The sequence below is a fragment of the Zalophus californianus genome, chromosome 5 (assembly GCF_009762305.2).
Source record: "Zalophus californianus isolate mZalCal1 chromosome 5, mZalCal1.pri.v2, whole genome shotgun sequence".
Lineage (NCBI taxonomy): Eukaryota > Metazoa > Chordata > Mammalia > Carnivora > Otariidae > Zalophus > Zalophus californianus.
Window position 1 is genome coordinate 122,839,278 of NC_045599.1, and position 72,089 is coordinate 122,911,366.

At 36.5% G+C, this 72,089-nt stretch overlaps 1 long non-coding RNA gene across 1 annotated transcript; it reads left to right on the plus strand.

Moving 5' to 3' along the window:
* Window positions 1-2,728: 2,728 nt before the first annotated feature.
* Window positions 2,729-41,158, plus strand: LOC113928763. Its single transcript, XR_003521959.1, has 3 exons — window positions 2,729-2,828; window positions 40,686-40,821; window positions 41,088-41,158. It is a non-coding gene; the product is annotated as an uncharacterized LOC113928763 (long non-coding RNA).
* Window positions 41,159-72,089: the final 30,931 nt, after the last annotated feature.

A 72,089-nucleotide genomic window follows, 5' to 3' on the forward strand; every position in this document is an offset into this window, starting at 1 on the left:
TAACCTCACCCCTGACCTGCATAGAAAAGCTACTACTGAACCTCTTAGTAATGCTGGTGCAAATTTTATGAGCACATTCTTCATGGATTTGGTGAATAATGTGTTCCTCTGGCTTTCTCATGGAACGTATTTTCTGCAGGGTCTTCTGGCCCCACATAATATATCTCTTCCAGCATGCTTATTTCCTTCAGCCTCTTTATTACTTCTGCGGTCTACCAAGGAAACTCAGGCATTTATACTTTTCTGAATTTCAGCCATCAGTTTGTCCAGACTTCTAAGTCATCCCAGCAGCAAGTTTGTCCTCTGGAGTCCTTGCCAAGGACCTAGATCCTGTGTCTTGAGAAAGTGAACCCATGTCACAGAATTCTTGGTTATCTAGCCTTACTAAGCACTCTCAAAATTTATAACAGGTATTCTCACTCCTGCTGCTACATATGAGTTAACTTTTGAAGATCGTTTGATGTATAATATCTTTTCCTTATATCAAGCTTAGCACAAATCCCATTCACATCATGCCGAAATTTAATCCTAGTTTTTGGCCTGGCAGTCAGGACAGAACATGGAGGCAGTTTCTGAAGCAGATACCTGTTGCTTTGCAATGAGGAGGTCTCTGTAGGATATTCTAGCACAGTAAAAGTGCTAGTTCTTAACTTTGGAAGGGTGGATCACCTCAACAAGCCTAGGGAGTTCAGAAGAGCTGCAGACCCAACCTCTATAGAAGCACCCAGCCAGATGTTAACATCTTATATTACAGGCTCCGGGCTTTCCCATCAGAGCCTTTATGTCCACATAGTAAAATTGCCTTGGCCATGCACATAATGCCTCTACAGCTCTACAACTTTAACAGTAAGATCCTCAGCCTACTGCTCAGCAAGCTCCTCTTCCATTGCAGAGGATAAGGACTTTTTGTTAGGGTCTTTGGTTCTCATGAATAGCCATCAAAATCAAGCCTACTTTTCAAAGGCCCTTAATCTCTCATTTTCCCTCTTCATGTGATTAGTACAACTTTTCAATAACCAGCAAAATCCACTGTATTTCTGGACTTCCCTCTCCCCTATATGTTTTAAATTCTTTCATTATTTTGCCCATAACGTCATTTTTCTCTACTAAGATATTTTTTCAAAGTCTTTAGTGGTTAAGCTGCTGTCATGTTCCAGGGATTTCCCATGCCCACCTACCAACCACAATGGTGTCCTTTTCACCTGCAGGATGGCGGATAAAGTCTTGAATGTCAATCTTACCAACTGTTTTCTGGGACCACCCTTGGACCCACAAGTGTTAATCTAGATCATCTGAGAAGCAGGCACCGAGACAGAATCCAGCATGTTAGAGATTTATTAGGGAAAATGCCTCTGATGGAAAACAGAGCTGGAGGAGGCTGAGAGAGCTGTAAGATCATAGTGTTGGTCTGATCTGTGCGAAGGAGAGTGGGAAGGAGTAAAGGTTAGGCAGAAAGGTCTTAGATGACAGAAGTTCTGTACAAGTTTAGTAAGTCTGACAGAGTGTTCTGAGCTCAAGTGATCAGTCTGTCAGAGAAGTCTCATGTGTCCATTCCAAATTTACCTCTTCTGGGGTGTTCAGAATACTCAGTTACATAAATATTTTGCCTTGTCATCAGTAGTATGCTGGTAAATGTTTAATAACTGGTTCTCCAACAACAACAACAACAAAAAACCCAAAAAACAAAAGCAGTCCTGATTGACAGCAATATCCCAGCATATCCCATTTCAGACTACCAACAAGCTATCCCTGAATGCAAAGTTGAAAAGAGTTGCAGCCATACACACCATTATAGTATTTCCACTCTCTAAATACAATAGACATAAAACCTCAAGAACACCGAAAATAACAATAATAGGGGAGTAATGATTATTAACTTTGTTTTGCATGTGAGATTTAATTATCTTTATATAACTTAATTTTTAGTATTGGCTGTTTTAAACAACAACCTTGCAAAATTCCTGAAAGTTTTGCAACTGGGTCTTGCTAGCTGGTAGGAGCCCACTCCAGTGTACTGTTGTTTATGACCCTTTTAAATCATCCTTCCCTGGCTTATATCTTCTTACTCCATTCTCCTTAAGAGCTGTCTCTACCTTGGATCTTCCCCTTTTAATCTTCTTCATCTTTACTGACAGCTCCATTGATATGCCTTTGGTTCTCCCAGGTTAGCAATTCAGAGAAACCTAAATAAATAATCAATTCTTCCAGAAAGTACAGAGAAGTGGCAACTCTATCCACTCTAATCAGAAAATGTTCACCTTATGTTCACATGCCATCAGTGTCTAGAAAATAAAAAAAAAAAAAAAAATGACTGACACTCCTAAATTAAAAGGCCCACCAGCAAGAACATCTCATGTAATACATGCATCTGTCCTGGTAGAAAACTTGATCTTTTGGTTCACCAGAAGGTCTTATATTGAGTTTTCCCAGGAGAAGACTCTGCTACAAGGATTTGAGTGCAAGTACCTGTGGGATACAGGAGACACTGGAGAGAGATATAGGCATGTCAATCAACAAAGGGTACACTATTAAACGATCTACTACAGAAAACACCTGGAGTTTAATCCCACGGGGAACTCAGGAAACTGCTAAGCACATATCTAAGAACTATTCCAGCTCCCGAGAGCCTATGTGAGAAATGCGGGGGAGGTAGAACAAGACAGCTAATTTTCCAGAACTTTTTGTCTGCTTGGATAGAGCTTTCCTCCATTCTGATAACAAAAGCCCTCAGGAATACATGTGCAGATACCAGCGACTGCAAGTCCATTGGAGCACACTGAAGGATCCAGGAGTTGTGGCCAGAGCGCTGACGGCATCTGCTACCCATGGTAAGGGCCTGTAGGAAAAACTTTCTTGGGAATCCAGAATCTTATGTTTCAAAATGACTTTGCCTCTTTATCATTACAATTATAACCATTATTTCTTAAATATCAAATGTATTTATATACCATTCTTATGATTGTATGTGTGCTTCTTGGTGAACATGTGAAGTATGTTAAAACATAACATGGAGAAGTAGAATTTGCTTTTACATCTCTTCTGATTTTGAAGATCAGAGCTGATTTCTTAATATTTTATTTGAAGGGTGTTATGGACTGAATTGTGTTCCTCCTCACAAATTCATATGTTGAAGCCTTAAACCCGTGTGTGACTATATTTGGAGACATGTTTTTAAAGAAGTAATAATCAAGGTTCAGTGGGGTTATATCGGTGGGCCTCAGCCCAATACAGTATGCCTAATGTTCTTATGGAAAGAGGAAAAAAACGCCAGGGAGGTGAGAACCCAGAGAAAAGACCATGTGAGGACACAAGGAGAAGACAGCCATCTAACATGACAAGGAGAGAGGGCCCCAGGAGAAACCAAACCTTCTAACACCTTGATTTTGGACTTCCAGCTGCTAGAACTATGAGAAAATAAACTTCTGTTGGTTAAGCCAGCCAGTCTGTGGTATTTTGTTATGGAAGCCCTCACAGACCAATGCAAAGGGGGATTATCTCATCATTTCTTTTTTTTTTTTTTAAGATTTTATTTATTTGAGAGAGAGAGGGAATGAGAGAAAGAGCACATGAAGGGGGGAGGGTCAGAGGGAGAAGGCAGACTCCCTGCCGAGCAGGGAGCCCGATGCGGGACTCAATCCAGGGACTCCAGGATCATGACCTGAGCCGAAGGCAGTCGCTTAACCAACTGAGCCACCCAGGCGCCCTATCTCATCATTTCTTAACTATAGTATAACCTAGCCTAACCCTGAGTTTAACAGTGACTTTCAGGGACTTTGAAACAAATTAGAGGTTTTCAAAGAGATTTTTCAATCCATTACTCGTGAATGCTATGCAACCTTCACACATATAGCACTGTAGATTTCCAAAAGATGGCCTTGAAACCAAGACTGAAAATAAAAGTACTGGAAATTGCTTCATTTTCTCTCTCACTTTGTTTCTAACATGTCTGAATTCAGAATGCTGCCCTCTCATTATGTTTAGACAGCCAAAGATATTAGCTCAGTCTGAATTTCCCAAACGTGCTACTCATGTCTCTACAATACCCAGGAACTCGCTTTTATTTATCCGAGTAAACTTATGTGTATATTTTAAGGAATAAAATATTCATTAGGTATGCAACCTTTGCTGAAGTTTTTGACTCCTTCTCACTGACTATGATCATAGCTACTTAATTATTTTAACATTGATGCTTTGGTACATTCTTTAATTGCTCCATTTATATAGCCAACAGCGTAAACGTATGAAGATCATTTCTGTTAAAATAAAAACAGCATCACAGAGACAATAAAATTTTCACATTACCTCAAATGTGTCTCTGCAAAAATAGAAGCAATGCTTTCCTTGACTATCTTGTGAACATATTTTCTGGTGTCCTTTTAATATCTCTAGCTTCTTTTGTTTAGGTCATTATACAGCTAGTATTTGTTTGATTTTTAAAAGCTCTTTAAATACATTAAGACAGTTTCATGAAACTTAATATCTCTCTCCAACTAGAGGGAGAAGGTTAACGTAACCACTGATGAAATAATGGAAAATATTCACGGATTTATTAGGTTCAAGGTGTTCCTAATCTGGCCATTTAAAAACTATAACTGGGGGCGCCTGGGTGGCTCAGTCAGTTAAGCATGTGACTTCAGCTCAGGTCGTGATCTCAGGGTCCTGGGATGGAGTCCTGTGTTGGGTTTCGTGCTCAGCGGGGAGGCTGCTTAGGATTTTTCTCTTTCCCTCTCTCTCTGCCCCTCTCCCTGCTTGTGCTCTCTGTCTCTGTCTCTCCCAAATAAATAAATAAGTAAATAAATAAATAAACAAAATCTTTTAAAAAAAAAGACTGTAGATGTATGTTTCACAACCTTTTATCTGCATCCGATGTATCAGGTGGTCTTCATGGCTGGAGAACAGAGACTGAAATTACACATGGACTTAATGTCATCTCTGCCAGTAAATTACATATATCACTTTGCCTCAAAACCTATTGTCTGGAATTAGTCAGAGCCCTGCCCACTTACAAGCAGGTGGAAAAGTGAAATCCAGCCACGTAGCTAGAAGGAGAGAAGAACTGCATATGGGTAAACAACAAACCTTTCTAACAATAATTCCTATTAGTACTACCTAGTAGATGGAAAATGAATTGGTCATTTTAAACTACATAGAAACAATTTTAAAGCAGCAAAGTGTTGCACATATTAAATCACTTTGCAATGCAAATGTATCCAATAATATATATCCAAGTTGGTTATGCCCCTGCAAGGGAATGCATGTATATTACACCTTGGGATAGGTTTTGATAATTCCTTCTTGAAAAGTGTGTGTGGATTCAGTCAAGTAATACATACCCATCTACGGTTTTAACTTCATAGCTTCTTGATCAAAGATAGAATGATTTACTTCATAACTTGCCTATGTTTGAGGCTTAACTCCGAATTTTATTTACATGTGTGGTGTATTTCATTTAGTTCTTCAAAAATATGCAAACTATTTAATGCAGTCTCTCAAGAAAATTCACGCGAGTATATTCTTAGAAACGCGTTAACTTAATCACAGAATGTGCAGTGGGTTGCTCTGAATGCCTACTTGAAGGGATAATATGTTTGAAAGTATAATGTCAGTTCCAATTTTTTATTTAGAACTTTCTTTATGTTCTTAACTTCATAACTGCACTTATTTAAGAAGAGTGCAGGAGGGTATTTAGGAAATCAGCACAATTTAAAACCCCTGTACAGAAGCCAAGCTGATTGGCACTGCATATTCTTTTATTCTGCATGGGCAGCAGTTTTGTATTTCTCTAATATTTGTAATAAAAACAAAGCTACAGGAAAAGCCAGGGATTAAATATAAAAGTTTTGAAAGGCACACTCCTCGTCACAAAAAAAAGTGATGTGGAAGGAACACAAACCGTGAAAACTAATTACTTCACATTATCACCAGTTGAGTTTTTCTAACACAGGAAGACTAGCTAAAGGCAGATGATGAGTATATAAGGAAGTAATAGACTGCCTTCTTGGCCTACATTACTCACAGGCAATTTGTAATTCCTGTTAACCCTCACATTTACTTCAGATTTTCCATACCCCTGAGGGATTTTCAAGACCACCTGTGTAGTATCAACTTTGAACTTCTATCCCACTCTCATTTTATTCTTCAGAGGTGTGCTCTCAGATTAAGTTACTGTAACTAACAACAACAACAACAAAATGCCACTCATTCTAATGACAATCAAGAACCCACACAAGCTAACATCACATTAATGTAGCACAGTCTGGCCATTCTCATTTTCTCTCAAAATTATTTGTCATTGCTGGACCAGGTAACCCTTCCAGGAGAATAAATTATTTTAGGAAGGCAAGTCTTGTGTTGTGTTTCTTTCTCTAAGATTTATTTATTTATTTTAGAGAGAGTGTATGAGCAGGGTGAGGGGCAGAGGGAGAGGGAGGAAGGAAGAGGGAGAGAGAGAGAATCTCAAGCAGACTCCCTGCTGACGGGGAGCCTTCTGCAGAGTTCGATCTCATGATCTGATCCGGAGATCATGACCTGAGCTGAAATCAAAAGTCAGATGCTCAACTGACTGAGCCACCCAGGTGCCTCAAGTCAGGTTTTTTAAATTTATATAAAGAACCTCAGGCATGAGGATTTAATAAGGTAAGATGTTGCTTTAGAAATCCTTGCTAGTGACCTCCCAGGATGCCAGCCCATCTTTAAAGAGGGCTAGTGCCACACCCTAAGCCACCAGTCCTGGGCACAGGTGTCCCAATGTTATTAGTACAGGTATTATGTAGAATGAGAGATGTTCTAGTGTGTGCTCTAGAAATCTGTTTAATGTAAACATCTTCTGAGACCATGGTCATGTTCCTGGGATTTCCCTGATGGAGAAATTTTTAATCTATCTGCTGTTAGCCACTCAAAGATCCTCAGTCAATTCACCAAAGATCTTCTGGAAAATCAGAAGGGTGTCAATGAGGTTCTTTGGGGAATGTGTCTTGTTCAGTCATGAATCCCTGGAAACCCTGAGACCCTTTGCTAAAAGGTATTCAAAGTATAAGATAGATTACTACTGTACTTGAAGAATGACTATATTAAGTACAAAGTACTTTGCAGAAAGATATTACCAAGAAGAGAGCTTTTTACCATTCTTTTTTTTCTTGCTCACTTTCATCCAAACAAGTTTTACCAGACTGCTTCTTGTGTTGCTAAGGTCTGCAAAATTCATAATTCTTCTTTACGGGTGTGATGGTCAGTGTGCTGTGTCAACTGGGCTAGGCTACCGTTCCCAGGGATTCAAGCAAACACTAATAGAGGTGTTGCTATGGAAATATTTTGTACATGGGATGTAACTATAATCAATTGAGTTTAGGAAGGGAGATTATCCTAGATAATCTTGGTGGACCCGATTCAATGAGTTGAAAAGCCTTGAGTGGAACTGAGGCTTCCCTGAAGAAGCAATTTCCTCTTGTGGGCAGCAAATTTCCTCTGTGCCCAAATGTTCCAGGCCACCCTTCCTAATGATCTGCCCTATGGATTTTGGGCTCATCTAGTTGGTCTCCACAATACATTTCTTAATATACATCTCCTCCTGGTTCTGCTTCTCTCCTTGAACTCCAATTGGTACAAGGGGTAACATACCCAGGAAGGCCCGTGCCAGCGTTTGGACTAGATCTTAGGCTCCTCAGAAAAACCTCACTCTACATGCTGGGAGCGCTGCATTGTGAGAAGTTTCTGTTATTAATAGTTCACAAAACTGCTATTTATAGACTGAACAGCTACACAGAAATATCAGGCACTGACTTGCTCCCTTCTGACCGTGTAAGGCTGGAGGCAAACAAGAGAACAAGGGCAATCTTTTGGAACTGGTCTAGGCATTCGAGGGCAGCAAACGTTTCCATTTAAACCTGAAAGACAGCACTGTAACCGCTGTGACATACTCCGCCTTTTCATAGCTTGACAAATCTAGAGTCTGTACCTTTTCCCAAGGGGAGAGGAGTTTGCCTGCTTAATTACAAGGCAAATCAAAGCCCTTATTAGTTTATTGTAGAGTCTGCAACAAGAGAAAATATTTCATCAGATTTTTGTACTCTACTTCTTAAAAAAGCTCTCAAAATTTTCATCAGCAGTATCATGGTATATTATCAAATTTTAGATTTTGGAATAACCTGAAACATTGCAGATGATCAATGCATGATGCATTCTATGTGCCTGATCACCTGCCAGAATGCCTGAGCTGTGCATGAACAGCATTAGGGGCTCAGCTTTCCAGATGGGGAGATGTGAAGAATATGGCTGCCACATCACAATATTTCATTTTAAGGCATTATTATATCTTACCCAAGTTTGAGTTTTCTTTATAATCTTTTCCAAGAGATAAATGAGTTTTGCCAAATCAATCATTATGCTTCTTTTTCTAAGACAATAATCATTATTTGACCGACCATCATTTCTTCTTTGAGCTTTGGGTACCAGGAAATTTCAGAATAAAATTCAGCTTCCGAATATGCCCTATCTATCAGTTCAGATTTATCCTATTATTGTATTTTATAGTTCCCTTTTTGGTTTTAAATGTCCTCTCCATTTTAATGGTCACAAAAGCAGAGCCTGAGTCCAGTACTTAGGCTCAGGCATCTGTTAGGGAGTCATTCCCGGAAGGAAGAGGGAGGGAACACGGCCAAGAGGAGAGGGTGATGAATAGTCGGAGCCTTCACAGCATCACCGTGGTGGGCAGTGGGGCTCAGTTTATTCACACCCTTAGGAGTATAGAACATGCTCCCCGAAGTGCACTGGAGGATGAGATTGGCACCTTTATCCCATGAAAGAAACTCACAGGTAAAGTAGACTTATCACTTAGGTAATACACTAGCTCCTATCCACACTGATGGAGCCTCCTGGGTTATTTTGCTGTGGCCAAGGCTTCAGAGGAGGCATCTTAGCCTTGAGGCAGGATACTCCACGTGCCAGGTAAGTCTGACTCCGCCCTGCTGCTGAACTCAGGTAGGCCGAGGAGACCCACACAGGGCCCCAGGGGCGTCTGCTCAGTCATATCATGTGTGTGCCTTTTGGTACAGCACTTCCTGGTTTGGAGAAAAAACAATTCAGGCACACACCTGCACAAACGCACACACACATCAAGTCCTTACTTACAAGTACCCGCTGCAAGCTTTCCCTTATTGTGGGAGTACCAACTTGAGTTTGGGTCTATAATTCTAAAGAAGAGGAAGGAATGAGTTGAAGGAGATGTTTTTATAAACACAAAGTGAAATAAATGCACGGAAAAGTGTTTGGATGCACGTACTCTTCAGTAGTTGCCCTGGAATGAAATTTACATTCTCTGCAAAGGCTTTGCATGAATTAGCTAAAAACATTGCTTCTTATTTCATGGAGGTAACAGAAGCAATCAGCAGATTTCCTTTGAAATCCTTCTCCCACCAACAATCTACCCACTCACAGGCTTGTGTGAGCACACACCCTGCCTTCCCTCTCAGGACATCGAGGAACTGTCTGTGCTCGCATACAGGACAAACCTACCCCTTTCTATCCATTCTTTTCCACCCACTCTACTGCGCTTCCCTCTCTCTTGAATCATTACTCTTCGATTAAAAAAAAAAAAAGGCATCCAGATTTTCCATTAAAGGGAACACCAAAACAAATAAACCTTGGCTTGCTTTCACCCCTGCACTCATTGCTTAGTGTCTCTGTTTCTCCTTACTACGAAATTTCTTAAATGATTAATACATGCTTCCTGTTTTCTCCTTCTTCTTCCTTGATCCCTGCCAGTTACCCAGTCACAACCACTCCACTAAAATGGCCTCCATGTTACTAAGGGCAGCTTCCCAGTTCTCACCTCTCGCTGGCTTTCCTCAGGTTGGACACTGGGAATCCCTGCTTCTTACCACTCAGCTCCCAGGGCACCCCCACCCTCTCTTACTTTTCCTCCTACTTCATTGGCCACTCCTTTTCTCAGGGCACGCTCCCACATTGTTAAGGTGAGAGGAGCTGACTGAAAACGACAGAACTTAAACACTTCCACGAAAAGCTAGGTAAAGGAGTAAACAGAGAGAGAATATGGGATCTGGGAGAGTTGACAGCAAGGGGCTCTTTATGTGGTGGGAAAGGTGTACTTCCAGATCTCTGCAACGTAGACGACAAACTTAACTCTTAGCCTTCCTTAAATGTGGGGACACTGCATTCCTAAAGATGCCCAGGGAATAAGGAGGGCAAGTAGATTAAAATAACAACAACAGTAATAATAGCAGTTTAAAAATGCATATTTATTATATAATACAATTAATTAATATAAATCCTTTATATAACCAATATATATATGAATATGTAAGAAGCCAACAAAAATTTCTTAAAACTCTTCTCTGGCCTTCTCTTGTAAATTTCTCTGGTACATTTCTGGCATGCATTGGATAGAAGTCTAAAAGACAACTTGCCTATAATCACTAAAGAAGGTGTGCATGCTTGGTGGGAGAGGAAATTACATACTACAGAAGTCAAGTCCATCAGTGTGGAACTTAAACAAAGATAATTAATTAGGGCTTTCAAAATCTCAAAGTCCATACTCAAAATCATTGAGATAGATAAAGAGTAAGACTTTGAGGAATTTAATGAAGTAGTCAGAGGTGCAGGACAGGAAGAAAAAAACCTATGTGTCTATTCAGATAGAAAAAAAATAGTGTCAGAGACCCTAATGAGAAGACTGAAGTGCTCAGAGCAAAAAATATCTTGCATCTCGACAAGCTGCCTGGCACAATGAAGGAAGAATATCTGAGCAATGCTCTGGAGAAGGAAGGATGAACTTCCCATAAATGAAATGTATTTGCCACAATGTATTTCAAGCTGTTTCTGTACAAAGTGTCAACAATACATATGTATCCAGCAGGCATATTTCCATTCAATATATTCTCAGCCCACAAGTTACAAAAATTAATTGCTAGGACAGTTCCATATGGTTAGGACATCTGCTAAAAGACTTCCCCCAAGCAGATTCAGGGAAATACAATTAAAGAAAGCATGTGGAATGTTTGGAGCCCTTTTTATGAGTTCCTAGTTTAGCTAAACTTCAACAACAGCTGTCGGAGTCAGGTAAAACGTTGCCAAATTATATTCACATTCACCCACTGACCAGCAGCACAAACTGTTATTAAGATTCAAAGCCACATATTTCCGGGCAAGATTTTGCCCAGTGCAAGGAGATCTCTCTGAAGGAGACAGAAAACAACAGGAAGTATTTCAGTGCTGACCTCAGGGTTCAGAAGAGAAGCACCTGGTTTGGTGGAAGCAGCTGCCAAAGCCCCTCGGAGTGTTGCCCACCCCCGGCGGTGTGAGCTCACACTGGAACCAGCCACTTCCCCTAAAGGAAGAGTCTCGCTGACTTGGAATATTGAGGAAACTAGACTTCCCTTGGAAGGCAGAAGCAGTTTTCCCTCCATAGACATTCTACCAGACTACAGTTCCCAGACAAAGGTTTTTAAGCATTCTATTATAATGCTTAATTTTTAAGGACATAGCAATCTGAGCATATCATTGATACCAAAGATAATCTCCAATGTGAGAAAATGCGTTATCATTCTTTTGTAACTACTTAAAAAACAGCACTGCATTCCAAACAAGAAAGTGTTAGCATGTATAGGAAAAATCTTAGAAAACTATTATGGGAATCAGTTTTCGTAATTTGTTTTTCTAGTGATCTGCCTATCTCCTTTGACCTTTAGTTCTCAACCAAATGTTGGACTTGCTTTTTGCCAAGGCATGGAAAAGATTTGTGTTTTCAATTTAGTGTCCATTCACACTGGTTAGTCTAAAAACTCTAAACAAATAAAGATTTTAGGTAGTTATATTCATAAACATTTTCTTGTAAATGGGTTATACATGTCATAAGAGAAACAAAGTATCGCAGAATGGGGGGAAGGGGACAGAGGAAGGGAAATTGCTCCATCAATCAGCCTTCCATACTATCCAGAGAGGATGTATGATTGGTTATGGAAACATGAGAGATTTCTGTCTAGCACTTGCCTAAATCAGTGTAATGGATGTGTTTCTTAAGACTGGTAGTGGATAGAGACAGTGCTTGAGGGATCTCTTTGTCACTGGGGGATGCACACCAAGTTTCTACTACTATACTTAAGCCAGCACCAGACCTGAATAACTAGATTTTTCTTTGTTCCCTTTGCATTTTTCCCTCCGATCATTGTACTCTGTCTCACCTCATAGCAAGCATTAGAGAGACTGAGAAACAAGTGTGAGCACATGAAGAATGAGACATAATATTTCCTTACAGAGAATTAATTTCTTAAATAATTAATCCCACAGAGTGGCCTTCTTGAGTCCTTGATACATTGCAGAAATATCCCTTTGGATAGTGCATAGTCAGATATTTATATTTATATTTATATTTATATATTTCTGGATTCAGTTTGCTTTTTGTTCATTTTTTTTGAGTTTTTGTTCATGAGTTTTTTGTTTTGTTCATGTAGTGTTGTCTGTAGTATTCTTTTCTTGTGATGTCTTTGTTCCGCTCTAATACAGTAAAACTAACCTCAGAGGGTGATTTGGGAGCTCATTCTATTTTCTTTATTTTAACCTCTTCTTTCAAAAAAAAAAAAAAGGAGTTTGTGTTGAGTTTGGTATTATTTCTTCCTTAAATGCTTGGTAGAATTGACCAGTGAAGCCATCTAAGCCTGTTGATGATGATGATGATGATGATGATGATATTTTTTATTACTCTTTCTTTGAGCAGCACAGCTGGTAAACCCTATCCTTCCTTGGCCCTCAGATTCTATAAAGAAACAAATTTCTTTATAGAACATGAATTTTCTTTTATTATTTACTGGTTGAGGTGGCTTGAATGGACCTCTGCCTCATAATCCTTTAAAAAGTAAGTAATAATGCAAATAAATTGCCAACTATATTTTCTAAGGATCCATCTATGCTTTTGTCCAGGTATAATTTTTATCTGACCTCTGAAGAGTTTTTATTTAAAATATGACAAATCCAGTTTATTTAGTAAAAATTATGACTAAATATCTATTATGTCATTACATAGGTTAATCAGCAAAAATTCTAATGTTAGACTTACTTCGGGGCCCAAGGAAAATACTGGTAGGTCTCCATTCTCTATCCCCTTTCTTACACACCACAAATGACATTTCATATCTGCTACTCAGGGTGAATTGCCACACTCAGGATGCCTACAGATGGAGATCTTCCATATGGGTTTTCCTAATGTGGGGCCTGCTTCCTATTCTCTGTCTTCTGCCTTTGAGATCATGTGGGACAGAGAGTTACAGCGATGAGCTGCATCCTGGATGCCTGGCTTTCTCTGACAAACTCAGACAGGATTTGCTTGTTTTTGTTGGTTGGTTGGTTGGTTTTCTCACTTGAACCATATCTTCCTCCCTCCCCTTCAATGCCTTTTCTTTGTCTCTCAAGTTTCCTTTGGGATCTCTTTACCCATTTTCCCAATACATATCAGGGATGGAAAGTTCTAGACTTTCGAACCAACCCAAGGAAAAGTATAGCAGAAAGGGTACTATTTGGTAGGCTGGTGATTCCATGATAACAATACTGCTATCACTGATGGGCAGAGAGAAATCTTTCAAGTGGTGGGTAAAGTATGAGTATCCCCAAGCATCATTTCAAAAGCAACCTCCTTTCTTGGTGCCCATTCCTTTAATATTTCACTATCATTTTTCATTATTATTCTAGGAAATCATCTGGATAAAAACAGTATGTTTATAGAAAGTCCCCTTGCTTTTACCCAATAAGGCTTTTGAAGTCATAGGCATAATAATGCTGTGAACTTGGACAGTGCCCTTATACCAAGGAATGCTAAGTGCTTTCAATAACCAAGTGCCAACTCACCAGCCTGCCTGGAATTCCTGCTAGTAGGCCCTTGCCCATTTCCTCCAATTTTTCTTTACCACAAAATAAGGGCATAAAACTGAGATGTCAATATGCATATAATTTATACTAGCAAATGCTATGTTATCTCTCTTCCGTTTTGAAAGTTTTCCCAGGCTCCTTCCTCACATCATTGTGTGACACTTTTTTTTCTCCAAATGCTTTAATGTTGAGTCATTAGAAATAGAATGTTAAATTGTTAAATTGATTATATATATGTGTGTGTGTGTGTGTATATATAAGTTTTAATGCTTCCCCATCATTAAAATCTAATCTAACTATAGCACAACCTTTAAACCAGGAAATTGGCATTGATACAACCATAGAGCTTATTCACATATCACGAGTCATATATGCATTTGTGTGTGTGTGTGTGTGTGTGTGTGTGTGTGTGTGTGTAGCTCTCTGCAATTTCATCACATGTGTAGCTCTGTGTGACCATCGCCACAATTAAGATACTTACCTGGGCCATCACCACAGGATTCCCTTGTCCTACCCCTTCATAGCCACATCTGCCTAACCCCTTGCAATGACTCATCTATTCTCCATATCTATAATTAGTCACTTCACAGACATGTTATATAAGTGGACTCATGAATGAATCCAAAGTATGTATCCTTTTGAGATTAGCTTTTTGCACTTAACATAATTTCCTTGAGGTTCATCCAAGTTATTGTCTGTTTCAGTAGCTCTTTCTTTGTTAGTGCTGAGTAGTATTCCATGACATGAATGTACCTACTGAAAGACCATCTGGGTTGTTTCCTGTTCTTGACTATTAGAAAGAAAAAAAAGGTGCCATAACATTCATGTACACATTTCTGCATAATTTGTAAAATTTCTCTGTAATATATGTCTTCTGTAATATATGTAGTAAGTCTATTGTTAGCATTAAAAGCAACTACCAAACTATTTTCCAGAGTAGCCATACTATTGTACAATTCCAGAGGCAATAAATGTATGATCTAGTTTCTCTGCACCCTCTCCAGCATTTAGGGTAATCGCTATTTTTTTTTTTAATTTAGCTATTTTGAAGTTGTGTTGTGATACCTCCTTTTGGTTTTTACTTGCATTTCTCTAGTGACAAATAATAATGGCAACAATGATGATGATGCTAGTCTTTTTCACAGCTCCTTTTTTGAGTATAGCTAGAAGACTGCCTTTCCTTGACCCCCAGATGATGTTGAACCTCTTTTCTGTGCTTATTTTTCATCTGTATGTTCTCTTTGTTAAATGTCTACATGTGCCTTCTGCCCACTTTTAATTGGGTTGTTTATTTATTAATGTTGAATTTTGAGTTCTTTATACATTCCAAATACAAATCCTTTTTTGTATGTGTGATTTGCAATTATTTCCCCAAGTCTATAATTGTCTCTTCATCCTATTGAAAGAGTCTTTCACAAAACAAAATTTTTAACTTTGATGAAGTCCAATCTAACAGTTTTTCCTTTATGTTTTGGTGTTAAATCTAAGAACTCTTGGGTGCCTGGGTGGCTCAGTTGGTTAAGCGACTGCCTTCGGCTCAGGTCATGATCCTGGACTCCCGGGATCGAGTCCCACATCAGGCTCCCTGCTCGGCAGGGAGTCTGCTTCTCCCTCTGACCCTCTTCCCATTCACGCTCTCTATCTCTCATTCTCTCTCTCTCAAATAAATAAATAAAATCTTTAAAAAAAAATCTGAGAACTCTTTGCCTAACCCTAGGTCCCAAAGATTTTCTCTCATATTTTCCCTAGAAGTTTTATAGTTTTCTGCTTAATATTTAAGTCCCTGATCCATTTTTGAGACAATTTTTGTATGAAATGTGAGTTTTGGTTGAGATTCATATTTTCTCCATGGATGTCCAATTGCCCCAGCACCATTTATCAAAAAGGCTATCCCTTCTCCATTGAATTGTTTTTGCTCTTTTGTCAAAAAGTAATTGGACATATATGTGTGGATGGATGTTTCTGGCTTCTCTGTTCAGTTGATCTGTGAGTCTGTCCCTCCACTAGTTCTACACTATCTTGATGACTACAGTCTTAACATCAGGAAGACTGATTCACTTTATGCTTCTTTTTCAAAATTGTTTTTGCTATGCTAGGATGCATCACTTCTAAAGACAATAAAACAAATAAGAGAAAAGTCAAGTCTAGCAGCCTTATGTACAGTAACAGAAAAAATCATGATATCAGTAAAAAAAAGTTGATGTATATTATCTAAAGAAGTTTTAAAAGACTATTATTCCATTTCTTTTTTTTAAAGATTTTATTCATTTATTTGAGAGAGTGAGAGAATGAGAGAGAGAGAGAGAGAGCACGCACAAGCTGGGGGGAGAAGCAGAGGGAAAGGGAGAAGCAGACTCCTACGGAGCAGGGAGCCTGATGTGGGACCCGATCCCAGGACCGTGAAATCACGACCGGAGCTGAAGGCAGCTGCCCAACCGACTGAGCCAGCCAAGCGCCCCTATTATTCCATTTCTAAGAATTTATTGCAAGGAAATAATCAGAAAACTCTATTAAGTTGTATGCCTAATAATATAGAAATCCCTAACAGCGGCTTCTAATAGCCCAAATTTTGAGTCAAACTCTAACAGATCAGAATTACACAAGTGTGGTCTGCTTTTTATTGTTGGCCTGCAAACTGGTTTTTAGTGAGTCTATGACAGGATAGGGTAAAGAACTGAGAATAAGCATTAAACTTATAATTTATAACAGTTTGGCAAGGTAATTTCATATCTGTTGAACTTCATAATTTAAAAAAATAGAAGCTTATATATACTTTTAAAGATTTTATTTATTATTTGAGAAGGAGAGTGAGTGAGAGAGAGAGAGAGAGCATGAGTTGGGGGAGCAGCAGAGGGAGAGGGAGAAGCAGACTCCCTGCTGAGCAGGGCGCCCATGCGGGCTCCATCCCTGGAATCCGGGATCATAACCTGAGCTGAAGGCAGATGCTTAATCAACTGAGCCATAAACTTACATTTCATACCTTTTTATCATTTTCTTTTCTTAGTCATTCATTTTTATTGCCATTTAATTTGTCACAAAAGTAATGACCCACTACAGATTGGAAATTTTTAAAAAATTGGTCCTCTACCACAGATACTTTCAGAAGCAGTGATTGGACCAGTGCTTCCTAGCCTATATCACTCCATAGTACAGATTTTTAAAAAGTTGATATTTGTATGGGGCCCTGGGGTAAAGCCAAGGGCATTCACTTGCTTCCTAACTGGGTTTGGATGAAAAATATATATATACTTATACCACATATTTATGATAAGAAAAGCATAGTTCAAAACAGGGAAGAAATTCATTATTGAGCCACATAAAATATTTTCCAATATTTTTAAAATGAGAAATCTGAACTTGTTTCTATGAAGGTGATTCTTTGCGTCAGGACATAAAAGTTGAATTTATATTTAAGGAATCTAACAAGTGTTCTTTTCCTTCCCTCAACAAATAAGACCTTGACATTTTTTGTTTGAGAGTGCTAATGGATTTTTAATCCAAATAGACTGTTCTCATGTCAAGTATTTCAAAGTATCCAGGATACTCTAATTTTCAGAATGATCATACATTGTCAGAGCAGTCCTGTTGCAATGCCCTGAGGCACATCATAAGGAATACTATCAATGATATTGTAACAGGGATGTAATGGGACTGAGCGGAGCTACAGTGGTGGTGAATATAGCATAATATATAAACTTGTCAAATCACCAACTTGTACACCTGAAACTGATGTAACATTGTATGTCAACTATATTCTGAATTAAAAAGAGAGAACACTTTCAAACACAAAGAAAAAAACGAAAAACAAAACTCAGAGGATTGTGTTGTTCCATTTGTACTCCTGTTTTCATTGGACTCTGTAACATTAATTAAATATATTTTATGAGGAAAAAAGAGAACAGATTTTCTGAGACATGGAGACAGAAATGGAGGAACTGCCATTGCCCGGTGCCCCATCTCGCTTCCTTTCCCTCCACCACATCTGGCCACACGTTGGTCTCTTCAGCAGGCTCCTTGACACCTGGAATACAGACTCCTTCAACAGCTCCACAGCAGTGGTGGGCTCTGCAGCTGGCTGCAGATGTAGACATCCAAGTAGGAGAGGACCTCCTTGACGTTTTCACTGTGTCATGATGAAACAGCATGTGCTTGGTGCGCTCACTGTGTTCACAGCCTACAAGGCTAATCACAACCCCGCTCCAAGCAGCACCAAACTGGGCTGCTCCCAGTCAGAGACTACCAAACCAAATTCTTCCCTACTCTGTCAGACACTGCCCAGTGACTGTTAGGGCAGAAGAGATCAGGATCTCCTGGCTCTTCATTTTGTGTCTCTGCACATCTGTCTGGAAGCTCTGCAGAATCATCTCCACTTTGTTCACTGTAGTCCCTCAACGAACAGTGCAGTTGCCTGTCACATAGTCTGTGCTCAATAAAGACTTCTTCAATGAATGACTCTTCATCAATATGTGATTGGTTAAATAAATATGATCTGTCCATACAATGGGATCTGTGAAGCCTCTAAATAGAATGAAGCTGTCAGTGAATAGCTCTAGGTGAAAACATTACGTTGCCAAATATTATGCATAATATAATCCACTTTATATAAATTATATATGTTTGTGTATACATATAGAAATACTATAAGGAACTTTAACAGTTTGAATTTGTTCTAATTTTTTTAATTCTTTCTGGTTGATTTCTAATCTTTTTTTACAATTACTAATGTAGACACTGCCTCGCAGATAAGTAACAGTGAAAAGTGGGGCCTCAGAGAGAAAGAACAGTAAAAGAACAGCCACTCCAAGGGCTGAACTTTGTTCTTCCTTTCGGTTGCTCACATTGGGTCTGAACCGAGCAAATACACATTGTGAACACTTATATAATGATCCACATTTCCCAAAGATCTTCCACATATCTCATCTGTGCCACAAGTAAAATGATGACTTTTGTGCTTTTTCTTGCTCCAACTGTTGGTGCATTTTTCTGAAAGTCCCTTCTCTACAAAGCTTCTCTGGGAGAGCCCATTAGTGAGTCTAACCAATGGGGGTCTTGGGTATTGTGGCTATTCTGTCTTCTCCTGTCAGGCAGCATCCCTCAGCTTGATGCTGTGGAGCACCATGAAATCTTCCCTCTGGTGACATGAGAAATAGCTAGGTTTCTGAGTAAGGCAGTTTATGCTCTATTACCTTATGAAATTTTTACTGAAAAAAATTTTTTTGGTGTTTACATACATGCTATTTCCTTAAGTCACAATTCTATGGGGAATGAGCCAGAAACAAATTCAAGTAAGAGAAATTGTGTGTACTTAGACTCACTCCTCTGTGTTCATGGCTAAAACTTGGTTAAGAAGCATTCAGGGCACCTGAGTGTCTCGGTTAAGCATCCGACTCTTGATTTTGGCTCAGGTCGTGATCTCAGGGTCCTGATCTCAGCATCAAGAGATGGAGCCCTGGGCGCCTGGGTGGCTCGGTCGTTAAGCATCTGCCTTCGGCTCAGGTCATGATCCCAGGGTCCTGGGATCGAGTCCCACATCGGGCTCCCTGCTCCGCGGGAAGCCTGCTTCTCCCTCTACCACTCCCCCTGCTTGTGTTCCTGCTCTCGCTGTGTCTCTCTCTGTGTCAAATAAATAAACAAAATCTTAAAAAAAAGAGAGAGAGACGGGGCCCCACATCATACTCTGTGCTCAGCAGGGAGTCTGCTTCTCTCCCTCTGCCCCACCCCCCTCCAAATAAATAAATAAATCTTAAAAAAAAGTATTCTTGCCCCACCTGACTCCCTACTCACATTGGAATATTATGGCCTAATTGGTCCTCTGCCCTCCATGCAAATAGATTTCTAGCTGCTCACATCAAGGTGCTCCCTGACATACACAAATGTTGCTTAAGCTTAAAGCTCAAACCTTTATAATAAATGAACTAAAAGGCAGAAAGGTAAAATGATTCACCCAAGGACACACACAGTGATGAAGTTTAGATAACACTTAACCTATTGTGTTATTTTTCTCACTTATGACATTTTCATAACCTTATAAAATGATAATAGGATAGAGTTTTAGACATTCAAACAAGCTTTTCAAAGAAAACCTTTTTGAAATGAGTAATTTCCATCACATTTCAATAGGACAAACATTTCTAACAGTAACCTTTTCACAAAGGGAGAACACATACATTATTCAAATATCTCCCCACACCATTCCCCTGAAACTGATTTAGTGATCAATAATTGTGTTTATTTTAGACTTTTGCATTTTTAAATAAAATACTCTTTTCTGAATATAAAAGAAAACTGAGACAATTCAGAAAAGTATGAAAATATTTTACAAGTTTCCATAATCTCATCCACACAGAGCTAACCACCATGGACATTTTTAGCATATTTTTGTCAATCAGTTCTCTATGCAATTTTAGCTGATAATAGATCATGAGCATTTCCCTGTATCATTAACCATTTTCTAAGCATGACTACAAATGCAATTTTCTGTTGAGATTTTATTTTCAAAAGTATTTTGAGAGGCATCTATCTATGCATTTATTTGAAAATACTTTTTGTCAGATTGACTCTCAATTTTATGGCATTAATTTTCATGCAGTATAATTTAACAACCTGTCTTTTGTGCTTTTATTCAGAGAATGATCTTTCCCATAGTTGAGTAAAGTAATATTTACATAACTTTTCTCCTAGTCTTTTTTTTTTTTTTTTTTGGATATATACCCAGAAATAGAACTTCTGAGTCATATGCCAGTTTTAATTTTTGGAGGAACCTCCATACTGTTTTCCATAGTGGCTGTACTATTTAAATTCCCACCAACTGTGCAAAAGGGTACCCTTTTCTCCATACTCTTTTGGTTTTTGTGGGATTTTTTTTTGGATAATAGCTATCTTAATACGTGTGAAGTAGTATTCGATTGTGGTTTTGCTTTGCCTTTTCCTGATGATTAGTGATGTTGAGTACCTTTTCATATACCTGTTGGCCATTTATATGTCTTCTTTGGCAATTGTTTGTTCTGGTCCTTTGCCCATTTTTTAACTGATATATTTGATTTTTGTTATTGAGTTGTAAAAATTCCTTATAAATAATTTAAATATTAACCTCTTACCAGATATATGTTTTGCAGATTTTATCCCATTTTATAGGTTGCTTTTACATTTTGTTAATTTTTCTTTTTCTGTACAGAAAGTTTTTAGTTTGATATAATAACACTTGTATATTTTTGCATTTGTTGCCTGTGCTTTTGCTGTCATATAAAATATATATATATGTGTGTGTGTATATATATATACATATATATATATACACACACATACTGCCAAGATTCATGTTAAGCAGTTTTGTTGCTATGTTTTCTATAAGGCGATTTACGGTTTCAGGTCTTACATTTAAGCCATTAATCCATTTTGAATTGATTGGTGTAACTTAAGAGTCTAATTGCATTCTTTTGCATGTGAATATCTAGTTTTTCCAACATCTTCCAATAAGCTCTTTTTTTTTTGCCTTTTAGAAAAGGCTTTATTGAGGTATAATTTGTATGTAATTAACTGTATATATCTAAAGTGTACAATTTGATAAGTTTTGACATACGAATACCCCCATGAAACCATCACCACAAGAAGGAATATTCATCATTGCCAACACTTCCCCTTTCAGTCCCTTCCCCCACTGCCCCCAGCCTGCTCCCCAAGTGACGACTACTGCTGTCACTGTAGACCAGTGACTTTTCCTCGACTTTTATGTAAGTGGCAACATTTTCTAGTCATCAGATGTGTATGTGTGTGTGTGTGTGTGTGTGTTCTGTGTGTGTGTGTGCACGTGTGTGTGCACACATGTTTGTGTTTGTGTGTGCATCAGACTTCCTTTGTAAAATCCAAATATATATTTTAGAGAAATAGTATCATTTATAAGATTGGGGTCAATTTCTACCTTCTAGGATAATGACTGAAATTACCTTGGCCAGAATTTGCCTTTACTCTACTACAACCATTTTGTATAATATCTTTTTTAAAGCACTTGTCTAGTTCTATAGTACATGGGAGTCAGCACGTTCACAATGGGCCATGTACTTTGGGGTGGGAAACCAATTTACGGCAATGAGAAGGGGAAGAAATAATATCATAAGAGATAAATAAGAACCATAATCCTTTTTGCAGTCTCAAGATGGAAAGATCACCATTGTATGTGGTAGTTATATTAGTGTGTACCTTAAACCCACATGCATTTATGCATACGTCCTAACTTAATGGTCCTTAAACTTAACGCCCACTGTAGATATGGATCTGCCTCAATGACATAACACCCAAACCAATGAGCTGAGAATGAGCTGTAAGTATCTCCATAATATGTAAAGATCTATTTGAAATTAAAAAAAAACACACACAATAGATAAATGAACAAAGAATAAGAAAATATAAATGACCTTTAAACATATGAAAACATGACCAAATGCACTCAAAGCAAGATATGCATGAATTAAAACTACACTATTATCTTGCTTCTTACTGATCTTATGAGCAAAAGTTCAGAATTTTGATAACAAACTGTTAACAAAGCTGTAGGAAAACACATACATAGTTTATGGGCAGTGTAAACTATTAAAACATCAAATGTAAAATTACATGTAACAATGTTTAGTATTATTTATAACATCAAATTTTGAAGCCAGCCTAAATGTCTATCCATAGTAAACTGGTTACATAAAGTTGTGATATAGGCATGCAGTGGAGTTTGAGGCAGCTATAAAAACTGAGGGAGATTTCTATGTTCTGGCATGGAAAAATCTCCAAAGCACTGAAAAAATATATGCAAAACAGGGTATGTAATATGGCATGTATTGTGTAAAATGGGAAAAATTAGATGCAATAATCATTTGTGCTTTTTTATATACAATCATTTTTTTACATTTTTTAAAAAATTTTATTTATCTATCAGAGAGAGAGAGAGAGAGCACAAGCAGGGGCAGTGGCAGGCAGTGGGAGAAGCAGGCTCCCCGCGGAGCAGGGAGCCCGATGCGGGGCTCGATCCCAGGACCCTAGGATCATGACCCGAGCCGAAGGCAGACGCTTAACCGACGGAGCCACCCAGGTGCCCCATTTGTGCTTTTAGATACATAAAAAACTTTGGAATTGCATGTATGAGAGTACTAGAAGTTACTATTTATGAGAGATGCATGGGAACTAAAAGGGTGGGAATAGGAATGAGACCTTTTAAATAAACTTGTTAGTTTTGAAATCATGCTAGTGTATTACATTTACAAAGAAATTAAATTAAAAGAAACCATAATAATGTGAAAAGGGAAAGGGATAAAGGGACAAATAATAAAAAGGAAAGAAAAATCAATCCATTTGCTTTTGTAGATATAATTGGCAGAATAAAGCCAGATTATAGAAATTTTTCTCCCAGCACCCAACTAAGTGAAACAAATTGTAAAATCTCAATAAAAATTCACCAGAAGGACTAGGTAGGACCTGATGCTGCTTGAAAAAATGGTTATTGAGGAAAAGAACACAAGATTCTGTTACAGTACAATTCTGTTCCTAAATTTTCTTCTTCTTTTCTTCTTTAAGATCTGTTTACTTGAGGGAGAGAGAGAGAACAAGAACAGGAGGTGCAGAGGGAGGGGAAGAGAGAATCCAAAGCAGACTCTGTGCTCAGCATGGAGCCTGACACGGGGCTTGATCTCACAACCCTGAGATCACGACCTGAGCTGAAACCAAGAGTCAGACAGTTAACCACCTGTGCCAGCCAGGGGCCCCTGTTCCTAAATTTCCTAAAAGTACTTCGAAAAAGAGAGATTCATTCAACAAATTATTGAGAATTCACATTTGCATCTTTGTGTTTGAAAATACAGGGGGTTTGGTCGGTAGTTCTGTCCAGTTTGGGTTCCCAGTCAGCAGGCCCTCACAGCCATGGAGCCCGTGCGAGAGCTGCAGCCGGACAGAGGATGCTGAGCCCAGCCTCCAGCCTCATTAAAGCGGGGATCATGGTTGGAGATGCCAGGCAGCGAGTGGCCCACCAGGGCGAGGGAGCAAATCAGCAGCCCCACCCAAGTCCTCAAGAAGGCTGGAAAAGATCACTTTCTCAAATGCTCAGATACCAATGCAAGGACCACAAAGAAGCAGGCAAATACGACACTGCCAAAGGACACTAGTAAAACTTCAGTAGCTGACCCTGAAGTAATGAAGATCTATGGACTGTCTGACAAAGAATTCAGAATAATCCTCTTAAAGAAATTCAGTGAAAAGAAAACACAGGCATATAAGAAAATGAAATCACTATCTTGAAGAAATTGCTGCACTCCCATGTTCCTTGCAGCATTATTCATGATAGCCAAGTAACAGAAATAACTTAAATGTTTATAAATGGAGGTTTAGTGATGGATGTGTGTGTGTGTGTGTGTGTGTGTGTGTGTGTGTCTATACTGAATATTATTCAACCATGAAAAAGAGGAAAATCTTTCCATTTCTGACAGCATGGATGAAACTTGAGGGCATTAAGCTAAGTGAAATAAATCAGACAGAATAGAACCCATATTATATGATCTCACTTTTGTGTGGAATCTAATAAAGCTGAACTCATAGAAACAGAATAGAATGGTGGTTGGCAAGGGTTGGGAGAAGTAGGGAGCTGTTGATCAAAGGAGTCCAAACTTCCAATTACAATATGAATAAGTTCTGGGGATCTAATATACAGTATGGTGACTATAGTTAACAATATTGTATATTTTAATGTTGCTAAGAGAGTAGATCCTAAATATTCTTACCATAGGCACACAAAAAATTATATGAAGTGATAGATGGATTAACTGACATGATTGTGATAACAATTTCACAATATATACATGTATCAAATAATCATGTTGAGCACTTTAAACTTGCATAATTTTACTTTATCTCAATAAAGCCAGAAAAAAATGAAATCAAAGTAAAGGTAATAAAATAATAGAATAAGCTATGGAAATATCTTAACAAGAGTTACACTCTTGCATATTTAATAAGTGAACTAAAAAGAACAGGAAGAAGAAAGACATTTATGACTAAAAATATTATTATGTGGAAAGATTTAGGATACTTGCAGTAAAGACAGGAGGAAAAATCCGAGGAAATTTAAAAGATGAGAGATGTTTATCAATATGGAAGTGAAGCAGAGTTGAAACAATGGAAGCAAAACTGGTATTCCTGATATAGAGACATAAATAAATAGAGTGGGAAAATGTACTCAGAGATATAAGAGAAGAAAATTCCCTAAAATGAAGAGAAAATTTAATTTCCAATGTGAAATGACTCATTATATTCCAAGAAATATTGATGCAGAATGATCAATATTGTGGCACATCCTGATCATGTATTAAAATATAAAGATAAAAAAATCTTCAAGCATCTAAAAAAACTAAGCAATCCACCTGTAAAGAGATTAAAAAGAAGCCTGGTCTCAGATTTTTATTTACAAGGGACTTTGCAGTGCTTTCCAGGCACTGTTCTAAGTGTTTTAAAACCGCTATCACGATGGTATTTAGTTTAACAATACAATGGAATCGTGACTATTAACCATAAAAATCAGGGAAGAAAAACTATTATTCCATAATTTTATCCAGAAAAATAATAATTCAAATATAAGGCAAGAGTTCAACAATTTTAAATAAGAGAGGTTGAAGAATGTGATACCACAGCCCATCTTGAACAATTATGTTGTGGATAAAATCAGAATAATCAAGAGATGAATTAAAGTAACATACTCAGAAATGGAGAAGCTTTGGGAAAATAAATGATGATAATTATTGACTATTTGAACATATGACAAATATTAAATGTAAGAATGCTTAGGTCTACAGAAATCGTAAAAGTCTTGGAAAGCAATAGTAATAATAAAGCTAATAAAGTGAGATGGGAGAAGAAAGGGTAGAGAGGATGTAAGATTCCTAAGTTCTTTACCTTTTATATCAGGGAGTCAATTTTTCAGAAAATTGAAAAAAGAAATTAAGGAAAAAATGGGTTATAACATTTTTATATTTACATAATTGTTTCCCCCATCCCTTGAGTTGAAGAACCATTGATCAGAATGATATTCAGCATTCCCTTCACTTCAAATGCAGTTTCCTTATTTTTTCCCATTAGGTTCAAGTACATTTAAACTTTAAAGTGTTATTAAAATGGTACACGTAAAACTATCGAAGTATTATAAAATTAATGCTATATGTAGGGCTGGAATATATGTACTACATATATTTGTTACACTTCCTCTACATCTTCATGTTAGTCTGTTTGTCCATGCACAGACAATATTTGTACTGATGCTCACCAAATGCCGATTCTGGTTATTTTATGGTGGTGGTGTTTGGAGTCATTTTTACAGCTTCTTTAAACTTTTTTTGGAATTGCTTGTATTTTCCATAAAGAACTCACGTTTTTTTAAATAAAAATAATGAGATCATTGCATACACGGAAAAAAAAAAAAAGGCAAGATACCATCTTGATACATGCCAGAAGCCTTTGGGTAGTTGACCACATTTTAAAAGAAAATATTAAACGATGCAACGGATAGCATTGTTGCAATGAAAGAGTCATTTTCTTTGTTTCTCTGAAAACCATAATATCTGTAACTAAAAATAACGACTTGGTCTGATGTTGTTCATGTTTCTGAGATGGTAAACTAAGTAAGAATTTCTAGCTAGTCCATGAGGCCTCCCACAAGCTTATAGAATCAGGAGCTTGGGTTGGAGGATTTCCCTATGTTTGCTTTTGAGTGGAATCATAAAAGTATGGGTTTCAAAAAAATTTAGGGGTCATCAAATCCCATTTCAGAGATGGGGGAAAGAAAAGCCTGAAGACCTTAGTGATTTTCACTGAAAGATTCACAACTAAGTGAACTGAGAGACCAGATCTAGACGTGTCTTCTAAAATCAGCCGAATTTAGCCACACTGCCGCATTGCATATTTGATTTTTTTCATACAATGGAGATGAATGTTTTGCCAAATAAAAATATTATATTTTATTATCTGAGTATATAAAAATAATTATCCTTGTGTTCTTTTAGGTTACCTGTAATTAAACCAAAGCTTCAAAAGGCTATAAGACAAAAATTCATAGAAAAGAAACTCCTTGTTGGTAACAGCCAACAGAATTAATATCCGGGGCTGGCATAGCCAGTGATTTCCTTGGGTTTTGTTTGTTTGAATCTTGTAAATTTTCTATAATTACATTTATTATTTTGGAAGAGTAAAGGAAAATTTCAAGAATCAGAACCTCAGCTTTTATTTTTTTTAAGAACCTAGCCATTTTCATCCTTAAGCTTCATGAAAGAAGTCTCTTTCTCCAGATAGGATAATGAGGCCATCCTTTCTTTACAAAAACTATTCAAAATCCAGAAAATAATTGGGAGAAAAGTAACTTTTCAGAGACTGTTCAAAGAAGACCAAGGGTCCTGTGAGCCACATCAAGGACCAGCAGGGGAGGAAATGGGTCATCATGTTTGGGGACATCAACTCACGAGCCTGAGTCACCACTCAGGGCCTCCCATGAAGCTGCTGGAGCGACTGTCATCGCTTTTTTCCAAGATGAGAGGAGGACTATTCATCTGTTTCTGTGGTGATGTAGGCTTTCACAATATCCTCTGGCCAAAGAAATGTAACCACAGCTATAATGACTTCAGAATCAAACTATTTCAGCAGCAGCAATAACAGCAAAAACACAGCGGCGGCCAATTCCCAAATAAACTCATGTGAATGCTTCATATTAGCTAATTGTCAAGGGGATTTTTTGGGAAACCATATCAAGAATGTTGCAGAGCTTCCTAGGATGCTGTTTTTCCTTGCTTGGATCTGAAAAAGAAATGGAATGCCAGGGCAGTAGAATTTATTTGTTGGGGAGTAGGGATAGAAATGTGAGGCTTCTAAGAGACTCGTAGTCTTTGGCTTTGGTTCTCACTGATCCCATGACTGTTGGTGAGTCACCTGACCTCCGTGCCTCTGGGCTCTTCTGCCTCTCACCTCTTCACTCCAACCCCAGGCCCGAGCTAGTAAAAGGGAATGATGCACCCAATAAATACTTCTCAAACTCTTTTCTTCTGTGACATTCATAGCAGATGATTTTCACATATGTGACACTTTCCCATGAGCATGTCTATATTTTGACATACAAGAAAATCTGGTGGGAAATAAAATAAATGGTGCTGCAGACAGACCAAATCACAGATGAAACAGGCCACGGGTTACAGTGAATTCTTAGTGTATTAGCCAGCACTCTAACCCTTCTCACCCTCTAAAGAAAAAATGTATCAGAATGACCGAGAAAAGTGTTAATTATAAGGATAAATTTGGTTCCACACTAATTTACGTGCCAATAAATTAAGGCTAATCTTCTTAAGGTACAACAGGTTTCTATTAATTAGTGGCGAAAACTAACAGTTTTTCTAAAAAGAGCAAAAGAAAAGCAAGGGTATTTTATAGAAATAGAGCTATACATGACTAAAAACACATTAAAAGTCCCTCAAAATAGCTCACCACTTAAGAAATCAAAATTACTGGAAGAACAATTTATTAAAATGTTTAATATTTTATAATATACACAGCTGTCTAGGACATGAGTAACCAGAAACTCCTGTGTGAAAATGTAATTGACTCAGCCTTTAGAAAGATTTTGACAATATATATCAAGTTTTTTGTGCATGTATCTTTTGACCCATCAATTCCTTTCCTAAGAATTCATCATATAAATGCACTTGCTGAATTCTTTGAATTACATCATATTTTTAGCAAGAATGCAAGTAGCTGTAGCCTAATGAAAGAAGAATCAAGACTGGTTTTGGTAAACCTAAGTTTAAGTTTCAGCTCATCTTATTAACTACAGAAACTTGAGCAAGCACTTAAACTTTGATTCTCAGTATCATTTTGTAGTTTCTAATGGTATCTATCTTTCTTATTTACAAAAATTAAATGGGAATAGATAGACAGAATCTCTTTGGAAATTCCAAATTATTGATAGTGTTTTTACCAACACCACCACAACCAAAATTTCATGGTTGCAGTTGTATCCTACTTTATGAAAATAATCAAATACATATATTCTTTAAAATGAAGGCAGAAAGGATTCATATCCTTACCAAAAGAATTTGCTCCTGGGTTGCTCCATATAAATCATGTTAATCATATGTTTCAACAACAATACCCTATAATAAAACATCAGTTTAAACAGAATTTATGGCATACATGTCAACTAGAAAAATATATATATATTTAAATCTTTGTGGTTTTAAATATAATACAAAAACATGACTCCAAAATAAAATGTTTTTCTACCAGATTCCTGAACAGAAAAACAGTACTCTCCTGTTGCAGAAATGAAATTCAGGTGGATTGCTTTATATCAGAACCACTGTGTTGATCTTTGGAGATGAAGAGTGGAGAGCTATGATAAAAATATTGGGAAGGAAGAATCTGCTCGGAGCGTGTGTGTGCTTGAAATGAATCATCCTGAGAACATGGTTTCTCCAAGCATATCTTAGTTCAAAAGCTAAATTAGTACTGAAAGGAGATTTATGGATTTCTTCGAGATTCAGTATATTTCAAACCTGATTAGATCACCCAAAAGGACACCTGGACCACACTAACCCACGAAGTAGAAACTTAATATGGGTCCGTCTAACAGAGGAGGTCAACATGCTGATTTGTAGCTGGCACAGCATTTTCCAGCTCTGTTCTGTGGAAGGCTGGGCTAGAGAACATTCCTCCAGGAAATATATAACAAGTACTATGTACATACACACACTCACAGTGCTCTATGCTTAAAAGTGTTTGGGAAGCTAAGTGTATTGTCAATCTCCTCTTGAGGGTTCCTAATGCTCATTGGCTTATAAAAGTGATGAGTATTCTTACTGTAAAGAAAAGTGGGAAGATGTAACCTACAGCTTCCCAGTCTTCTGTAATCTAAAATTCTTTTGTGCTCAACACATCTGCTAAATTTACAGAAAGCATTGTGTGGGACATCAGTTTGGGAGATACTGCCGTGGGAATGAAAAACGTGGTTGCAGAAACAATATTTTGAAGTGGCCTGAATATGATGCTTGAAAACAGGGCTTTAAAATACATTTCTTCTAGAATTGAGAGTCATAAAAATATCCTCACGAATTGACCTTTTTTTTTTTTTTTACTTTTAACAGATAATGTAACATAGAAAATAAGAAAGTGGTCTCCCATTTGTTGTATTTATTGTGTACTCTACGCCAGGCACTGTTCTAGATAATGAGGATATAGCAGTGAACAAAGTAGACAACATCCTCTACCCTCATGTATCCAACCTCTAGGAAGTAAGTTACTATGGTGCTTTAAAAAGACCAATTGATTAGCTACATGACTAAAGATAGTCTAAGTTACTTGTGGACCTTCCATAAGTGAAGTGACTTAAATGTTTCCCCAGTACATGTCCTCACTTTTTGCTTGTCTTTGGTCCATTTTTTTCAGCATTTAAAAAATTATAGTAAAACACACAACATAGCATAAATTTACCATCTTAACCACTCTTAAGCATACATTTCAGTAGTAAGTACATTCACACGGCTGTGCAACCAATCTCCAGAATTCTTTTCACCTTGCAAAAGAGTTTTTCCTATTTTGTATACATTATATTTCCAGATACTCTAGAAGAATGAAAAAAAAATGGGATAGATCTTGGGTAGTTTGTAAGTATGCAATAATATGTAAAAATCAAAAGCCTTTTGGTATTATCAAATATAATATAATCAGATTGAACATAATAGTTTAAAATGGGGGTGTGGGGGGCAGGGAGTGGACTCCTTCTCTCTCTTAAACTTCTTTCTCTGCAGCATTTACTTAGCAATTCCCTGTTCAGATGAACAGTTTATCATGAAGCTTTTGGTAACTTAGCACTGACCTACAACACAAGTGGGTCTGAAGGAGTTTGGGAATACATCCAGGATCATCAAGCTCTAATTTACAGCCAACATTATGATTTAGAAGTGGGGTAAGATATCAGCTGCCACATCAGTAATTCCAAGTTGCTGCTTTTAGAGTTACAGAACCATAAATAAGAAACCAGCAACGCTGATCTTATCTCTCTAACCAAGCATTCAATGTAAACCACAGAATATTACTCAAAGTCATAGGAAAGCATATACTCTAGCTAAGATTCAATATATTCTACACACTGAGCCAGTTTCTTTTTTTTTTTTGAAGTCACATTAACTATCACACTATTACAAGGACCTTGAGAAATAATTGCAAGTCCATTATTATCTACACTTACCCAAGTTAATTTACTTACTGTTTGAAAAAAATAATTATTTCTCAGCAACCTAAACAATTTGTATACTTTTCAAACAGCTTATGAAGTAGTGATCAAATTCCAACATATGAAGATGAACAAGATTATGGTATGTAAAAGTTTACTGCGTAAACTTAGTTGAAATCAAAGTCTCTCCTGTATCATTAACTTGCTAGGTGAATTTACTCATAACCTGGACTAATAGTCAGCAGATACTTACCAGTAAGGCACTACTGGTATTCTTTCTGAATAATTGTACCCCCCATTCTGACTGGACTGTGATTGTGTTACTTGGGTGTTTTAATCACTTGGGATGTCATTACTATTTATCATTTACAACTTCTCAATGTCCCTGTTTGCATCTCTAAGTTAATTAGCTCAATAGTTGATTGTGGGTAATTATCTGCCTATTTATTTGATTCTTTGCTTTTCTATAACAGGAATTCACAAACAATTTATTTAGATGTCTATATCATCACCACCCGCCATAGATCTGAAGATATTAATAAAACCAAATGTAACTACTTCCTTCAATAGGTGGAAACCCCTCTTTATATGACTACAATGTTTGAAGATTTGAAAGTTCCATTTGTTTTATAATATTATGCTTGTTTAAATCTGTCCCAGAAACGATTTATTTTGAGTTTCACTGTAAGCAGTCCAAGCTTTCACTAGTAGTGGATGCTGCAGGATTTCACAGGATATTAACTTATTTCATCATGTTTGAGTTACTCAAGTAACGTAATTCTTTTAATACGACAGGGTGGCAACTTTTTGTCTTGTCTGAAAGACCTTTCCCTGAATTACTTTGTATTACAAAATCATCTTCAAACAGACAACCACAGACATTTGAAATTTCAGGCGTTCAAAGCTTTGTTCATGTAAGTGCTAGCAAGTTCTTACATTCCAACTCATTTCCAGTTCCCAGGCTTACTGAATTACTGACTCATGCTGACTCATGGATGGGTCTTATCCTTGGATGCTTCTTATTTATAACTTGAACCAAAGCCTCAAGTTATTTCTTTAACAGAATTTTAAGAAAATAAAACAGAAAGAGAAAAATCTACTGTCTGCAGCTTCAGTTGATAATTTGAGTTCTGTACCTTATTTAACAGAAATATTTCAAGTGAGGCTGGAAAATGCCATAAAATACATGACAGTTATAAAAGAAAATGGTCCCTTAACTATCATAATACTATTTTATATTTATATAGTAAAATATGTCACACACATCAGTTCATGTGAACGTGTAATGGCCACGTTTTGCATGTAGAATATACTTTTACTGTCAGAAGGCTGGAAGTTGCTATTCTTGGGGGTCATTCCAGTTACAGCCTCTCTTAACTATTTTCTGATGTCAGAAACCGCCTGACAAATGTCCCTATTGACCTCTACCTATGAGTTTGAATTAACCCACATCCTGAGACGAGCTATGACCCAAGGCAAAACGCATGTAGGTACCTCTTGCCTAACTGGGTATGTCGTTCAGTATCAGGAATCACCTTGGCTGTAGTATGGGGCAGGAGCTTGGTACAGTCCCCTTCATTTCCAACCCCTGGTCCTCAGGTCCTTATGGAGCCATTTTCTACCACCCTGTTAATTCTACTGCCTATTTAATTGCCCCATTGCCTAAATCACCAATTTGGTCTCTAGCCCTCAGCAAAAAAAGCAGTGAAGGATTAGTTTCTTTGGAGACTAAGAAAGTGGACAAGAATTTAAGGTTTATTTGGACTAGTCTCTACATTTTCAGTTGGACCTCTGCATTATTAACAGGGTTGATGAAGGAGGAAGATTTGCCATGCATATCTGTTCTTTTTGGTGTTATCCGAAGATAAAAACTAAACTAGTGCATAGACACCAGGGAATTAAACATTAATTTTTAGACATTGTATACCTTAAGCAGAAAAATAACAGAGGTGTAGAAGTATGGAATGAGTACTTTAGCAAGAAATTTCCTATCTGTGGTGGTATTCAGTCATTAGCCAACATGAACATCAGGAAAGACTGATGGATGATTCAATGATGACTTCTCAGCCTTCATCATTTTTGATGTATCAGCAGTATTTGACATAGCTAATCACAATCATCTATTTCCTGGATTATTCCAATAGTCTCCTAACTGATGTCTCTGTTTCAAACACACTATTTGGTTAGAAAGAATGCAAAGCAATCGTACAGAATCTTGCCCCGGGCTAGAGATTGAATTAGTGATTAGGTAGAAGGGCAAATGAAACAAAACAATGGAATTAAAAGGATGGCAAAAAGTGCCTTATAGAAGGATCTGGGTACTGGGGACTGGGAACAGAAAGGTTGAATAATAATCCTTGTCTCATCTGCACCTAGGATCACTGGTAACTATAAACATAAATACCTCTTATCTACCCATTATTCTAAATCTTCATGTATGCGCCCGTTAAAATGTAATATAGTTCAAATTGTTTATAAAAAGGGGTCCACAAAAATTATTTGCCTAGGACTCCATACAACCTATGGGTGGCCCTGACTGAAATCCCGCATCAGTTCATAAAATAAAACATCTTTTAATGATTTTCCTACCCAGAATGTGCCTTTGGCATGCTCTATACTATCAGTACTTGCCCTGATACCAGACACACCACAGTCTTAAGCTATTTGCATTTGCTGTTCCCGAGTAACTCTTACCCCAGATACCTACAGGGGTTGCCCCTCACCATCTTCAGCCTTACTCAGGAGTCATCCTCCCAGTAAACCTTCCCTCCATCATCTTGTGTATGAACGTGATGATCTCCATTCTCTGGATCACTTCTCCTCACTATTTTCTTTATGCAGAGCCTTTGTTGCCATTTCACATATTCACTTGTTTGTTGTTTATATCTCCTCATGGGAATAAATAAGGCTCATCTGCTTATTCATGGCTCCGTCCCCAGTTATTGAAGAATGTATTTGTTGAGTGAATAAAAGAATATTGGATGAATGGATGAATGAATGATGGCTGCACTTTACTTTGAAGTTTCCCTTCAACTCCACAATCCTTCATAAATTCCCATTTATAAAATCCAGTGTGTATATTGATTTCCTTCTACAAAGATATCAAATTAAAATGAAGAACAAGTCATACTAAAGTTAAAAATATTTTCTTTTTAAAAATTTTTTTAAATTCAATTTAATTAACATATAGTGTATTATTAGTTTCGGAGGTAGAATTTAGTGATTCATGAGTTGCATATACATCCAGTGCTCATTACACCAAGGGCCCTCCTTAATGTTCAGCACCCAGTTACCCTCTCCCCCCACCCCTCTTCCCTCTATCAACCCTCAGTTTGTTCCTTAGAGTTAAGAGTCTCTTATGGTTTGTCTCCTTCTCTGTTTTCATCTTATTTTTTTTTCCTTCCCTCCCCCCATGTTCATCTGTTTTAGTTCTTAAATTCCACATATGAGTGAAATCATATGATATTTGTCTAAAAATAATTTCAATGAAAATTTTACAGAAGGTGATTTTCTGGTCTTCCATTTTGTACAGGATCATTAATGTTCTCTCCATGATCTTAAAACCTTGGAAGGAAGCATTCAATTCCAAAACTATCTGTCCATTGCTTTTTGTCTTATTTTAGCACAATATGTAATTTTAATTTTCTTCCCCATTTCTGGGACTTATTTTGAGCAAGTCAACTTCTTCTACATTCTTTCTTCTTTGAATTTCATCTAATTTAGGCTGGTTTTCATTCCCTTACTATGGTCCTGAATATTGTATCTCTAACTCATATTGTTTTGTGGTTGCCATATCTACAGATCATTTTTCTATTGTGATAGTTTCAGAACAATGCTTAATAATATTTTCTATGAAGGATAACTCAAGAGAACCTACAGTGATATGCAATGTATATAAAACCTGGTAAACACTTTCTCATTAAAAGAAAAAAGCTACCAAAAATCACTTGATTCCTTCATATCTGATTCAGAGCATAAAGTAATATTTGCAATTCCCATGACTATTTTTTAAAAAATATTTCAGAGTGGTGGTTTACATAAAAGGTGTTAATGTCCTCCAACTATAACATTTGATTGTCTTTTTTCTCCCTTAACATGGCTGGGACTGGCATAAATCAACTTTAAGAAACACACTATGACTTTTTTTTTTTATTTAAGACTTATGTTAGCAACAAAATCTGATTTCAGACTGATTTTGGAACGCAGGCTTACAAAGAGGAAATAAACTCTCCAACAGAAATGAACCTTTAACTTTTCTGCCTTTCCAATAATATATTAATAAAGACAACTTTCTAAATAGTGTCAGTCAGTAAAATTTGAACTCTAAACCTTTTAGGAGTGGTGATTCAACCTCAGCCACACTGGTCCCCAGTATAACCAATGGCATCATTTTGAGGACAAACGGACTATATCAAGGCAAAGCTCTGTGATTTTCCATCCAGGATCTATGGAATCTGATCATTTATTCCTAATATTTATTTTTACGACCTAGCTACTTAAAAGTTGGATTAATAAATTTAGACAAAAAAATTAGAAAGTTGGAAGGCCAATTATCTGTGTAACTTTACACATAGCTACACAAATCTACACATGAACTAATAACCTCAACTACTACTTTGATAAAACAGTTAAGAGTTTGGGTTTGGTATCAAACTACCTTGCCACTTAGTTGCCATGTAGCCTTGGGTAAATTTCTTACTGTTGTTTGTGATATTATTGGTGTTATTACTATCATTATTTTTGTTATTATCTTTTTAGGACTCTTAAGCAAGTTAGAAAATACTGATAATCCTTTCTATCCAATGTTAACCAAATGATAATTAAAACTATGGGCTTCTGGGAAATAACAAGAGCTCTTTAAAAGCAAATAGGTGAAATAAATAATAATAATTTTGTAAAAACCCACAGTGATTTCAGTAGACTAAAGGGTATAGAAGTATTACCCTGTATACTTGCTGGGCAGTATAGAACTGCCCAGCAAGGCCAAGATGAATTTGGAGTTCTAGAGAACCAGAGAAGCATCACAAAAAAATCATGGCCTTGATATTATGGCAGGGGTTGGCAACAGTGAGTGCCATTAATTAGAGGTGAGGATACCAAAGACATATTTATTTGAAAGTACAGTTTTCCTGAGTAACTCTAGAATAACAACGAAGTTAATTTCCAAAACCAAACATGAAATATGTCATTTAAGAGAAAACATTTGATATTTAGGCTATGTTAAAGAAAATATTTAATAATTTCATGAAATCATGATGTCTGGAGGTTTTCTGGGTAGTTTAGCTAACCCAGTCTCATTCACTTCTTATCTTTAAAAGGGACTAAAGGCTATGTGTTGATTTCATCAATAACTAAAGAGTAGAGTCTCCAAAATGTTTTTTCTTTTACTAATAAAGGAATATTGAAGAAAATACCCCAATGCTTTTATTTGCAAGTTGATATCAATAGGTTTTCAACAAGTTTAATTAGCTGAAAAGACAAATTAGTAGATTATAATGACAAGAAAAACTATTATAAATGTATCCACTATAGTCTGTATACCATGATGATTTGATACTCAACATCATCCATTTACAAGTGCATAAACAATCTTTTCGATAGTCTTAAAATTTATATCTGTCTTTTTTTTCCCCATGAGCTATAATTTTCATTCTAGTTTCCACATAGCATTTTATCCCAATGTAATATAATTTCACGCTTGAAAGTCTTATGCTAATCACTCATACTTCTATTTAAGAAAAATATGTACATATTAAAGTTAAAATTGTTAAATTCTCTGACCCATAAGTCTCTAAGTGATAGAAAGTTTTGTGTTGAAAAGTCATTACAATGATTATTAGTCCACAATTGATCAAAATGATGCAAATATTATACATTTTAAAAAAACTATTAATCATAAAAAGTATTTTTGGAATTGCATCTGTTGTTGACTTGTACTGGTTTATTCAGCAATGAGTTAATATGATTATGAATAGTATATTTTTTGCTAGATTAGACAACATAAATTCAATTCCTATTTTTTGCTTTTATAGATGTAAATGCTGAGAAACTATGCTTACATAGTAAGGAAATAAAAATGTGAAGAGTTTTCCTGGTGCAGTGTCACTCAATTCTTTAAGTTCCATCCTAGTTTTCTGGCAAAAGCCACATAGTAATCTTTCATCAGAATTATTTTTAATGATGTATTGGCTAGCATTTTTATTATGTTTTCCTTCCATGTTTTTAAAAATGAAGAATTGAAAACCACCAGACCTGCAAAAAGGATTTTTTTACCTATTTTTTAGTTACTCATTTTCTCTTCACTATCACCTATATTTGAAATTATCTCTTTGGTGCCACAAAAATTTTAATACCCAGGAGTATATGCCAAGGTAAGATTGAATATTAGTGAACAGTATGCCTTTGTTGTGTAAAAGTGAGAGAAGAGTGACTTGGAAGGGGATCCTTAGATCACAGATGAGTTCTCAAGAAGATTTACTTTAGGAGTTAAAATTTAGGAGTCAATGTTAAAGATCTAGTAATTGATTTCCTTAAAATTAATCTCTTAAATTTATTATTCTTCCCTTCTTACCACATTATTCTTCCCTTCTTACATACTCTAGGGACACATATACCCTAGTTTGAAGAATGCTGTTTTTGAAAATCTCAAAATAGTGATGATTATTTAGAGTAGGACGAGAGTCCCTAAAAATAAGGCTTGGAATTTGGAGTGTGAATAAAATACATTGTATGGAAATTATAGTTTATTTGTTTGTTTGTTTACATACAGATGTGCAAAGTTGCTCTTGAACATCCCAACTTAAACCACGGTATCTTAGCACCCAACCAATCTCTTTTATTTTGTAATTGCTCAGTATATTCTACCCATACTTAGTATCTGGCCTGTATTTTATTATGTCACACCAGATGTAGTACAACATTCTTTTCTTAGATACAAACATAATACATGGCTACACAAAATATTATGCTTCCATCTCATCCCTGCTATCTTCTCCAATTCAACAAAATGGGTGTGTGTGCGCGCATGTGTGTGTGTGCGTGCATGTGTGTGTGCGTGTGCGTGTGCATGTGTTGCAAAGCTTGGGAGAAGTGTCATTACAAAACATTTGTAAGTAGAAGATACACTTCTGACTTGTTGCATTAGCTTATCCCTGTATAAAACTATGATTCAGTCTCACATTGACTATGGATATAGCTTATCTTTGGTTATTCTTAAAAACTATTAAATTGTACACTTTAAATAGGTGACTTGTATGATATATGATTACATATCAATAAAACTCTAATAATAAAAAGGAAGTATATTAGAATGAATAACCTCTCAGTAGAGTAAGGACCACTAATACAGGGAAATCTATACACAAGAGCTCTTCTAATTCATGAAGATTAAGAAGTAGATTGAAAATATCTATGCTTATGCAATCACACAAATGGAAAAGAACATTACATTATTATAGAATTCTAAAACTGTGCAGTATTTCTTGAAATTAGAAAGAGGCAGTTGAAGAAAACAAAGTGGTTTTTTTTTTTTACTTTTTTCTTATATGTATCAACTTACTCAATGGTATAACTAATCTACCCATTATTCTTTAACTGATCAAATGAATACCAAAGTATCTGAAAGAATAGTGATGATACAGAAAAGGTGCGCATTTCAAGAGACATAAAAGCCCATTCAGTCACTACTTTTATAGACTTTCCCAGTGTAAGAGGCCCAGAGAGGTAAAGATATCACACAGAGAACTTGTTAAAGGCTGAGTAAGACTAGTCACCACGTCCTTTAGCTAATGACAAGATGTCTTACCTTAATGCACTGACTCCAGGCCCAGGAGAAGTGGAAGCTAGATAAAAGATTACAGATTATGATTTCTTTGAAAGTAAAGATTGAAGCAATTTAAAAGCAGGAAATTTAAGGGCTTAAATTAGAAAAAGAAACTAACTATAGAATATTTCAGTGAAAGCTGTGGAGTTAATATCAAAAGGAGGGGGGATTTCAACTGAGTCAGTGACCAAAGATAACCACTGAAACACAGTGATCCCACCACGTGTCTCTTGTAGCATTAGAGAATCTCACATCTTGAATCATGAAGCTTGAGTCAAGAAGGCCAGACAACTGGGTGGAAGAGAGAAAAGGTGACTGATGAGACAGATTCATCACCATGGTCCTCTGTGGATGGTCTCAGTCTTCATTCTTCAGATGGAAGAAATACATCACATGGAACTGCCCCATAAAAAGACATAATGTACAACCAAAAAACAATGAATAATCAGTTAAATAAAGATTGTTCATGCGATCTGCTTTATTCGTGGTCTATTACTAGATAATTCCAAATTCAATATCCAGGATCTTTGCTGAAATTGTAAATAATCTCTCATACTTAAAAAATAACTTCAAAAAAACTTTTAAGTCACTTATCTTACAACTTTAAAATGTTGTATGAATTGATTTCTATATTTTATTATTCAAAATAAATTAGGAAGTACAGTCTTTTTAGGACTTTCACCTTAACAAAACATCCATGGAGAAACAGCTCTTTTCACACATCTGGCAAAGGTAAAATTTGTATTATATGGAGGCTGTCAAAACTTAGACCGCCTCAACATTTCCAGGGCCTGGGGCAAAAGTAAAAAGGAAGGCTCATGTACCATATGTCTGTATATTTAGAAGGTATGAAACAAACCACAAACTATTTAATAATATATGCCCCATCCTCCTACACCGATTAATGCACATTCAAAACAATAAAATGAAAAATATGTGTAAGGCTGTGGATTTTATTTAACTAAGAGTAAATGACATATACAAGACAGGCTATTAAATTATTTTGGCACATCTATCATTCTGTTGATGTTTCAGTGATACTTAGAAGAATTCTAATCACTATATATTGTTGTAATTAAAATTTTCACATAATTAGTGTTCCAATGTCAGTGGCGATCTAAAGGATTAAAAATAACACGTGAATGTAGTTAAAGTATAACAAGTTTGGACATAGTTTCATTGGAAATGTAAGCTATAGTGGAAGTAAAAGGAAATTATTGAAATCATTTTTATAAATTTATTAGTTTATTTTTTCTGAAACATTTAAAATTATCTATTAAAATCAACAAGAAAATATATTTACAGGATGCCAAATTTTAAAGAGAGAATTTTAAAATTAACAATTTTTTTGTTTAATTTTGAGACTCTAATTATGTCTATCCTATCTTTTTAAAAAAAATCACCAATTTTACAAATCAGCAGCAGGAAAATGTCAACACATTACACTAAAGTGACCTAATACTTATAATATAGTCCCACAAATATTATGGCTATTTGCTTTAAATTTGGTTAAATTAAATAAGTATCATCAGATTGCTCTTACCCTAAACATTTTGGGGAAAAAACCCTCAGCATTATAATGTGTGTGTGTGTGTGTGTTTACTCTTATATCAATTCCTAAATCCTATAACCCAGAAAATAACCAAAGTTATTTTTTAAATATGAAAGAAGTACTTATTTGAAGACTTAAGTAAATTTTTCTGGTTTTGAGGGACGAAACTAATATATAGTTATTTATGTCTCTTAATGCTTTCAAAGGAGCTGTCTGGTGAATAGCAAGTGTCGTTGTGGGCTAGATGAACAGGGAGAAGAAAGGAGAGAGCTGCCTGCACCAAGCAAGAAACACATTTGCCTGATACAGCAGTCCTGCACAGTCTCACGGATCATTTTATTAGTGAGTCAAATCACAATGAAGCTTTGAATTCACACTAAACATATTACTGGCCTGCAAACCACAACCTAGTCTGTGTCCCGTAAGAACAAATCAATATTTTTCTCAGCATCTCTAACTGAATGACACAAATGAAGTGATTCTCACCACGGGTAAGGGGCTGGCTGTTTAGATTCTTGGGAACCTTGTTACACACAGCTAATAGTGTTGATGATGGCCGAGAAATGTAGTCCCCACACTGACCTCTAATTTTCTTTGTTCTTTTCCAGTCTTCCTTCATGTGTCCTCCTCCCGATATTTGGCTATCATTCTGTCAATTCTTTTGTGTTCCTGATTTTAGTTTGATAGCACATTTGCGTCACAGAGGTTCCAAGTGGTTGAGAACTCAGGGGAGCCTGCAGTCCAGCAGCCCTCTGGCCCCGTTGCCCAGATCCCTGCTTCACTGTCACCAGACTGCCACCCATTCTTGCCAACACCTCTGGTCGCAGGGCTGGTAAGTATGTGTGCGGTCACACACTCATGGCTAGTTGCTTCTGAATCACAGACTCATCATAAGCTGTTTTGCATGATATCTATAACCACCCAAATCTCACCACACTTTCCCCAAGGCAGAATTTATTCACCTCAAAAAAAAAAAAAAAGAGGCATTGAGACTATTCTGGGACTTTTACTACATGGACAAATTTGGAAGGCAGTAAAAGAATTTTATTTGAAATAACAATCAAAAGCCAACTTGGAGCACAGCAAGACGGGATTAGACCACCACATAATTAGCCTTACTGGAATCGGTTCCAAGAATGTAAGAATTTACTGAGAGGCAGTATATTTTCTGGAACTATAATCAAAGGTGAATGGGGAGGATAGGCAAGTAAAGACAGCCATCGGGAACTTGAACTTTCATCATCTTGGTTATAGTGTTTTCAAGTATTAACTGTGCTTGGCAAGCAAAAAGCAGTTAGAAGTCCAATAACCAAGTGTAAATTTCACACATCAAAATGTCTTGCAATAGTTCTAGACAATACTTGGCAATCAGCTTTGTAAATGGGTTTTAAACAAGCACTCTTAATGATGAAACAATATCGCAGAACAAATTGTGGTAAGAAAAGCATGTTGTTGATGTCAAAGAAGTCAGCCTATTACGGTAATGCTAACAACACATTTTTTGTCCACACTGACTGGTCCTGGTCACAGGCTAATTTCTGATGCCTGCTTTGAAAATTATCATCCAGGGTGCATGGAGAAATGTGGAAACCTTAGGTGTGTTTAAAAATTGACAATTCAGTTAAACAAAATCTCAGAAATGTAGAACATAACCTGATATATTGACATATATTAACAAGGGACAAAATAGACAATCATCATTTTAGTCATTTAAATGACATGTTATTAACCCAAACATCACTCTTCCTTTTGTGGCACTCTCCTTAGTGGACATAGATCATTTTTTTAAATTTTTGGTTAATGGTTACATACATGCGTTTTATTTTATTTTATTATTTATTTATTTATTTTTAGAGAGAGAGAGTGAGTTGAGTGGGGGGCCGTGAGAGGGGCAGAGGGAGAGAGAGAATCATAAGCAGGCTCCACACTCAGCATGGACCCCAACGTGACTCATGACTCATGACACGGAGATCATGACCTGAGCTGCAATCAAGAGTCAGGTACTTAACTGATTGAGCCACCCAGGTGCCCATACATACATGCATTTTAATTCAAAACAATTATTATATGATTCTGATCGACATGTTTATTCAGAAAATAAAAATTGCCAGTTCCTTTTAAGATTTGAAACAAAATTGGACTTTTTCATGACTGAAATAGTATTTACTATTTACACTTAATTTTTTCATAACACTGTATTAGATGGTACTATGGAGCATGGCAAATAATACATTTTATTCTCCTGAGAGTCCAAAACCACATTTGGAAAGAAAAAAATATATGCCAGTTAAAATGAAAGTAACTAAGCAATTATTATCAGTCAACTTCATAATTTAGCTAGTAATAATTGGGGAAATTCAAATGAAGAGGAGTCAGTAGACAAGCCAGGCAGAGAATTTATGTTGAAAGGTCATATGGTGGTGATATTAAGAGAGATGACTCTGGGACCAGACAGATCTGGGCTCAAAGTCCAAGCTTTTCCCTTACTTAGCATGTCTCAGCTCATTATTTTTTTTTTCACCTGTAAAATGGAGACAATAACAATCCTTAACTTTATAATATTGCTGAGAGGATTAGGTGGGGAAACTTAATGTAGAATGCTGGCACATGGGAATAATTTCATAAACGTTTCAGTAAAAGGATGAGTAGAGGCTAAGGTTGCAAAAGAAGTGTGACACATTGCAGGCAAAACAATAAAAGGGGCCCTTTGACTATAGTACAATTAGATACTGTATAAACTATAAGAGGTGTCCTCTATAAAGAATTTCTGAGCTTATAAGAAGAAAGGAAAATATCTAAAAGCAGAGAAGAAAATGATGAAAAAAGAGGAGAAGGAGCTGAAAGGGAAGAAGGAAGAGAAACAGAAAAGGAGAAGGAGATGCCTTACAAAGGAATGACTTTAGGCTGACAAAAATATCGTCAATGGCATTGAGGGAAGCCAAAAAAAAAAAAAAAAAAAAACTTCAACATTTTGCTGCAAAGTATATGTTAATCTGAAATTGTGGCCTACAAAGAACTATCATCCTAGAATTAAAATATAATTAAGGGGCTCCTGGGTGGCTCAGTCAGTTAAGTGTCCAGCTCTCAATTTCGGCTCAGGTCAGTCTCAGGTTTGTGAGATCGAGCCCCATGTGGGATGCTGCACTGAGTGTGGAGCCTGCTTAAGATTCTTTCCCTCTCCCTCTGCCCCTCCCACCACCCCCCTATTCATACTCTCTGAAGAAAGGAAGAAAGAAATGATATAATTAAGATTTGTTTTCAGATAAACACATAAATGAGAGAATTAGCCACTACTACAGAAGGATATACTTTAAGAAAAAAAGTAATTGTCCCGGAAGGAATAAGAAAGTTTTCTGAAATGCAGGAATGAATGGCAAGCAAAGACATTGTTTAATATGTATATAAATCTAAAGCAACTGTGCCTTTAGAATTAATACCGTTGCTGCTCTTACTATTTCTTATTGTCATTATTTTTATTAAAGAACAGAAGCTTTTAGAGGCATAAACTGGTAGAAACACTTCAGTGGTAATTTTGATAATTTTCTGAAGGCAGACTATGGAGTAGCTTTAAAATAAGGAATCTCTAGGGGCTGCAGTCTTGGTGAGTCTCCTACACTTTCACTGGTTTACCTTTAGTAACCTCACTATATTCTCATGATGGAGATCCTAGAAAGACACCTTCTAGGCTCTGGCAGGAAGAAGGGAAGAGCAATCATTGTGACACAATCTAGATAATTCTCCATTTAAAAAGTCTATTCTCTAAGGGAAAGATTTTGCCAGAGCTTGACCCCAGCTCAAGACTATTTCTGCCATTCCAGCCCCTTCTAGATTTCCTTTCTTATGTAAGGAGGAGAAAAGCTGTATCACTTGAGAAATACTTGTGAAATACATAACACAACTAAACAATGAAGATTTAATCCTAGATTATAGAACACTTCCATTCTTCCACAACTGACCACCATGTCAACAGGGCTCTGGCGTAATAACAGTGCATAACAGCTAAAAGAACTACAAGACACAGACTCCCTCAGAGGAGGAATACTTGAAAGAAGCCCAGAGTCAAGAGGGGACACGAAAAAAAAAGACAATCGAGGAAAGTGAAGCCTCTGGCATTATGGCAGTGTTAAATACATCCCGACTCTTAGCCAGATTAACAAATTCTCACACTAAAGGCTGATTTACTGTACTTTCTGTTATTAATGCAACATGTTCGGTTTTCATAAAAACTACAAGACAAGCCAAAAAGAAAAAAATTTCAGAGCCTGAACAGACAAAGCAAGCACCAGAACCATATTCTCATATATGAGACTGATATTGGAATTCTCATAATGACTACTTAAATATCTATAAAAGATTGTTAAGAGTTCCAAAAGAAAAAAGTAAACAAAATGCATGAACAAACAGATAATATAAGCAGAAATATGAAATATCTCAGAAATAATCAAAGGGAATAATAGAAATAAAAAAATATAACAGAAATGAAAAATGCTTTTTGATCTGTAAAATGGATAATGCCAAGGAAAGAATCAGTGAATTTGAAGATATGTCAGTAGAAACTTCTCAAATTGGTTTTCAAAGATTTTTCTCTTTTTAATTATTTTTTGGACTAATAATAATAAAGATATTCATCCATCCAAAGATATATCAATAAATGTAAATGGTTACATATGCCAGCAGAAAGACAGAGATCATCAGAGTGGCCTAAAACATAAGACCCCACTATATTTTCTTCACAAGGAAACCAATTTTAAATATAAAATTCAGGTAACTTGGGGTGCCCAGGGGGCTAAGTCGTTAAGTGTCTGCCTTCAGCTCAGGTCATGATCCTAGGGTCCTAGGATTGAGCCCCGCATTGGGCTTCCTCCTTGGTGGGAAACCTGCTTCTCCCTCTCCCACTCACCCTGCTTGTATTCCCTCTCTCACTGTCTCTGTCTCTGTCAAATAAATAAATAAATAAAATCTTTTTAAAAAAATAAAATAAAAAAATAAATAAAATTCAGATAACTTAAAAGTAAAGGCATGGAGAAAAATATACCATGGTAACATTAATCAAAAGAAAACTGGAGTAGCTATATTAATTTCAAGCAAAGCAGAATTCAGAAAAACAAAAATTACCATGGATTAAATAATCCTAGTATTATTTATTATTCAGATTAAATAATCTTAAGAGGAATAATTCTCCAAGAAGACCTAAAAAAACCTAAATATGAATGTATCTAACAACAAAGCATTAAATACATGAAGCAAAGACTGATAGAGAACTGAAAACAGATAGAACTGAAAAGAGAAATAGATGATGGACAAGTCCACTATTACTTTTGGAGACTTCTTCCATTAATTGATAAATCAAACAGGCATAAAATCAGTAAGGATATAGTTGACATGAACAGCTTGATATAATTGATATTTATAAACTATTCTGTCCAACAACAGCAAAGTATATATTCTTCTCAAGCTCACATGGAACATTCACCAAGAGACCACGTTCATAGCCATCAAACACAGCTTTAACAAACTTAAAAGAAATCACATAAAGTATGTTCTCAGACCACAGGGATTAAATTAGAAATCAATTATGGAAAGGTAGATGGAAAATATCCACAAATATTTTTAATTAAGCAACACTCTTATAAATAACACAGGTCAAATAAGAAGTCTTAAAAGAATTTATAAATTTTTTGAACTGAATGAAAATAAAAACATAACATCAAAATTTGTGAGATGCAGCAAAAACAGTGCCAAGAGGGAAGTTTACAACATTAAGCATGTCAATTAGAAAAGAAGAAAGATCTAAGTAAATAACCTAAGTTTCCATCTTACAAAAGAAGAACAGAAGATGAATTTAGGTGTAAAGAAAGCAGAAGAAAATAAAAATTGAAGCAGAAATCAATAAAATTAAAAACAAAATGATAAACTCAACAAAATTGAAAGATGGTTCTTTAAAAGATCAATAAAATTGATAAACCTTTAGACAGATTAATAAAAAATAGAAGAGATACAAATTACTAATATAAGAAAGAGGGCCAAGTCTCCTGGGTGGCTCAGTCGGTTAAGCTTTGACTCTTGATTTTGGCTCAGGTCATGATCTCAGGGTCATAAGATGGAGCCATGTGGGGCTCTGTGCTAAGCGTGGAACCTGCTTATGATTCTCTCTCTCCTCCCCCTGTCCTTCCCTGCTTGCACTCTCTCTCTCTCAAGAAGAAAAAAATAAGAAGAAAGAGGGCCTTTCACTACTGATCCTATGACATTAAAAGGATAACACGAGAATATTATGAACAACTCTATGCCCACATACTTTATAACCTAGATGAAATGGACCAATTCCTCAAAAGACACAATCTACCTAAAACCCATACAAGGAGAAGCTGACAATCTGAATAGGCTTATATTTATTAAAGAAATTTATTAAAGAAACTAATAACCTACCAAAGCTGAAAGAAGCAGGCCCAGATGGGTTTACTGCTAAATTCTACCAGATATTTAAAGAAGATTACATACCAACTCCCTATAATCCTTTTCAATAGATAGAAGCAGAGGGAATGCTTCCCAACTCATTCTATGAGACCAGCATTATTATTATTTTTTTTTTTTTATTTATTTATTTTTGAGAGAGAGAGAGAGTGGGGAGAGGGGCAGAGAGAGAAGGAGAGAGAGAATCTTAAGCCGACTCCATGCTCAGCATGAAGCCCGATGTGGGGCTCAATCTCACGACCCTGAGATCATGACCTGAGCCAAAACCAAGAGTCAGGTACTTAACCAACTGAGCCACCCAGGTGCTCCAAGAGATCAGCATTATTTTTATGTCAAAGTCAGATAAAAACATTACAATAAAGGAAACTACAGACCAATGTCTCTCAAAAATGTTAGATGCAAAATCCTCACAAAAACATTAGCAAATCAATCAAACAGTAAATGAAAAAATTGTACACCAAACCAAGCTATTCCAGGTATGCAAGACCAGCTCAATATCTAAAAAAGTTAATGTAATCTGCTACCTAAATAGTCTTAAAAGAATCATGTGATTGTAGCAACTGATGCAGAAAAAGAAGCTGACAAAATTCAACACCTATAAATGATAAAATCTCTCAGAAAACTAAGAACAGAGAACTTTCTCAACCTTATGAGGAACACCTACAAAAGAATTAGAGCTAACATCATACTTAATGGTAAGAAACAGGATGCTTTCCCCCTAACATTAGGATGAAGACAAGTATGTCCTCTCTTACTACTCCTATTAAGTAACATCCTGGAAGTCCTAGCTACTGCAATAAGGTAATAAAAGGAAATAAAATGTATACGTATTGGAAAGGAAGAAAAGAACCTGTCTTTGTTCACAGATGACATAATTGCCTATGCAGGAAATGCCAAAGAATCAACAAAAAACTTTCTGGAACTAATAAGCAGAAATAGTGACATCATGGAGTAAAAGGTTAATATGTAATAGTTATTTTTGCTCTCCTAGGTACTAGTAATAAACAATTGGAATTTTAAATTAGAAACATACCATTTACAATAGTACAAAAAAAAAACACAAGAAAAGAAGTACTTTGTTACAAGTTTAACAAAATATGCACAGGATCTATAATTAGAAAATTACAAAACTCTAAGGAAAACAATCAAAGATGTAAATAAATGGAGAGATATAGTATATTTATGGTTGGAATATCAGTGTCATCAAGATGTTAACTCTTCCTAACTTCATCTATAAATTCAGTCTGGTGTCCTGGTTAAGTGAAGATGGACAATATGGAGCTGCAAGCAAGCATCCAAGCCAATAAAGAAGGAGCTGCTTCCTTGGTCCTTCCAGGCTCCTACCAGAGTCTCAGCTATTTTCATGTTACTATTTCATTGCAAAGGAGTGAGAAAATTAAATCCAAAGAAAGATTAGAAAGATAAGACAAAGTAAAAGAAAAGCTGTTCTCAAAGCATTTCCAGGCTGCCTGGAATAGAGCCCCTCAGACATAGGAAGAGGCTCATCTCCCACCAGCTGCATGGCAGACAAATAACTCAAAAAAAAGTTGCATCCCAGTAAATGCTGAGCCCCCAAGAAGACTAGAATTCTTTGACTTCCAAAGCTTTATCCTTTTTTTTTTAATTATTGTTTGAGAGAGAGAGAGGGGAAGGGGCAGGGGCATGAGGGGAGGGGCAGAGGGGGAGTGAAAGGGAGAGAATCTCAAGCGGACTCCGTGCTGAGTGTAGAGCTGGTCATGGCGCTAGATCTCACAACCCTGAGATCATGACCTGAGCCAAAACCAAGAGTCAGCCACTTAACCGACTGAGCCACCCAGGCGCCCCCAGAGCTTTATCCTTTTTCCTTAGTTCCCTAGAAAAGCTGACATCTAGCACAGTGGTCCCACAAATGGTCTTAGACATGATGCATCTGAAAGCATCTCTCCTGAAAATGAAGTATGATGTAAAAATAAACTTAAATGTTCTAGAGATTTAAAAAAAGTTCAAGGTGACAGAGACACATGTACAAAAGAAAATCTGAAGAAAGCTGATGTCAGACAAGGTTTTATTCATTCACTAGGGCTGCTGTAACAAAGTACAACAAACCGAGTGGCTTAAACAGAAATGTATTTTTTCACAATTCTGGAGAGTCAGCAGGGTTGGTTCCTTTTGAGGGCTATAAGAAAGATCTGTTCCATGCCTCTCTCCTAGTTTCTAGTGGTTTGCTGGCACCAGTAGCATGCCTTGTCTTCACCCCATGCATCACCCCAATCTCTGCCTTCATGTTCATGTGGCATTTGGAACCCGTGTCTGTATTCAAGTTTCCCCTTTTCATAAAGACACAGGTCATATTGGATGAGGACCCATCCCAATTACCTCACTTTAATGTGATTACCTCTGTAAAGACCTTACCTATCTCCAAATAGCCCACATCCTGAAGTACTGGAGGTTAGAACGTCAACATATGAATTTGGGAGTGGGGGAAACACAACTCAATTCGTAACAAAGGACAATGTAACCTTAATACCAGTAAGTATAGGAAGCTGGCTTCATAATGTGCTATAAACGTTAAGAACATTTATTAGTGGTTGCAAGTGTGTTTTTGGTAATAATACATGTTTTTGGAAGTTAAAAGAAAGCAAGATCAATTTTCATGTATCTTGGGCTAATAAAATGGTGTGATAAATAGGTTGATAATGCCCAGATATGAGAAATTAGAATAAATTGAGTGAGTACAGGGAAGACATAAAACACACACGTTTATACAGTGCTCAGCCCGGCATAATCTAAAGAGCCTTGAACCAATGCTTAATTTAAAAACTGGGGGTGCCTGAGTGGCTCAGTCGTTAAGCATCTGCCTTTGGCTCAAGTCATGATCCCAGGGTCCTGGGATCAAGCCCCGCATCGGGCTCCCTGCTCCGCGGGAAGCCCGCTTCTCCCTCTCCCACTCCCCCTGCTTGTGTTCCCTCTCTCCCTCTCTCTCCCTGTCAAATAAATAAATCAAATCTTAAAAATAAAATAAAATAATTAAAAATTTAAATTAAAAAAATAAATAAAAACTGGTGAACAATGCATTGTCCCTAAAACTGAGTGTGAATTGCCAGTTTGGGCCTTTTTATGCTTCTCTCGTGAAAAACCAGTAGCATCCACATGAAGAAAGGTAAAGAATATATTTTTTTTCTTTCCTTCTATGTCTCATAGCTCAGAGGCCCGAGCTGTATCAATGAAAATATGAAGCAGTTGACCTTCTCTTGCAAACATGCTGCTCACTGATATTGCCAGAGAAAATCTCTCCTCATCCCAATTCTATTGTCTAAATCCACCAAGGGAAGTGACACAATCTATCCTTGAAGGTATGGTCTCCTCAGTGTGGTAGATGGAGTGTAAAAGACAGAGGCACAGCTTTCAAGGAGTTCACTCCCCTTTGGAAAAGACAGTGATATCTCTATAGTAGATATTTTTCCTTTGTACTTGTCCAGAATCATTACCTGCCTTCTTGATTTTTAGTAATTTTCCATATTATGAGTTCTGGCTTCCAAATATAGAACGTGGTTGGGGGGGGGTTGCTGGGTGGCTTGGTCTGTTAAGGGGCGGACTCTTGATTTTGGCTCAGGTCATGATCTTGGAGTTATGTGATCAAGCCCCATGGTGGGTTCCACTATCAGCTCGGAGTCTGCTTGTCCCTTGTTCTCCACCCTGTCTGCTCCTCCCTGCCCCCGCTCTCTCTCTCTTTCAAATAAATAAATCTTTAAAAGTAAATAAATAAATATAGAACAAAAAACTCACATATCCAATTTCTGTAGCTAAGGTATACAGTCTAGGTCTCACCCATCATTTGCATCCAAACAAATGAGCAAATAGAAGAGACAAATGTGTGGGGAGAACCAGTCACTTGGCAGATGGGGCAGATGCAGGTGAATCCCAGGGTGACAGGGCTGGACCTCCAGTTCAAAGTGTCAAATGACTGAGTGATAGTGGCAGGGTGCTATTGCCAGAGATGACCACACAGCATGGTTGAGAATTGTTACCAGTTTAGCACAGCCTTGGGGTCCATACTTGAGCCCTCCTGGGAATTCTGAAAGTTGTCTATAATAGTTAATAATTTCCATGCCCTCTCATACCAGTCAGAAAGCAGCCTGTTATTTTGTTATTTACACCTGAGAACCTCTGAGCAATAAAGTAATCTACTGTAAAATGCTAACTACTGTGAAGAAAACAAACCGGTTGGTAAGAAAAAGCAGTGGTCCCCAAACCCCCTTAAGAAATTTTAAGTTGGTATGGACCTCCAGCATGTTTTTAAGTGACATCCAATTTCTTCATAGGAGCCTAAATACTAATAGAGAATGTAATTTCTGTAATATGGCATATATTGACATTTTAAAATAAAATAGTTGCAATACTTTTAAATGTGTCCTATGCAAATGTATATGTTTGGAAATGCACCTCTTTTTTTAAAAGATTTTATTTATTTGACAGAGAGAGAGTGCACAAGCAGGGGGGAGGGACAGAGGGAGAGGAAGAGGGAGAAGCAGGCTCCCCGCTGAGCAGGGATCCCGATGTGGGGCTCGATCCCAGGACCCTGGGATCATGACCTGAGCCAAAGGCAGACACTTAACCGACTGAGCCACCCAGGCACACCAGAAAATGCACTTCTTAATGAGATGAATAGAGTTTGTTTTTTTAACACTTCAATTAGTTTATATGTCACTGGTTAAATATAATACTTTGCTAGAGTAAGTCAGTTCCATTGTTATTTTTCATTTTAATATTTGTAAGCTTTGAGAATACTTCTTAACATACATAATGAGATGGTAATTGAAAGAACTGTATTAGAGCAATTTTATTTCTTTGAACGTCTTATAAGTTATATGTCAAAAATGACATCAGGATGTCCTAATTGACTTCTCAAATAATATATTGTTAAAAATAGTGTTGATGATAGACCACAATGACATACATTTTTTTGTTTCAATAGATACCCAAGTGCCCTTTCCAAGAACTATCCAATAACTATTGATTACATTGGTTACATTTTCACATTTAATTCAGTAAGCTCAGAAAACTTTGCAAAATCAAAATGTTATTATGTATCACACAGTTACCAATACAATATTCCTAATAAGAGGTTTTTAGCTTACTATGTGCACAAAATCTATTTTTATTAAAATCTTGAAGCTGCAGCATTAGCATATTCAAATTGTGGAAAATATTTGCCTTGTTAAATTTAAGTTGGTAAATCAAATCTTCACTGTCATTTCAAATATACAGATTAGTCCTATTTTATTTTAGAAGAACAGTTGATTTTTAATCAGACAAGTGTTAATAAAGCATTTCAATAAGTATCACAATAAGTATCATAAAAATCACTAAGAAGTCAATCATAGTATACACTGTGAAAGATAGTTCAGTAAAATCAGTGAATGTTAAAAAGATATAGAAATTATCTAATCAACCTTTATACACTATAAAAATGAGATAATATATCATTATAGTTTTTTCTGCTTAATTTTTAATGATACCATATCAGTAACTAAAATTATTTATGGTAGAGCATGATAAAAGATTTGATACAGACTTAAATGTACGTGAGCACAAAGACAAATTCTAATGGTTGGCTTTTGGGGAAAAAGAAGAATTGATAATAAAAATTTGTAATAATGTCACTAATCTCGTTAAACATCATGATAAAATTTTTTCTATGTATTAATGTTAGTACACAGTAATGAAACATAACAGAAATTGCAACAAGTATTATGTAATTTCTCTTTTTTTGTTAGTAGGAGGTAGAAAATATTAAATAATTTATGAGATAAAATAATGAGAATTTATTAAAATTAGAAAAATAGGTCAAGATGTGATTTGAGTTTGTTTACCTTATTGGCTAATGTTCACTTAAAGCTATAAACTTATATATGAGTTTTGTCCATATATTTTTATCAAATGTATATTGAAAATTTTGATAGTGTTAAAGAACATCTAGTTAGCAAGTAACTATGAGGATTAGCATTAGCATTGATGCAGCTTTGACACTTTGAAAGGGATTGTTTTTAAGAGAAGATAAAGCATTTTAGAGATGAACATTAAAATTTCTGAAAATAATTGCTTGAATTTAAATATGTTTTTAAAATTTTTTTTCTTGCATTCAACATTTCTTTCTTATGCTTTCTTAGCTTTGCTCTCATTGTACCCTCTCTTAAGAGTGATTGTCTTGGGGCACCTGGGTGGCTCAGTTGGTTAAGCAGCTGACTCTTGATTTCAACTCAGATCATGATCTCAGGGTCCTAGGACCAAGACCAGCACCAGGCTCCACACTCAGCAGGGAGTCTTCTTTTTTTTTTTTTGGATTTTATTTATTTATTTATTTATTTATTTATTTATTTATTTATTTATTTTTATTTATTTGAGAGAGAGACACAGAGATAGCGAGAGTGAGCAAAAGTGGGGAGGAAAGGGAGAAGCAGTCTCCCTGCGGGGCTCAATCCCAGGACCCTGGGTTCATGACCTGAGCCGAAGGCAGACGCTTAATCAACTGAGACACCTAAGCACCCCAGTAGGGAGTCTTCTTGAGGATTCTCTCCTTCTGCCCCTCTCCCCACTCTCTCCCTCTCTCTAAAAATAAATAAATAAATATTTTATAAAAGAGTGGTGCAGTCTTTTATTTTCAAGTTTTTATTTAAATTCCAGTTAGTTAACATATACAGCATAATATTAGTTTCGGTGTAGAATTTAGTGATTCATCACTTACATACAGCACCCAGTGCTCATCACAGCAAGTGCCCTCCTTAATGCCCATCACCTATTTTAGCTCACCCTCTGCCTACCTCCCCTCCAGTAACCCTCACTTTTTTCTCTATAGTTAAGAGTCTGTTTCCTGCTTTGTTTCTCTTTTTTTCTCCCATGTTCATCTGTTTTGTTTCTTAAATTCCACATATAAATGAAATCATATGGTATTTGTCTTTCTCTAACTGACTTATTTTGCTTAGCATGATACTCTGTAGCTCTATCCATGTCATTGCAAATGACAAGATTTCATTCTTTTTTATGGCTAATATTCCCTTGTAAGAAAAAAAAAAGAGTGATGCAGTCTTTGACTTTGTTCATATGAATTTATTAAATGAGTTATTCCTACCTGTACACTCCACCATATATCTACATTCAAAACACCCTAACAGAGCCAAAATACCCTGCTGCCAGTGCCACATTTCACTATTAAGAGAAATGTTTATAACACAGGGAAAGAGAAGTGGCCTTAAAGGTTTATGGTTTATGGTCCTGATTAAACATTACAGTAAGCTTTCTTTGCTCCTTTGCTTGGCAACTGGGAGATTTTCATAAACCCTGGGAAAATAAAATATCTGGAAGTTAAGTCAATTCATAGAATCCCTTAAATTTGTTCTTGCTCAAATATCCATGGGAATGTCTTCTCCTGTCTGAATGCCACTGTGGTAACTCTACTGGGTTAAGATGGAGTAACTTATTTAGATAGAACAGTCGTAGAAGAAAGCCTCATGACTGAGGTATATGTGAACTGAGGCATTATATATGAAAAAGAGCCACGATACTAAATGTGGGTTGAAGATGATTTGAAGCAAAGGAAACGCATACACAAAAGTCTTAAAGTAAGGATGAACTTGACTGGTTCAAAGATATAACAGGCCAGTGTGAAGGAGCTGGAGAAATTGAGAGAGCTTGACATGGAGGTTGGAAAAGGGTACAGAAGTAAAACAGTGTAAGTCCCATGTGAGAAAAAGTAAAAAGTTTGCGTTTAAGTTGAAATGCAATGAGAATCCATAGAAAGGTTTTAAGCATAAGAATTCATAACCCTATTACATTTTAAAGATATAACTCTGACTCCTAGATGGAAAATCCACTAAAGGAGGCAATAGAAGGAATATTGTGAGAATCCAAGTGAGAAAGAATGGTAAGGAAGATAGGGAGAGGTAGAACTGAAATTCACTTTGGAGGTATAGCCAACAGGATTTGCTGATGGATTGAATTTCCAAAGTATGCAAGAGGGAGAAATTGTGACTGGTACCCTGGGATTTGGATGGATGTCAGTATCATTTATTGAGATGAGACCTGTTGGAGAATAACAATGCGTAGGGAGGAATTCTATTTTGGACATGCTAATTTGTTATGAAATGAATAGAAATAGATTAAATTTTCCTATTAAAAATTCTCATATTAAATTAATAATATATTTTTTGTATTCTTTGAGGAAATATCTAGTAGTGCAACTGCTTGATTGTAGGATAGTTCAATTTTTAACTTTTTGAGAAACTTCCATACTGTTGTCCACAGTGGCTACACCAGTTTGTATTCCCACCAACAGTGCAAGAGAGTTCCTTTTTCTCCACATCTTCGCCAACATCTGTTGTTTCCTGAGTTGTTAATCTTAGCCTTTCTGACAGATGTGAGTGATATCTCATTGTAGTTTTGATTTGTGTTTCCCTGAGGATGAGTGATGTTGAGCATCTTTTCATGTGTCTATTGGCCATCTGTATGTCTTCTCTGGAAAAATGTCTATTCATGTCTTCTGCCCATTTTTTGTTTTTTGGATATTGAGTTTCATAAGTTCTTTACATATTTTGGATACTAACCCTTTATCAAATATGTCATTTCCAAATATCTTCTCCCATTCCATAGGTTGCCTTTTAATTTTGTTGATTGTTCCTTCACTGTGCAGAAGCTATTTATTTTGATGAAGTTCCAATAGTTTCTGTTTGCTTTTGTTTCTCTTGATTCTGGAGATACATCTAGAAGGAAGTTGCTATGGCCAATGTCAAAGAAATTACTGCCTGTGTTCTCCTCTAGGAATTTTATGGTTTCACGTCTCCCATTTAGGTCTTTCATCCATTTTGAATTTATTTTTGTGTTTGGTGTAATAAAGTGGTCCAGTTTCATTCTTTTGCATGTGGCTGTCCAATTTTCCTAGCACCATTTATTGAAAAGACTGTCTTTTTCCCATTGGATATATTCTTTCCTGCTTTGTCAAATGTTAATTGACCATATAGTTGTGGGCTCATTTCTGGGTTTTCTATTCTGTTCCATTGATCTATGTGTCCATTTTTGTGCCAGTACCATACTGTTTTGATCACTACTGCTTTGTAATACAACTTGAAGTCCAGAATTGCGATGCCTCCGGCTTTGCTTTTCTTTTTCAAGGTTGCTTTGGCTATTTAAGTTCTTTTATAATTCCATACAAATTTAGGATTGTTTGTTCTAGCTCTGTGAAAAATGCTGTTGGTATTTTGATAGGGATTGCGTTAAGGGATACATGCACCCCAATGTTTAGGGTAGCATTATCTGTGATAATCAAATTATGGAAACAGCCCAAATGTCTATCAACAGATTAATGGATAAAGAAAAGGTGGTATATATAATGGAATATATATATATATGTATAAAAAACCAATATATATAATGGAATATTACTCAGCCATGAAAAGGAATGGAAATCTTGCCATTTGCAATGACATGGATGGAGCTAGACAGTATTATGCTAAGTGAAATAGGTCAGTCAGAGAAAGACAAATGCTGTATGATTTCACTCATATGTGGAACTTAAGAAACGAAACAAATGAGCAAAGGGGGAAAAAAGAGAGAGAGAAAGAGGCAAACCAAGAAACAGACTCTTAATTATAGAGGACAAATTGAATGTTATCAGAGGGAAAGTGGGTGGGGAGATGGGTTAAATAGGTGATGGGGATTAAGGAGGGCACTTGTGTTGAGCACTGGGTGTTTAATGGAAGTGTTGAATCACTATATCATACACCTGAAACTAATATTATACTGTATGTTAACTAACTAGAATTTAAATAAAAACTTAAAAAAAAGTTGGCATGGGCACGCCAATCCAGCAGAGCCTTTTTTCCAAATAGAGGGGAGAAGCACCTCAAATATGGCCCACTGTTTATACAGAGTAGAAGTAAAGACAAAAATAAAATTACATATGAAAAGTTAAAAAAAATTAATAATTAAACTTAAAAGAATTTGACTTATAAGAATTACATTTAAAACAAAATAGCAATAAAAGGTTAAAATAAAGAGATGGACTAAGATACAGTTGAAAAATTCTGAAACATTGAAGTGCTATTCATATCAGTGCAGAATCTGAGATAAAAGGAATTAAATTAAGGGCTATTTTGTATTGGTATGTTCTACCATGAGGATTTCTGCTCTTACAACCATAATACACATTTCTTAATCAATCGAGTAGACAAAAAGTAAATAAAAAATAATTTAAAATGTTACAGCTACAAATTTAACTTTACAATCTACATTTTCAAGTATTCATTGAAGATTGGAGAGAAAATATACACTGGATCAGAAAGTCTCCCTCAATAAATTATAAAGTGCAGAAATTTTAGATATCAATTATTCTACCACAATACAGTTCAGTTAAAAGGAAATAAGAAAAACATAAATTCTAAATCTCATTCATCATGGTATATACACACAATTAAAAAACTTAAAATACTGTATATTAACTAGTACATCTAAAAGATAATTGTAAATCAAAATGTAGACTATGATAGAATAATAAGTTTTGCATAACAAATAGCAAAAGGATTTCTATGAAAATCAAGAAGAAATAAGGATTTACGTAAATAGCATTATTAATATTATATTAGAGGTTCTGGCAATTGCTGTAAAGCATGAAACAAAAATCAAAAGTATAGCTTTTGTAAAGAACAAAACAATCCAGTGAAGAAGGTATAGGTTACTTTTAAACACTGTTTGAAAGCTTTTCTATCTGCAAAAAAATTTTAATATATATGATAAATTAGATTCTCCCCTCGCAAATACATTAAAATAAATTTTACATGGGTTAAATATTAAAATGTAAAACAAAGTGAAACCCCAAAATACTAAAGATAAAACAAATAATCATACATTTGACTACAGAAAAAGCCAAAATTGCCTTAGTGTTAAAAATTATAACACTGTTTGGCACTTATATAACAAATGTGGGTATCTCTACTCTTTGTTAAAAAATAATTTTTAAAAATATTCATTAGCCAAAAGAACAGAAGATGTGGAGTCAGTTAAATGGATTTCAGTGAAAGGAGAAATATGAGTAGTCAAGAAACAAGAAACACATTTAATCTCACAATTAAGCAAATCCATATTAAAATAATGACACACCATGGGGCACCTGGGTCGCTCAGTTGGTTAAGCATCCAACTGTTGGTTTTGGCTCAGGTCATGATCGCATGGGTCATGAGATCAAGACCTGTGTCAGGCTCTGTGTTCACTGGGGAGTCTTTAGATTCTCCCTCGCCCCCCCAACACTTGTTCAGTAAATGAGTCTTTAAAAAAATGAATAAAATAATGACATACCATTTTTTTTACTTATCAAGTTGTCAAAAAATAGTGAAGGAACTATGAATCTGCATTCTAATTAGATGTTGCTAAGAATGTAAATTGATGAATCTTTTCAGGAAAATGATTTGCTATTATGTATCAAGATTTTTAAGATAATTTATGTGAACTTAATGAAATACTGTTACTTCTAGAAATCTCTCATTAGGAAATTATTACTGATATGAACAATAAAAATATATGCATTACTATTCAGATAGGGAAATGTCTGTGATATAGGTGAAAGTTGAAGACACTCAGCTATACATAAAATAGGATCTTTTATTTTAAAGTTTATATGTTCAGAAATTTGTTGAAAGAGACTACAGAACATATCAAAATGTAATTTTGTTTTTGATGGTTAGAACATGACAAGTATTTTTTGTGCACATATTCCATTTTCTACAACAAACATGTCTTACATACCAAGGAAAAACCAGGTACTTAATGTGAAAAACCCTAAGTTGCAAAATGTAGTAGTTGTTTTAACACTCCTTCTATACTTTCTTTAGGAGAATAAGATACCCAAATAATGTCATTCAAATTATAAATAATATTAATTATTGTTATATTAAATTCCCATAGCATTAATCAAATTAATTATAGCTACTAGCTATCATAGGCAATGCTTGATTCTCTTTTCCCATAAATTTTGATTATGGAACTTTAATAAAATATGCTATGAGACCATTTTTCCCTTGAAACATTAAAAAAATTCTGCTGCAGCTTATGTTACTGTTTTTAGTTAATCTCCTTTTCCCACTGCCAAAATTTAATCATACTGAAAAAAAACTAATCATTCTGTATCTTAAGCAAGAAGCCTGGAAGTTTCTGTCAATATGCTTAGCATGTAGTAAGTAGATAAATATTAGTTGTTTGTGATTCTCAATCTCTTTGGCCATTTGATTTCATTTTACACATGCAACAACTTTCACACACACACACACACACACACTCAAGCTAATTCAAAAATAAATAGATTAGGTAGATAAATAGATAAATTGATGTATTGATAGATATGACAAATACATAAATAAATAAATGGTACTGGATCTTTGCCCCTTCAGATCCACCTTTTTTTTTAAATTATTTATTTATTTCTTATTATTTAAATTCAATTAGCCAATATATAGTACCTCATTAGTTTCAGATGTAGCAGTCAATTTATCAGTTGCGTACAATACCTGGTGTTCATCACATCACGTGCCTTCCTTAATGCCCATCACCCAGTTAGCCCATCCTCCCACCCACTTCCCCTCCAGCCACCTGCAGGAGGGGAACCTTATATATATATATATATATATATATATATATATATAACCTTAACCTATAGTTAAGAGTCTCACGGTTTTTCTCCCTCTCTGGTGACTTCCCATTCAGTTTTTCCTCCCTTTCTCTATGATCCTCTGCACTGTTTCTTATATTCCATATATGAGTGAAACCATATGATAATTGTCTTTCACTGACTGACTTATTTTGCTCAGCATATTACCCTTCAGTTCCATCCACATCAATGTAAATGGTTAAGTAGTCATCCTTTCTGATGGCTGAGTAATATTCCATTGTATATATATACCACATCTTCTTTATCCATTCATCTATTGATGGACATCTCAGCTCTTTCCACAGTTTGGCTATTGTGGACATTGCTGCTATGAACAATGGTGTGCACGTGGCCCTTTGGATCACTACATTTGTATCTTTGGGGTAAATACATAGTAGTGCAATTGCTGGGTCATAAGGTAGCTCTATTTTTAACTTCTTGAGGAATCTTCACACTGTTTTCCAGAGTGGCTGTACCCTCTTGCATTCCCATCAACAGGTTAAGAGGGTTCCCCTTTCTCTGCATCCTTGCCAACATTTATTGTTTCCTATCTTGTTAATTTTAGCCATTCTGACTGGTGTGAGGTGGTATCTCATTGTGATCTTAATTTGTGTTTCCCTGATGCAAAGGGATGTGGGGCATTTTTTCATATGTCTGTTGGCCATTTCATATGTCTTCTTGGGATAAGGGCCTGTTTATGTCTTCTGCCCATTTCTTGATTGGATTATTTGGGTTTTGGGTGTTGAGTTTGATAAGTTCTTTATAGATCTTAGATACTAGCCCTTTATCTAATATGTCATTTGCAAATATTTTCTCCCATTCCGTGGGTTGCCCCTTAGTTTTGTTGACTGTTTCCTTTGCTGTGAAGAAGCTTTTTATCTTAATGAGGTCCCAATAGTTTATTTTTGCTTTTGTTTCCCTTGCCTTCAGAGACATGTCAGGAAGAAGTTGCTGTGGCCAAGGTCACAGAAGTTGCTGCCTGTGTTCTCTTCTAGGATTTTGATAGATTCCTGTCTCACATTTAGGTCTTTCATCTATTTTGAGTTTATGTTTGTGTAAGGTGTAAGAAAATGGTCCAGTTTCATTCTTCTGCATGTGGCTAATTTTCCCAGGACCATTTATTGAAGAGACTGTCCTTTTTCCATTGGATATTCTTTCCTGCTTTTCAAAGATTAGATGACCATAGAGTTGAGGGTCCCAAACTCTCCACAGTGTAGGGACAGAGGGAACATACCTCAATTATCATAAAAGCCATCTATGAAAAACCCACAGTGAATATCATCCTCAATGGGGAAAACCTGAGAGCTTTTCCCCGAAGATCAGGAACAGGATAGGGATGCCTATTCTCACCAGTTTTTCAACAATGTACTAGAAGTCCTAGCCTCAGTAATCAGACAACAAAAAGAAATAAAACGCATTCAAATCGGCAAAGAAGAAGTCAAACTCTCACTCTTCACAGATGACATGCTACTTCATGTGGAAAACCCAAAAGACTCCACCCCAAAATTGCTAGAACTCATACAGGAATTCAGCAATGTGGCAGGATATAAAATCAGTGCACAGAAATCAGTTGCATTTCTATACACTAACAATAAGACAGAAGAGAGAGAAATTAAGGAATTGATCCCACTTACAGTTGCACCAAAAAACTGTAAGATACCTAGGAATAAACCTAACCAAGGATGTAAAGGATCTGTACTCTAAAAACTACAGAACACTTATGAAAGAAATTGAGGAAGACACAAAGAAATGGAAAAACATTCCATGCTCATGGAGTAGAAGAAAAAATATTGTTAAAATGTCTATGTTACCCAGACCAATCTACACATTCATTGCAATCCCTATCAAAATACCACCAGCTTTTTTCACAGAGCTGGAACAAATAATCCTATAATTTGTATGGAACTAGAAAAGACCCCGAGTAGCCAGAGGAATGTTGAAAAAGTAAAGCAAAGCTTCAAGCTATATCACAAAGCTGTAATCATCAAGACAGTATGGTACTGGAACAAAAATAGAGAGATAGATCAATGGGACACCTGACTTTTATAAACCACATCACCACATCCAGTGCTATCTGGCTTCCAACTTAGGTTTGGCCAATGGAGGCACCAGCATACTGGAAGAGAGGGCTCCCTCCATGGTGAGCCTAACTTGGCAGTCCCTGCCTGGGTTTCTCTTCCCCTGGGCTTCTTCTAAGTTCGATATTTGAGCTCTCACAGACTAAGGGTGTCTATGGTTCCCTGGTCTCCACCACTTACTTTCCCTATCTGCTCTGTATCCTTGCTGGAATTGACAATCTTTTTAACTTTAGCTCTTGTTGTAGATGTGTATCTCTATCTCATTGTGCCTTCATTTGCAATTCCCTGATCGCTTGGCTATTTGGGCATCTTTCTTTGTGAAATGTGTATTTTAATATCTTAGCAATCATTTGGATACATCCTTTTATGACAGGTCTGTTTAAGTCTTTGGCCATTTTTAAACATCATGTCATTCTTTTTTGTCTGTTTTATTTTGTAGCAGCTCTTTGTTATGAATATAAGTCCTTTATGAAATGTATGTGTCACAAATATCCACTCTGTTATTTGCCTTTAGCAGTTTTAATGTTAAAAATGTCTTTCAATAAGTGTACATTTTTAATTTTAATGCAGTCCACTTGTTAATGTTTTCTATTATGGATTGGGTTTTTGCACTCTTTTTTTTTTTCAGTTATTGGAAAACTTTTTTTAAATTTTTTTATTATGTTAATCACCATACATTACATCATTAGTTTTGGATGTAGTGTTCCATGATTCATTGTTTGTGCATAACACCCAGTGCTCCACGCAGAATGTGCCCTCTTTAATACCCATCACCAGGCTAACCCATCCCCCCACCCCCCTCCCCTCTAGAACGCTCAGTTTGTTTTTCAGAGTCCATCATCTCTCATGGTTCGTCTCCCCCTTCGACTTACTCCCCTTCATTCTTCCCCTCCTGCTATCTTCTTCTTCTTTTTTTTTTAACATATATTGCATTATTTGTTTCAGAAGTACAAATCTGTGATTCAACAGTCTTGCACAATTCACAGCGCTCACCATAGCACATACCCTCCCCAGCGTCTATCACCCAGCCACCCCATCCCTCCCCCCCCCACCACTCCAGCAACCCTCAGTTTGTTTCCTGAGATTAAGAATTCCTCATATCAGTGAGGTCATATGATACATGTCTTTCTCTAATTGACTTATTTCACTCAGCATAACACCCTCCAGGTGCATCCACGTCATTGCAAATGGTAAGATCTCATTCCTTTTGATGGCTGCATAATATTCCATTGTGTATATATACCACTTCTTCTTTATCCATTCATCTGTTGAAGGACATCTTGGCTCTTTCCACAGTTTCGCTATTGTGGACATTGCTGCTATAAACATTGGGGTGCACGTACCCCTTCGGATCCCTACATTTGTATCTTTGGGGTAAATACCCAGTAGTGCAATTGCTGGATCGTATGGTAGCTCTATTTTCAACTGTTTCAGGAACCTCCATACTGTTTTCCAGAGGGGTTGCACCAGCTTGCATTCCCACCAACAGTGTAGGAGTGTTCCCCTTTCTCCGCATCCCCGCCAACATCTGTCATTTCCTGACTTGTTAATTTTAGCCATTCTGACTGGTGTGAGGTGGTATCTCATTAAGGTTTTGATTTGGATTTCCCTGATGCTGAGCGATGTTGAGCACTTTTTCATGTGTCTGTTGGCCATTTGGACGTCTTCTTTGGAAAAATGTCTGTTCTTGTCTTCTGCCCATTTCTTGATTGGATTATTTGTTCTTTGGGTGTTGGGTTTGATAAGTTCTTTAGAGATCTTGGATACTAGCCCTTTATCTGATATGTCATTTGCAAATATTTTCTCCCATTCTGTCGATTGTCTTTTGGTTTTGTGGACTGTTTCTTTTGCTGTGCAAAAGCTTTTTCTCTTGATGAAATCCCAATAGTTCATTTTTGCCCTTGCTTCCCTTGCCTTTGGTGATGTTTCTAGGAAGAAGTTGCTGTGGCTGAGGTTGAAAAGATTGCTGCCTGTGTTCTCCTTTAGGATTTTGATGGACTCCTGTCTCACCTTTAGGTCTTTCAACCATTTGGGGTCTATTTTTGTGTGTGGTGTAAGGAAATGGTCCGGTTTCATTCTTCTGCATGTGGCTGTCCAATTTTCCCAACACCATTTGTTGAAGAGACTGTCTTTTTTCCATTGGACATTCTTTCCTGCTTTGTCAAAGATTAGTTGACCATAGAGTTGAGGGTCCATTTCTGGGTTCTCTATTCTGTTCCATTGATCTATGTGTCTGTTTTTGTGCCAGTACCATACTGTCTTGATGATGACAGCTTTGTAATAGAGCTGGAAGTCCGGAATTGTGATGCCACCAGCTTTGCTTTTCTTTTTCAATATTCCTCTGGCTAGTTGGGGTCTCTTCTGTTTCCATACAAATTTTAGGATTATTTGTTCCATTTCTTTGAAAAAAGTGGATGGCATTTTGATGGGGATTTCATTGAATGTGTAGATTGCTCTAGGTAGCATTGACATCTTCACAATATTTGTTCTTCCAATCCATGAGCATGGAACGTTTTTCCATTTCTTTGTGTCTTCTTCAATTTCTTTCATGAGTATTTTATAGTTTTCTGAGTACAGATCTCTTGCCTCTTAGGTTAAATTTATTCCTAGGTATCTTATGGTTTTGGGTGCAATTGTAAATGGGATCGAATCCTTGATTTGTCTCTCTTCTGTCTTGTTGGTGTATAGGAATGCCACTGATTTCTGTGCATTGATTTTATATCCTGCCACTTTACTGAATTCCTGTATGAGTTCTAGCAGTTTTGGGGTGGAGTCTTTTGGGTTTTCCACATACAGTATCATATCATCTGCAAAGAGTGAGAGTTTGACTTCCTCCTTGCCAATTTGGATGCCTTTGATTTCTTTTTGTTGTCTGATTGCTGTGGCTAGGACTTCTAATACTATGTTGAATAGCAGTGGTGAGAGTGGACATCCCTGCCGCGTTCCTGACCTTAGGGGGAAAGCTCTCAGCTTTTCCCCATTGAGAATGATATTCGCTGTAGGTTTTTCATAGATGGCTTTTATGACATTGAGGTATGTACCCTCTATCGCTATACTCTGAAGAGTTTTGATCAAGAAAGGATGCTGTACTTTGTCAAATGCTTTTTCTGCATCTATTGAGAGGATCATATGATTCTTGTTCTTTCTTTTGTTAATATATTGTATCACGTTGATTGATTTGCGGATGTTGAACCTACCTTGTAGCCCAGGGATAAATCCAACTTGGTCGTGGTGAATAATCCTTTTAATGTGCTGTTGGATCCTATTGGCTAGTATTTTGGTGAGAATTTTTGCATCCATGTTCATCAAGGATATTGGTCTGTAATTCTCCTTTTTGATGGGGTCTTTGTTTGGGATCAAGGTAATGGTGGCCTCATAAAATGAGTTTGGAAGTTTTCCTTCCATTTCTATTTTTTGGAACAGTTTCAGGAGAATAGGTATGAATTCTTCTTTAAATGTTTGGTAGAATTCCACTGGGAAGCCATCTGGCCCTGGACTCTTGTTTGTTGGGAGATTTTTGATGACTGCTTCAATTTCCTTAGGGGTTATAGGTCTGTTCAGGTTTTCTATTTCTTCCTGGTTCAATTTTGGTAGTTGATACATCTCTAGGAATGCACCCATTTCTTCCAGGTTATCTAATTTGCTGGCATAGAGTTGTTCATAATATGTTCTTATAATTGTTTGTATGTCTTTGGTGTTGGTTGTGATCTCTCCTCTTTCATTCATGATTTTGTTAATTGGGGTCATTTCTCTTTTCTTTTTGATCAGTCTGGCCAGGGGTTTATCAATCTTGTTAACTCTTTCAAAGAACCAGCTCCTAGTTTCGTTGATCTGTTCTACTGTTCTTTTGGTTTCTATTTCATTGATTTCTGCTCTGATCTTTATTATTTCTCTTCTCCTGCTGGGTTTAGGCTTTATTTGCTGTTCTTTCTCCAGCTCCTTTAGGTGTAGGGTTAGGTTGTGTATTTGAGACCTTTCTTGTTTCTTGAGAAAGGCTTGTATTGCTATATACTTTCCTCTCAGGACTGCCTTTGCTGTATCCCAAAGATTTTGAACAGTTGTGTTTTCATTTTCATTGGTTTCCATGAATTTTTTTAATTGTTCTTTAATTTCCTGGTTGACCCATTCATTCTTTAGTAGGATGGTCTTTATCCTCCATGTATTTGAGTTCTTTCCGACTTTCCTCTTGTGATTGAGTTCTAGTTTCAGGCATTGTGGTCTGAAAATATGCAGGGAAAAATCCCAATCTTTTGGTACCGGTTGAGACCTGATTTGTGACTAGGATGTGATCTATTCTGGAGAATGTTCCATGGGCACTAGAGAAGAATGTGTATTCTGTTGCTTTGGGATGGAATGTTCTGAATATGTCCGTGAAGTCCATTTGGTCCAGTGTGTCATTTAAAGTCTTTATTTCCTTGTTGATCTTTTGCTTAGATGATCTGTCCATTTCAGTCAGGGGGGTGTTAAAGTCTCCCACTATTATTATATTGTTGTCAATGTGTTTCTTTGCTTTTGTTATTAATTGCCTTATATAATTGGCTGCTCCCATGTTAGGGGCATAGATATTTTCAATTGTTAGATCTTCTTGTTGGATAGACCCTTTAAGTAGGATATAGTGTCCTTCTTCATCTCTTATTACAGTCTTTGTTTTAAAATCTAATTTGTCTGATATAAGGATTGCCACCCCAGCTTTCTTTTGGTGTCCATTAGCATGGTAAATGGTTTTCCACCCCCTCACTTTCAATCTGGGGGTGTCTTTGGGTCTAAAATGAGTCTCTTGCAGACAACATATTGATGGGTCTTGTTTTTTAATCCAATCTGATAGCCTGTGTCTTTTGATTGGGGCATTGAGCCCATTTACATTCAGGGTAACTATTGAAAGATATGAATTTAGTGCCATTGTATTGCCTGTAGGTGACTATTACCGTATATTGTCTGTGTTCCTTTCTGATCTATGCTGCTTTTAGGGTCTCTCTTTGCTTAGAAGACCCCTTTCAATATTTCTTGGAGGGCTGGCTTCATGTTTGCAAATTCCTTTAGTTTTTGTTCATCCTGGAAGCTTTTTATCTCTCCTTCAATTTTCAATGAGAGCCTAGCTGGATATAGTATTCTTGGCTGCATATTTTTCTCGTTTAGTTCTCTGAAGATATCATGCCAGTCCTTTCTGGCCTGCCAGGTCTCTGTGGATAGGTCTGTTGCCAATCTAATGTTTCTACTATTGTAGGTTACATATCTCTTTTTCCGAGCGGCTTTCAGGATTTTCTCTTTGTCTCTGAGACTCATAAGTTTTACTATTAGATGTCAGGCTGTTGACCTATTTTTATTGATTTTTGGGATGTGTTCTCTGTGCCTCCTGGATTTTGATGCCTGTTTCCTTCCCCACATTAGGGAAGTTCTCTGCTATTATTTGCTCCAATATACCTTCTGCCCCTCTCTCTCTTTCTTCTTCTTCTGGGATCCCAATTATTCTAATGTTGTTTCATCTTATCATATCGCTTATCTCTCGAATTCTGCCCTCGTGATCCTGTAGTTGTTTCTCTCTTTTTCTCAGTCTCTTTATTTTCCATCGTTTGGTCTTCTATATCGCTGATTCTCTCTTCTGCCTCATTTATCCCAGCAGTTAGTGCCCCCATTTTTGATTGCACCTCATTTATAGCCTTTATGATTTCAACTTGGTTAGATTTTAGTTCTTTTATTTCTCTAGAAAGGGTTTCTCTAATAACTTCCACGCTTTTTTCAAGCCCAGCTAGTATCTTTAAAGTCATGATTCTGAACTCTAGGTCCGACATCGTACTAATGTCTGTATTGAGTAGGTCCCTGGCAGAGGGTACTACCTCTTGTTCTTTTTGCTGAGGTGATTTTTTTCATCTTATCATTTTGTCCAGAGGAGAATAGATGAATGAGAGAACAAAATGCTAACAGGTTAACAACGTCCCCAGCAAATATACTCTATACAAATCAGAAAAGACCTGAAACCAGGGGAAAAGAAAGAGAAAGAAAGAAAAAAGAAAGAGAAAAAAAAAAGGAAAAGAAAAAGATAAAAACAAACAAAAACAGAACAAAACAAAAAAAACAGAATGTGATCAAATGTGATCAGGCTAGTGCATAGATCAGTGCCACACACTAGATTTGGGGCATATTTTGGTCTGTTAGAAGAATGTACCTCCTAAAATTTTAAAGGAAGAAAGACTTATATATGTACAAAATAAGGGTTGATACAATGAAGGGATGGAAGATAACTGTAAAGATGAAAATTATAAAAGATTTTATAAAAGGAATTGATAAGACAAGAAGTTGTTTGAAAAAAGAAAGAAGATTTAAAAAAAAAGAAAAGAAAAAAAAGGGAGAAATTGTGATCAGGCAGGAGACTAGAACAAAGCCGTACACTAGTGATTTAGGGTATATTTTGATCCATTAGAAGAAACTGTATCTCAAAATTTTAAAGACAGAACAACTTATATATATATATATGCCAAAAATAAGGGTAACTACTATGAAGGGATAAAGTATGACTCTAAAAATGAAAAATAAAAAATATTTTTTTAAAAGGGATTGATAAGATGTTGGTTGAAAAAGGGAAAAAGAAAAATTAAAAAAAAAACAGCTAAAAAAATATTAACTTTGAAAAACTAATGAATCATGGTAAAAAAGCAATGAATTCTCTGTGCAGTATTCCCCTAGTGCTGGAGTTCTCCCGTTCTCCTTGTTTGGTAAACTTGGTCTTGGCTTGCTGGCTGTTCGTGGTGATCTTCTGGGGGAGGGACCTGTTGCCGTGGTTCCCAAATGTCTTTGCCGGAGGCGGAATTGCCCCGCCCTTGTTTGTCTGGGCTAAGCAAGCTGCTCGGGTTTGCTCTCAGGAGCTTTTGTTCCCGGCAAGCTCTTGGTACAGCTTTGGAGGACTAGAGTGAAAATGGTGGCCTCCCAATCTCCACCCAGAGGAGCTGAGAACTCGGGGCCCCGCTCCTCAGTGCACCCCCAGAGAAAAGCTGTCAGTCACCCCGTGTCCCCGGTCTCCCACCGCACTCCGTGCTCACCCGTGCTCACCCGGCCTGTGACCGAGCGTTTCTATCTCTGGCACCCGACCCGACCCCGTGTGGAGTCTCCAAACCCAGCAGATCACTGCGGTGCGCTCCCGCACCGCTCCTCCCAGGGGAGGAAGGGGCGTCTCCCCGGATCTGCCGCTTTTTGGGTCCCTGCTGGAGGAGCAGTGGCCCGACTGGGCCACGGATCACAGTTTATGGCCACCCCGAGCTGAGATCCGGCGCCTCGGCTGCGTCTCTGCAGCCGGCTTCCCTGCTCCGATACCTGGGAGCTCTGCCGCACTCAGGCACCCCCGGTCTTTCTGTGACCCCAAGGGTCCTGAGACCACACTGTCCCACAAAGTTTCCACCCTCAGTTTAGCCAGTGGAGCGACGTCCCTCAGCGGAGCCGACTTCTAAAAGTTCCGATTTTGTGCTCTGTGGCTCTAAGCGGCTGATGGTGGTCCCCTCCCCCGCCGTCTATCCTCCCGATTATCGCCTCGGATTCACTTCTCTGCACGTCCTACCTTCCAGTAAGTGGTCGCTTTTCTGTTCAGAGAGTTGTTGTTATTCTTCTCTTCGATCTCCTGTTGAGTTCGTAGGTGTTCAAAATGGTTTGGTCCCTATTCAGCTGAATTCCTGAAACCAGATGAAATCCAGGTCTCCTACTCCTCCACCATCTTGCCAGTTATTCTTTTGCACTCTTTTTAAGAAATCTTTGTTTATACCAAGGTCTTGAAGATTTTCTACTGTTTCCTTCGGGTAGCTTTATTGTTTCCTTTTTTATATTGGGTCTATGATCCATCTCAAGTTAATTAACTAATTCATTAATTAATCAAATATGTAAACGATCAAAGTTCATTTTTCCATATAGATATCCAATGAACCCAGCACTATTTACCCTACTCAACTGCAGTGGTGCTTTTGTCATATAACATACTGAACATCATGTGCAGAACTGTTTCTGGGCTCTCTATTATAGTTCATTGGTCTGTTTGTCTGTGTTTATGCTAATCCTACAGTATTTTAGTTATTACAGCTTTATAGCTAATCTTTGTATCTGGTACTGAACATACTTTATTTGTTTTTCTGTACCAAAATTGCTTTACTTTATTAGGTCTTCTGCATTCCCATAGAAAATGTGTCAATTTCACACACACATAAAGTAGAATTTTCATTGAGATGATATAGCATCTGTAGATAAATTTTAAGAAAATTGGCTTTTAAAAATATCACGTTGGATGGAACTAGAGGGTATTATGTTAAGCGAAATAAGTCAATCAGAGAAAGACAAGTATGATATGATCTCACTGATACAAGGAATTTGAGAAACAAGACAGAGGATCATAGGGGAAGGGAGGGAAAAATGAAACAAGATGAAACCAGAGAGACAAATCAAAATTTTCCTTAAATGCAGTGTTAGCAGCATTCCACAGGTTTTGATATATTAAATTATCATTCAATTTAAAATATCTCCTAACTTCCTTTGTAAATTCTTCTTTGACTAGTGGTTTATTTAAAAGTGTGCTGATTGGTTCCAAACATTTACAGATTTTGTAGTTATTTTACTCTTGGTGATTTCTAGTTTAGTTCTGTTGTCTAGAGATCTCTGCATGATTTCAATTCTTTACAATTTGTTGATATTCACTCTGTGGTCCAAGACTTGTATGATTTTGGTAAATGTTCCCTGTGAGATGGAAAAGTACATATATTTTATGGTTTTAGGAGTCATAATCAATATATGTCAATAAAGTCAATTGTGTTGCTCAAATCTTCTAAATCTTTATTGATTTTAGCAATTTTTTCCCATGAGTTACAGAGAAAAGTGTGTTAAAATCTCCAATATTGACTTTGCTTTTATTCTTCATTCAATTTTGTCAGCTCTCCTTTTTACATTTTAAAATATATATTTAAGTGAATATAAATATTAAATAGTTACATCTTTCTCTTGAATTGGCCCTGTTCGATATGAAATGTCTCACTTATATCTACTATCTTATAATCTACTTTGATATTGATATACTTACACCAGCTTTTTTTTTTTTAAATAGTGTTTGCATGGGAAATCTTTTTCTTTCTTGTACTTTCATCCTCTTTATTTTTCTAAATATTTTATTTATTTATTTATTTATTTATTTATTTATTTGAGAGAGAGAGTGAAAGAGAGAAGGGGCAGAGGCAGAGAATCTCAAGCAAACTGCCTGCTGACCATGGAGCCAGTGCAGAGCTCTGTCTCATGACCCAGATATCATGACCTGAGCCAAAGCCAAGAGTCAGACCTTTAACTGACTGAGCTACCCAGGTAGGTGCTCCTCATCCTATTTTTCTAATTAATGTGATTAATGTGTGCCTCTTACAAATAGCATATAGTTCAATTTTCTTTTTTTATTCAGTCAGCAAACTTTGTCTTTTAATTGGAATATTTTCCATTTATATGTAATGTAATTACTAAGATATCTGAGTTTAAATACTGGGCCTCCTCAAGGGAGTGGCAGGTTCCTCCAAGTAAGAATGGAAGCAAACAAGATAAGCAGAATATGAAAATGTTCATTGCCACTGCTGCACATCTCTGAGAAGACTTAGATTGGCAGCAAAAGTGGTGAAGTCTGGCAACTGACGAGTGGAGCCAGGATTTAAACATGAGCTGTGTAACTAAACTCTAAGATATTTTCTCTTCTAACAAGCTTTTCCCCAAGAACCACATGAACTTTTTTCTACTTTGAAAAGATCTATTCAGATGCTACAATCTGAAAAGATAAACAGAAATGGTTTTCTGTGTGATGGTGGTTTAACAGCAACTGGAAACCCTATGCACAGGGTCAGGACTGAGTAAATGTGAGTAGCCTTTCCTTAATTGGAAATTTCTTTTGAATACTCAGTAGACATATGTTTAATAATTGCCCTCTATGAGTAAGGCATAGGGCATAAAACTGAATAATATAAAGTGGTATTTTGGAGGAATATGGTGAATACCAGAGGGTGGTAAGGGCACTAACTTTTCATCTTCTTTACTAGGAAGACAATAGATGACATTTAAGGGAAAATATGGATAAGTATGAAAATATGTAGGTAAATAATGTCTAAAAGTTGAAATTTAATACTTCAGTTCAATTGCATAAATAAAAAAAGTTAATAAAAATTCCATAAATGTGATTATTTGGTAAAAAAATATTTTAAATTAATTTATTAAAAAACGTTTTCAGGAAGACAAAATTTCATTACAATATTATATTTATCTTGAAGAAGACAATGTTTTAAGTCTAGAAATAGCTAAATACCTCTATGCTATAAAATTTCCTTTAGGCTATTATATTTTTCTTAGGAAAAAAATATTTAATTTCAGCCCACATCTGATTTGTGAATGACGATGCAATA